At 42.8% G+C, this 72,089-nt stretch overlaps 2 protein-coding genes across 4 annotated transcripts in view; one reads left to right on the top strand and one right to left on the bottom strand.

Annotated features, from left to right (window-relative positions):
* The window catches only part of LOC147439247 (uncharacterized), a 3,073-nt gene extending 1,754 nt beyond the window's left edge, over positions 1-1,319 (top strand). Inside the window, exon 2 of the mRNA XM_086485117.1 lies at positions 1-1,319. This exon is cut by the window's left edge and continues 713 nt beyond it. Within this exon, the coding sequence (XP_086341243.1) occupies positions 1-1,063 (1,063 nt within the window). The 3' untranslated portion in view covers positions 1,064-1,319.
* A 24,570-nt stretch (positions 1,320-25,889) lies between these two features.
* Positions 25,890-59,258, bottom strand: LOC147439246 (uncharacterized). Of its 3 annotated transcripts, none has more exons than XM_086485114.1 (11): positions 58,853-59,258; positions 34,896-34,996; positions 34,642-34,783; positions 34,332-34,562; positions 33,980-34,244; positions 33,081-33,904; positions 32,862-32,964; positions 27,178-27,239; positions 26,981-27,087; positions 26,793-26,880; positions 25,890-26,706 (listed from the first exon to the last, which is right to left on the bottom strand). In XM_086485114.1, exons 1-11 carry the CDS (start codon positions 58,985-58,987, stop codon positions 26,296-26,298), a joined length of 2,469 nt encoding a protein of 822 aa, XP_086341240.1. In that variant the 5' UTR covers positions 58,988-59,258; the 3' UTR covers positions 25,890-26,295. The 3 variants fall into 3 exon arrangements, with proteins under 3 accessions (XP_086341240.1, XP_086341241.1, XP_086341242.1); XM_086485115.1 differs by having other exon boundaries at positions 27,178-27,236; positions 58,853-59,257; XM_086485116.1 differs by having other exon boundaries at positions 34,896-35,037; positions 58,853-58,991.
* Between the last annotated feature and the right edge of the window lie 12,831 nt (positions 59,259-72,089).

Raw genomic sequence — 72,089 nt, 5'->3', positions numbered from 1 at the left:
GGAGGCCGGCCTCTATGCAGAATCCGTGCGCCATTTCTCGAAAATTATCGACGGTCGCAAAGGATCCCCTCGTCGCTTCATTGCTGATTGCTACCTTCATCGTGCAATTGCTTATCAAGCTACTGGAAGAGTAGTGGATGCCATAGCTGATTGCAACAAAACATTATCTCTTAACCCAAATTGCTCTAAGGCGCTTAGTGTGCGCGCATCCCTGTATGAGATGGTGAAATGTTACTCTGAGTGCTTGCTTGACTTGCAACAGCTCAAAATGATGTATGAGGCGGCTCTCCGCTATCAGATGCTTCCGGAGCCTCGAGCATGGACAATTCGGCGGCAGCAGCTTGCATCAGATGTCGATTTAGCAGGCAGATTAGACTATATCAACAATAAGATCACAGCAGCCAGGCAAAGGTTGAGTGGATCTTGCTCTCTAGATGCACATACCATCCTTGACATGCCCAAGAGTTGCACCATGGATGATGTGAAGAGGGCATATACGGTCTTGTCTCTTAAACACAGGCCGGACATGGCGACCAACTTCATTGGTAAATGTGAGCTGGTGGATGATGAGAGGGACATGGAGACTGTCAGAGAGGAGGTGCGGGCATCCGCCCATCGGCTCTCACAGCTTATATACAAGGCATATACAAAGGTGTTGTCATGTATATCTGAGGAGAAAGAAATAGGGATGCAAGGCATAGAGGCGCAAAACAAATCGATGGAAAGGCGAGATGAAACTCCATTGATAGAGATAGATGATGAGCGTCCAAAGGAGGAGTTTTTGACAGAAATACATGAAATTAGGCATGATGAGAAGACGGATTTGTATCATCCTGTAAATTGCATTCTATATGATGAGGGTAGGGGATCAGCTGAGGATGAGACAGATGCTTGTGACTTTTGCCAGCCTTTTGGTGGGCTCACAACCGCAGCTCTTGCCAATGCGCTATCCCAAGCTCTGCTCCATGATGCGCCCACTGCCGCAACACCCGCTACGGCTGTGGCGGCTACCTGGACGCCAGATTGGAGCCTTGCCCTCTCCCAACCTCTCCAAGTCACCTGATTGTTTTGCCATTCTTTCTACCATTGCACTGAGAAAGCTGTGGTGCTGTGGCTTATTTACCTAGCTTAAAACTCTTATTATTAACTATATGTTTGAAGACACTCCAAACATGATCAAGCTTGATTGATCAACTATGTATACAGGAGCTCTTACTCATATTCAATCCTTACTCCTTGAAATTGGCAAAGAGATATGCCCACCCCATGTGTGTACATTACCTGTTCTATCCGCTTTAATCAAGTCTATAATTGTGTTAGCTGAATGAGTTGCTAGGTATAAGATTTATTCTCATAAATGTACATGGTGAATGTGTATGTTACTGTATGTATGTTTCAATTTGTACAGATTGTGCACTCATGTACATCATGATTCTATCGCAATATAGGCCAACTTCGACCTCTAAAAGATGTTAGTAAAGCTTGCTTCCCTTCAAATACATATGTACATAATCTGCACATGAGTACAGATTATGTACTCACTTGTGTACATCGTTCTGTCTCATAGGCCTAATTCAACCTCTAGAAGATGTTAATGAGGCTTGCTTTCTTTCAAATAAAGATGAAGAACTAGCTCAAATCCATATAGGATCAAGTTATATAGGATGTAGTGAGCATGTGGAAGCTTTGAAACTCTTTTTTTGGAGGTCTTGTTTGAGTATAGGTTGCTTGGCTTCTACCCTAGGGTGCAAAATGGACAAGCATAGCTTCTTCACTTCACAGAGTGGTATCAGACCCCATATTAGAGAGCTACAATCAGCCTCAAAATTTGCACAACTCTCCAAAAACAGAAAAAACAAAAATCAATTTTTTTATCGTTATGTCTCACATTTACTCAGATTGGAGTGAGATGGTAGTCAAAGTCAATGTTTTTGAGAGTTTTGTGGAAGAAATGTAGAACAAAATAGGAGCTTGTTGCAAGGAGAGTAGAGAGAGATATGATGCAAAGTAGATCGGTGGCAAATCAAAATTTAGATTGGCACTATAACAAAGTTGATGGCGCCATCCACCCATGCACTCTCAAGCTGGAAGGGGGGGGGGGTTTATTATATGTTAAAATTTATCACCAATAAAAGGATCCTTTTTCCATTCAATATGTAATTTTTTTTCCAAGATCATTTTGTATGTGAAAGTATGAGAAAATATAGAATAAAACAATCCATATGATTGAACCCACGTGAGAGGCATTCTTTTATTGTAGTGAATACCCCCCCCCCCCCACCCCACCCCAATGGGTAGTAGATAATTGTGTGTGTGCGCATGCGCGCCAACCCACCGTCTACGGCCCCGAGCATTGATCATCGACCACCAACCATAGTATTGATGGCATCTACATATGGCTTAGTATCATAGGGAATATTCTAAGACTATTCCTTTAAGGTTAAGCTCCGGGGCACTGCCCTCAGACCCCTGCCTTGTTTTGCTCAATTGATTAGCTCAACTTAAGCTTTTATTTTCATTACCTTTCATGGTTTGTAATTTCAAGTACAGTAGTTACAAGTTATAGTTTACAGGTGCTAGAGATTTCACTTTCACAAGGAAATCAAAGAGGAACAAATCTAGAGCTTTCACTTTCACAAGGAAATCAAAGAGGAACAAATCGCTCTTAGGAATGTTATTTTACAGACATAGATCATGTATGGATTGCTATAGGTCCTTGATGACAATTGCCTATGTATGGACTGCTATAGGTCCTTGATGACAATTGCCTATGTATGAGATATTTGGGTTGAGTTTGAGACAATCACTTTGATAGATTTGCAAATTTTCTATTTATGTATGGTAATGTGGAAAACGGTTGTGGGGAAAATGTATGGTGAAAAAATGTAGCCTTTTTTGAAGCCTTGCCTTAGGATTTTTGGTACCTTAAGCAATGAAGAGCCTTGACCAAGCAAGGAACATGGCTCGATAGGAGCATGGCTTTCATTGTAACTTTTTTGTTTTCGTAATATATGTACACACTCACTATTGTGAGTTTGGAAAAAGAGAAAAGGGATTTTTGGTACCTTGGTAAGGTGAATTAGGTACTGGAGCATGCCCCCAATTAGCCTCGACAAAGACGTCATAATCCATTTAGGGCTATGGGATGATAAATGTGTTATTATGCGGTGTAAGATAGTGTCTGGATTGCATCGCATGCAATATCTTGTCGGGCATTGCTACAATGAATTGTTGATGCCCAGTTTGAGGTAGTTATGTGTCAGTTGTTGGCAATATTTGTTTCCAGTTTGATCAAAGTGGTTTTATCAGCTTTTGGACAATGTTATTGATACATTTGGGTACTTTTGAGACTGAAATTTTATTGAAAATTTTATCAAGAAATTTAGAATTAGTAAACATGGTTGAAAGTTCATCGTGTGTTACACAAAATGTGGTGGAGAAGTTGACAACAAAAAACTGCAAAGTGTGGTCCTACATGAGGGAGACTTTATTATGGGCAAAGGATTATACGGGACCATGTTATAAGTCACAAAGTGTGTCTCAAAGTTGGAGATGAGCTAGAAAAGGATAATGTTTAAACCTACATGCATGACAATTGCAAGTGGACGGTTGTTGGCGACTCTCGAAAGAGAGGGAAGTGACTATTTTTCTTTATTGCTCATTCATTAGCACTTGTTTTTGCAAAATCCCATCATTTTGTTTTTCCTTTATTTGCTATAAAAAAAGCCTTGCTCATCGTAGTGTGTCCCCGCCACCCTCTAGTTCTCTAGGTTTCTTGGGTTGCTTTCATCGATTGCGAGCTTAACCTTGATCAAACTATCTAGCCATATATGCCAGGTTCTCTCCCATTCTGGAGCACATTTGTCGATCACCCCACATGACCCACCAATGCCCTCCATGGCCTTAGACACTGTCCTTGGACCCGACGCATCGTGAGTCCACCAACCTTGATGGCCCACTTGTGGACGATGAGCCTGAGTTTACGGAGACCAACATCACCGAGGGGGACAAAGAGGAACCCTTGGATGATGATGACGAGGACTATGACCTAATCGATGTCCTGATAGAGACAAAGCTCCCTAAGAAGATATGCAAATATTTTCAAGCAAAATTGACCACCTTAGAGAAAGTCCAAGAATGATGCTACAGAGCATCTCCACATGCCTAGATGCGTTGACAGCCGCAATAGTAGGCTCTTGAAGCATAGCCTCATTTATAGTTACGGGAGTCTAGGAGTTCATTGCGCCTACGGAGCCATCTGTAGTTAGGGGAGTCTAGGAGTTCATTGCACCTTAGGAGCCATCTGTAGAGATAGCCTCGTCTCCACTCAAGGATTTTAAATTAGCTAGCTTTGGAGGCAAGAAAAGAGAGTGGAGCAAAGATTCTGTGGATATTTTCCTTGCAAAGTGGTCGGACATTCATGTGTTGTGGAAGTAGCTGAGCCGTGTGTAGCTTGTAGAAGCTAGCTTCTTGTTGATTGGCAAGGCATACAAGTGGTGGATGAGTTTGACTACTCGTCTTGCCACTTGGGCAGAGATCAAAATGATGTTGTGCTTCGCTTGACTTTCAGGTCATGCACTTAGCTAGAGTAGATGTATACCTAGGTAGAGAGTAATTGTATAGTCTAGTTCCTAGTTTATTTCGGAGTTTGAGCATGGTGGTATGGTCATCACCCTACAGGGTGACCGTAGAGTCCCCTCTACCCCTATCATTTCTTCCATGGAGCTACATAGAGCAGTCCGCATAGGCCAGATAGTAGAGGTATTTGCTTGCTACACTCTTTTAAATTATGTTGCTGTAAATGAAAGTAATAAAAATGTTTCGTAGTTGAAACTGTAAGTAATGTTTGCATAGACAAGCACACTAAAAAAGATGGCATTGGATGAGACCCATTGTTTGAGAACCGTATTTGACATGCATGCAATTTTAAAACCAAAAAACCTAAGAAAAAACAAACCGTTAAGAAAAAGTACGTAGATTCTTTGATAAATTTATTAGAGAAGTTTCAGGAGATATTTCCTAGGGATTTACTAGATGGCTTGTCGTCATCTTGGGAAATAGATCATGGCACTGATGTTTTATCAGGTTTAAAATGTATGAGTAAACCTGCTTATAGATTAAGCCCCTATAAAGCATAGGAGGTGGAAAAATGGATACTGGAATACTTGAACAAAGGCTTTATTAGGCCTAGTTTTAGTTCGTGGGCATCACCTATTCTTCCTGTAAAGAAGAAGGATGGATCTATGCGGATAAATGTAGATTATAGGGCTCTTAATCAGATAACGTGTAAGAACAAGTATCCAATGCCACATATGGATAAGTTATTTGATCAACCTTTTGGGTTAAATTATTTATAAAAGATAGACCTGAGATTTGGTTATCATCAGGTTAGAAATAGACTAGAGGATGTTGCAAAGACAACATTTAAGACCTGTTTTGGACATTTTGAGTTCTTGCTTATGCCATTGGAGCTTACCAATGGACCAACAACATTTATGATGCTTCCGAATAGTATTTTTCATCCATACATATAGTAGTTTTTCTAGATGATATACTAGTCTATAGTAAATAAGCTATTCTCGTGGCCAACGCCAAGAAATTTTGAGGAAGTGCAGATTTTTCTTAATATATTGATAGACCAGTTGAGATTAAAAGCTAAGAGTATAAGTTGAAGGGAAGCCCAATAGAATAGGTTTGAAAATCTCAAGGTGGCTATAGTAGTTGCACGTATATTGAACATAGTGGATCCGAATGAGCCATTTGTCTTGGAGACAGATGCAAGTAATGAGGCCGTTGGAGTCGTACTTATGCAAAGGGGACATCTAATTGCATTTGAAAGTAAAAATTTAAATCGTGCCCATCGTAACTACTCAGCCTATGAGAAAAACTTACTAGCAATAGTACATGCACTTAAAATGTGGAGACACTATTTATATGGTGTCACTCTTGAGTCCGGACAAACCGTGAAAGTCTAAAATAGCTTTCAAGTCAAAATTAATTGAAGGGAAGAAACACTGAGTGAACGGAGTTCCTACATGAGTTTCACCTTCAAATAAGTTACCAAATAGGTAAATATAATGTAGTGGCGGATGCACTTAGTCACTGCATGCCGCAAATTAATGAATTAAGCTTCACACTCTTCAAGAACAAGTTCTTGGAATCATTGTGTGGCTTATGTGAGCATGATCCATCTTTAACAGAGGTTTGCCATGATGTACGCAATCGTACCATCTCACAAACGCGGCCACCTCTCATTGGCACCACATAGCCGTAGTCCAAAGAGACTGGTCGTAGGTGCGATGACAAAGAAAGCGAAAGTTAGTTTGGAGAGACTAGTCAAGACTTTCTAGTTCTAACATAGACCCTTTGATAGGTACGGGTTTGTCCTAGAGTCACTAGAGTATGAGTGAATGAGTCACTAGAGTATGAGTGAATGAGAGAAGAGGTGGGATTATCCCACATGTAAAGGTGTGAGGCTGTAGAGCTACATAAAGCTCCTTTCATGAATAAACAATCATTCCAAGTTTGCATTACATATCTCTTGTCTAGGGTGAGCTTGTGATGGGTTAGCAAACTACTCAAGATCGTGTTTATGAGCAAGTTAATCTATCTTGTAACCTAATCCGCTTGAGTAGCAATCTAGCCTACACACACTCACTTGCGTGCACAATGTTTTTCTATCACCCACCTTAGCTAGCACGATCCCATTCCCATCAAGTGGTATCAGAGCCATTGTGTGCTAGCTAGGTTTGTTGCTATGCATTTGTGTGATAGTGATTAGCATCTCCATTAGAATGATTAGTATTTCTTAATCATCGCATCCCTCACTAATTAAGTCATGATCTAACTATGTGTGGGCATGTCCTTGGCACACCCAAGAGGTCACTACCCTCCATGGCTAGGTAGGCTTGATTAGATAGAGAATTAGTATTCATTTTTGTGTTTGCATTTAGAACACATTTTGTGTCGATTTTTTGCTAATTTGCCTCTTCAATTAATTTCATCAACTTCGTCATCTCTTTGCATCACTTATATCATCTTGAAGGTCTCAACGAGAGCTTTCCATAGACTCTTCAAGCTCTCCAATATGAAGCGCGAGCCCCTCAACCCCATCACCATCTTTTTACTAAAATTAGGTGTGCGTGCTCATTTGTGTGTATATGCCCCTGCTAAACTGAGCATATAAGTTTATTTGTTGGGTAGTCTTTCAACAGATGTTGTAGGTCCACTTGGATAGCACATCCCTTGGAAGGTGTTCATTGCAAGTGAGGTGGCGAGCTCAACACTCTAATTTTAGAGTGAGCAACCTAGACGGACCTGAAATCCACGATCAATTTGGGCTAAGAATCCCCCATAGAGTCCGCAAGAAAGGGTTCACACGCACCAAGTAGGCCTATCAAAACGGTTTTTTAACCCTTTCGGCTCCGTTAGGGACAGTTCTCACGGTCAACCTCTACTACCCGCTGTCCCCACTGCCCGGCGCCTTGCCGTCGTATCCCTGCATGTTGTCTAGCTCTGTGGAGTGCTGTCCCACACCCTACCGCTCGAACCTCTTGCACTTTACCCGGCTTATAAGGGGATCCTTCTCGTGGCACCAAGGCAAACCCCCTAATAAGAGGCTCTTCCCGTGGCCACACCATCAAATTTCTTGGCATTTCAAGGGTGAATTCCCATGACAAAAATCAGTCAGGTTTACCAAAGGTGGACTTCAACACTCCACAAGCAAGGCTTGCTCCCACCAAGCTACGAGACAAATTATCTTCAAGCATTTAAAAACCAGATCCAAGGCTATTCAAAGTCAAACCTCAAGGCCTTCATTGAAGCTTTCAAAGAGCTTCACAAGGGTGCATAAAAGGCTTCAAGCATCAAGCATTCACCGAAGCTTCAAAGCAACAGGCACTACTCCTTAGAGGGGCTCCACCGCCGGTGAAGAGGAGCCTCACATAAGGAAAAATTTCTCTCTCTCTCTCTCTCTCTCTCTCTCTCTCTCTCTCTCTCTCTCTCTCTCTCTCTCTCTCTATCTATCTATCTATCTATCTATCTATCTATCTATCTATATATATATATATATATATATATATATATATATATATATATATATCACACCAAACTCCAAAATTTTGCAACCAAGCACAATACTGGCAATGAATAGTATGATATTTTCTTATGGTGATGATTTCATAATTGTGCTTGTGTAAAGAGGTAGACACTCACCTTGGAGAGTCTCCAAGCATTAAGACCCCTCTATTTCCACATTGAGTGAGAAGGGTGTAGAGAAATTTAATGGAGAAGGATTCCACACATGGCAGACAACCCTTTAGGGCTACTTGATGAAGAAGATATTATGGGGAGTAGTCCAAGCGCCACTAGATGATCAAGAGGGAGTGCATACTAGGGCATTTAGTGCACAAGCTATAGAAAAGAACAAACAAGCACTTGGGATCATTTTCACCACTCTTCACGACAACTATGTCCACTTCATTGATGAATGTATAAGTGCACATAAAGCATGGGTTGTTCTTAAATAAAACTTTGGGGCTAGAGCTAAAAGAAATAAAGTGAGCCTTAAAAGATAAATTTACAAAAACCGCTAGCCTTGTGAAAAGACTTAAAAGCATCATAACCCAGCTTATTTATATAAAGTGTGATATACCAAAAGATGACAAAGTGGCCGTACTTTTGAGTGCAGTTCCACCCGCTTATGACCACTTAGTCACCATCCTTGAAGAGAAAGAACCGGCTCCAATATTACAAGACGTCATCAATTCACTTCAAGCAGAAGAGAAGATGCAAAAGGGCTCATCAACATCATCAAGAGGAGATTTTGTCGCATCATCATCATCAAATGTAAAGAAGTGTTGTGATTGTGGGAGAATGATACATGTAAAAAAGGATTGCTACACCAACAAATCTTGCAAAAAATCTGGTAAGAAGGGGCATCCTCCTTCTCAATGCTACTCAAGTGGAGAAAGCAGTAGTGGTAGCAGCAATAATAGAAGCTGCAAAGGCAAGAAACCTGTAAGAGGATCATCTCATGTGGTGGAGGATGATGAAGAAGAAGAAGACAAAGGTGAGATACTTTGACGACATACTCTGAAAATTGCATCCTCTCTACTTCAAGGGGAGGACTTCTTTTGTCATCCTTTGTGGATATGTATTGACATCCTGTGTGGATACCATGTGTCATCCTAGGTGGATATAGAATCTTCAGTGTTTTGACCTAGTCCAAACCCCAAGGGGAGGATTGTAAGGTATGGGCTTTTTCCTAGAGTCACTAGAGTATGAGTGAATGAGAGAAGAGGTGGATTTATCCCACATGTAAAGGTGTGAAACTGTAGAGCTACATAGCTCCTTTCATTAATGAACGATCATTCCAAGTTTGCATTATATGTCTCTTGTCTATAGTGAGCTTGTGATGGGTTAGCAAAATACTCAAGATCATGTTTATGCGTCCAAGTTAATCTATCTTGGAACCTACTTTGCTTGAGTTAAAATCTAGTCTACACACACCCACTTGTGTGCACAATGCTCACCCACCTTAGCTAGCACGATCTCATTCCCATCAAGGGGCACTTAGTCTACAAGGGTAGAGTGTGCATACCAACTATTGGCAAATTTTGAGCACGCATTCTCAAATAAAATCACGATATTCCAAGAGCGATCATCCCGCGATTCAAAAGACTTATGCACTAGCTATACACTCTTATTTGCCTAGTTTATTTAAGGATGTACAAACTTATGTGTTGCAATGCAATAAGTATTAAGTCAATCAACACGAGCCTCTTAAGGTTGGGGGACTACTCCATGATTCCTCAAGGGAAGTGAGAAAGTATTTCCATGGATTTCATTAGCGGTTTACCCAAAGACTAGTTGAGGAAATGAGTGTGGGTGGTAGCGGACAACCAAAATGGAAAAGTTTATTGCCACAAAGAAAGTGATTGAAATGCCACAATTGGAAAAAAAAATTATTGAACATCTCTACAAGCTATATGGCTTGCCTGTAGATATGGTGTTAGATACAGATAAGAAGTTCAATAGTCATTTTTGGAGGAAAGTCTTCAAAAAACTAGATACTACTCTGAGCATGATTCCTACAGATCATCCGCAGTCTAATGGTCAAACCAAAACAAAATCCTAGAGGACATGTTGAGTTCTCATGTAAGTAAGAAGCAATCTAACTGGGAAGATTACTTACCCATTTTGAAATTTGCTTACAACAGCTCCAAACATTTGACAATTGGTTTTACACCAGTCATGTTAATGTATGGTTTCTAGCCGAGATCTCCTATGGTTGTGGATATAGAGAAGAAGAAGATTCCATCTATCAAGGATTTCCTTGAAGATATGAATGATATACTATAGGCAGCAAATGAAAGCATTTGTAAAGCACATCATGCTAAGATGTATGCTGATAAAGGACGAAGACAAGTAGAAAATGACTTTGTATTCCTAAAGGTTCCTTCTAAGTCAAAAACCATGAAAACGAAAAAATATGACAAACTTTCTCCTAGACAAAGTGGCCCCTTAAAGTTCTTAAAAAGATTGGAGAGGTAGCATATAAACTTGACTTATCTGAGAATTCTCAAGCTCATCTTGCCTTCCATTAGGTCAATCGCCTCCAATTGTAGAGCCATGGACAAGGTTATGGGAGAATTTGATCGACCGTAGTGCCCAGGCGACCGGACCAATGTGGATGGTACGCCACACTTCTTTATAAGGTCTGGGAATGAGGTGTAAGCCTCATTCCCCCAAGAGTAGATGGAGAGATGACGACCTTACCCTCTTAGGCAGAGTGTTCGTAGCGTCATTACCCTATTCTAACAACAACCCAAGATGTAAGGTGCCACTCAAGTAGTGAAAGATCCTCCTAACACTCTGTCAATGCTTAGACCCTAGGCTACGCATAAATGTGATGTCTTGTGAGACTACAAACTAAATATCGTGTTTTGTATTGCATATATAAATAAGGCATCCAACAAATAAAGAGTGACATCAAGAAGATCTTTAGCATCGTGAAGACTCAATTTCATATCTGTTTCCATTGGAGTAGTAATAGGTTTGCAGTCTTCAAGTCCAAACTTACATAGTAATGTTTCTATGTATATTGCTTTGACACAAAGAAATGATACACTACTTAAATTGTGTGCTCAAGTAATGATGCAATCCCTCCATCACACTGCTTAAATTGTATACCCAAGTAATGATGCAAAATCCCGAGTCTTTCATCTTGAAAGTGGCATTCAATCCAGCCTTGAATTCAGCAATGTGTGTCTCGAATGCACCAGTAATCAGCAAATCATCAATGTACAAAGCGACGATCAAAAATACATCACCCTCACATTTGACATACAAAGTGCTCTCATTTGGACTATAACAAAATAATTGTTTAACTAAATGAGTGTGAGCTTTCTCATACCAAACACGAAGAGATTGCTTCAATGCCTACAAAGCTTTCTTGTCCTTTCTTGACAAAACCGTGAGGCTACGTTACATATACTTTCTCAAATATATCACCATTCAAGAAAGCAATAACAATGTCTGATTGATGTACTTTCCATCCCAAATGAGTTGCCAATGCACATGGAAAATGAACAGTAGTTATACGACAAGTGGGAGCAAAAGTCTCTTCACAGTCAATGTCTTTCTGCTGTGATAACCTTTTGTTACAAGTCTAGCCTTGTAGCAATCAATCTCACCACCCGGCTTTCAGTTCAACTTGTAAACCCACTTTGTATTGATAGCCTTTTTTCTAAGAGGCAAATCACATAATCTTCATGTTTCATTCTTTATAAAGGCATTATATTCTGATTACATGGCAACCATCCAATTTTTTGACTTTGTGCTTCATCAAAAGAAAGAGGTTCCTCTTCACCACAAAAACTAGAAACAACCAAAGCATAACAATCTGATGCATATGATGCATGGAAAGATTCTAGGCGAGCATAACTAGACATAGCTGCATCCAATTTACTATCATGCAAAGTATGCACCAGTCATTTTGGCATACCCCTAGAACAAAGTAGGACTAACACATTCTATATAGAACAACCCAAAGAGGACAGTAAGGGACCTATTTTGCAAAAAATTGCATTGACAAAAATTTTGCACAAAAGGATGAAATTGCCTGCGCAATACTACTTGAAGTAAAAACAGAGGTCAAAATGTGTCCAAATCAAAATTTTGAGCACATCGAACTCTTTGAGCCTGCCCAAAGTAGTACTTGGCCTGCTGATGCTCATCAAAGCTCACCGCATTCGAAGAAAGTGATCAAGGGGGTGATGGCAATGCTGGCGACTATGCCCGAGAGGACACATCATGCTTCTTATACCAATTGTTGGAATTAGGGTTGTAGGGATGCACACACAACTTGGAGAAGGTGAAGAAGCTCAAGGCACACAACAGGGAGTGTATGGCTTAGTGTGCAAATATAAAGATAAGTTATCCCTAAAGTGATGGACATATATACAATGCACAGGGGGAAAAAACCTCTTAGTGAGGTAAAAAGTGTCCCGACGGTCCTAAGTGTGTTCACACAGATCACTACTAAATATATGGTTACAAAAATCATTATGACATTGTTAACCCAAAATCTTTCATTGAAATTGGACAAATTTGAAGGAACAAATTTCCATACTTGATAGATAAAATTCAAATTTCATCTTATGTGCATTAACAATAAAGTGGCAAGTAGTTCAAGGTGCTGAATTGTTCGCAAAACAAAAATAGCAACTACCGATTTGAGATGATGAGTTGAATTGGATTAAAAGGGAAGAAAAATCATTTACAACCACTATGCTTGTACCTAACAACAACTTAAACCGTATTGAACATGCGTGATTTTATAAGAACAAATGAAACGTGAATTGGGTTAAAGATGAAAATGATGATCGAGGTTCTACACTACTTTATGTTGTTGCTTATGTCAACGAATGGGATTTTTAGATTCTTTTCTATTTATGCACAATAAATTTTAAAAGGGTAGACATTGGCTCCATGATGGGCTAAGACTCCCTTCCCCCTTCACTACACTACATAATTGCACAAAAATAATTGTTTTTAAATCCAATCCTATTGTGTAATCTCAAAAGCTAAACAAGCCTTCACAGTGGATACAGCTAGCAATAGAGACCACTCTAAGGTTATATCAAAGCTAAACAAAGTTTGTATTTTTCAAAAGAGCCCAAAAATTTGTGAAAACTAAGATTAAAATTATATATAGACTAGCACCAAAAGAAGATAAGTTTTCTTCCCTTTTTTTTTTAATAATAGTAAAACTCACAATTGTGAGTGGATTATATTGAGCAACAGTGTTCTTCCGAAGTGACATTCGGTTTGTGTGCAATTTTCTTTTATTGCAATTTTCTCTGTTCCCCCTCTCCTTTGTACTTTTGAAGGTCATTTTCTTCTCATTCAACCACATTTCTCTTCTATTCGCTTTTGATATATGCATTCATATGCCATTTGAGAAAGAAATGTGGAGAACACATGACCTCACCATCCTTCATCCATCAAGTTTGTAGAAATATTAACTCTGATTGGGAGTGCCGGTGGTGGCTATGTGCCGCTATTACTATTGGCAATCGGGTTCTCTTATAGACAAGAAATAGAGTTCAAAATGGTAATGAGTCAGTTAATAGTCACAAAGGACACATTCAATACCTTTGGTTATCACAGACAAGCAAGACCGGCAAGGATGTGCTTATAAAAAAGTTAAATATGCACTATGAGCTTTGTCTACAAAAGGTATCGATAGGGTTTCATGGAAACAAGCCAAATTGTGAGTGCCATCTATGTTACCATATACACGTGGTAGTGATGTGTGTGAACACACTAGGACCGCCGGGGCATTTTTTCCCTCTTTAGGAGGTTTTTTCCCCCGTGCATTGTATATACGCCCATCACTCTAGGGCTATCAATCTTTCCATTGCACACTAAGTAACACACTCTCTATTTGTGTGCCTTGAGCTTCCTTCGTCTTCTCCAAGCTGTGTGTGTTTCTCTGCAACCCTAATTCCAACAATTGGTATCAGAGCAGGTCACGTCCTCCCAGGCTTAGTCGCCAACTGCTCCAGCACACGCCTGCTCACTTTCTCCGATTTGATTTGGGCTCATTTCGGCCTCCGTTTCCACTACAGGCAGTACTGCACAGGCTATTTCGTCATTTTGTGCAGAATTTCTGTCAGTGCCGTTTTCTTCATAACAGGTGCCTTATAGTCTTCTACGGTTTGTGCTATATAGCACAGGTTGTTCCCGCTCCATTTCTCCTATTTTCGGGCAGTTTTCACATCAGGTGCAGCATTTACCATGGCTGACAACAACAACACATATGTGTTCAAGATGTTTGTTGTTGAGGACAGGTTGGATGGGGACAACTACCCTATGTGGGCTTATATGATGCAACATGTTCTTGTGTCAAAAGGTGTCTGGAACATTGTGCAGGGCATTGATGTACGTCCTGGTTTTGAGGATGTAGGCGATGTTGAGGATGTTGCAGGTCTTGCTGCAAGGATTGAAGTTGTTAGAGTTGTTTTGCCTATGGCAGAACAAGCTCGTTGGGATGTTAAGGATGCGCAGGCTCATGCATTGATTGCGTTGTCTGTGAAGCACACCATTGTTCCTCACATCCGTTCAGCAAAATCAGCAAAACAGGCTTGGGATATTTTAGCAGGTCTTTATGCAAGCCGCAATGAGGCTAAAATTGCTTTGCTGCGTAAAGAGCTAGAGTCGAAGATTATGCATGGGGAAGATGATATGGACACTTTCCTTGCTAGTGTCAAGGATATCAATGAGCAGCTTATTTCTGCAGGTGGTCATTTCAGACAGTTCCCTTGTGCAGACTGTTCTTGATGCCTTACCAGATTCCTACCAGACTTTTGCTAGTACTTGGAGACTGATGACCCAAGGAAATCCTGAAGCTGTCAAGTTTGATGCATTATGCACATTGCTGTTGCAAGAGTCACTTTCTAGAAAAAACAGGACTAGGCAGCGTGCAGTTCAACAGGCTTTTATTCCTTCTCAAAGAAAGGGTGGTAACAGTAATGCAGCCACTTCTTATGGTTCTGCTGCGAGTGGCAAAAATTATGTTCCTAATGCTTCTGCTGGCAGTACTTCGTCTGGTAATTCTGGTGATAAGGGCAAAAAGAAGATGCGTTGCCATTATTGTAAAGTCAATGATCACTTGATCAAGTCGTGTCCTAAGTTGAAGGCCAAAGAGGCTAAGAAGAAAGAGGGTGGTTCCACTGCAAATGTTGGTTCCACTACAAATGCAGCCATTGTTGAGTCTTCTGTGAAAGGAGACTGTGTTGCTGATGTTGATGCAGAATGGGCTTTTAGCGCAAAGTGCACTTACAATCCTGTTGTCCATGATGCATGCTTGTCAATTGCTACAGATTCACATGTGTGGTATTTCGACAGTGGTTCTACAAAGCACATTACCTCACATCGTGAATTGTTTACCTCTCTCGAGTCTGTCCCTCATGGGAATTCAGTCACTTGTGCCAACAACGCCTCTTATCCAGTTAAGGGAGTTGGAAAGATTGTGCTTACTACTGCTAATGGCAGTTCTTTCACACTTGTTGATGGACTTTATGTACCTGAGATCAAGAAGAATCTATTGTCTGTATCCGCACTTGCTAGACTTGGACTTGTAGTCAAATTTGTGGATGACAGATGTACAGTTCATGATCTCAGTTTTGGTGATGAAATTGTTGCATCTGGCCTTTTGTGCCGTGGGCTATATAAGCTCACTTTGTATGACAAGTGTGGACAAAATTTTCCAAATGCTGTTGCAGATTCAAGGGCTACTTCAGATGCACAACTTTGGCATGCACGTTTTGGTCATCTAAATTTTGCCAGTTTGCTGCGTTTGCAGAAATCTGATATGGTTGCTTCTTTGCCACCTCTTGAAGCACCTGTCAAACATGTTTGTGAAGGCTGTATTTTGGGTAAGATGCAGCGTTCTAAATTTCCAAAGAATGGTTCAGTTCGGGCCACATGCAGGTTGCAGCTTGTGCATAGTGATGTTTGTGAGCCCATGCAAACTCCGTCCTTGCGAAATTACCTGTACTTCGTGACTTTCATTGATGATTACTCCAAGCATGCATGGGTATTTCCGCTTAAAGCGAAGTCCGAAGTTTTTATGTGCTTCAAACAATTTCTGGCTATGGCTGAAAATGTCTCGAAATGTACTATGGGCACCCTCCGTTCCGATCGAGGGGGGGAGTATATGTCTCATGAATTTAATGAATTTCTGGCTAGTCGTGGGATAAAACACCAATGTACAGTGCCTTATACACCTCAGCAAAATGGTGTTGCTAAGAGGAAAAACAGGTCACTGACGGAAATGGCACGATGTAGGGTCAAAAGTCAAGCTTTGCCGCATTCTTTTTGGCTTGAGGCCATCATGTGTGCCACTTATGTACTTAACAGGTGTCCTACGAAAGCTTTGCAGTCTATTACTCCATATGAAGCATGGCATGATAGAAAGCCTTCTATTGAGCACATGCGTGTTTTTGGCTGTTTGGCATATGCTTTGGTGCCACAAGTGCAGCGCAAAAAATTGGATGATAAGGCTGTCAAATGTATTTTTGTTGGTTATAGTGCTGAAAGCAAAGGTTACAGGTTGTATCATCCGCAAACAAAACGTATTCTGGTTTCTCGGGATGTAGTGTTTGTGGAAGATTCTGTTCAGCCCTTGCTGTCATATACTAGAGACAGTAATGTAAGCTCACAGGACATTTATGACACTTTGTTGCCTCTTTTCAGTGGTGGAAATACGAATGTAAGTTCCAATGAGGCAAATGTACAGCCTATGGGGGTTTCTGAAAATGTTCTAGATCAGCCTATTACTGATGTAGATGTACATGATGTACTTGATGAGGAAAGGGCTGAAAATGAGCAGGCTAGAGGTATGCCAAAATGGCTGGTGCACACTTTGCGTGACAGTAAATTGGATGCACCTTTGTCTAGTCGTACTCTTTCAGGCTCTTGCCATGCATCTTATGCATCAGATTGTTATGCTTTGGCTGTGTCTAGCTTACATGATGTTGAGGAGCCTCTGACTTTTGATGAAGCACAGAATTCAAAAAATTGGATGGCTGCCATGCAATCAGAATATGATGCACTTATAGAAAATGACACATGGACTTTATGTGATTTGCCTCTCGCAAAAAGGCCATTGGTACGAAGTGGGTTTACAAGTTGAAACGCAAGCCGGATGGTGAGATCGATCGCCATAAGGCTCAACTTGTTGCAAAGGGTTATGCACAGCAAAAAGGCATAGATTATGAAGAGACTTTTGCTCCCACTTGTCGTATGACTACTGTGCGTTTTCTATGTGCATTGGCAGCTCATTTTGGTTGGGATGTACATCAATCAGACATTGTTACTGCTTTCTTGAACGGTGACATATTTGAGGAAGTTTATGTAACGCAGCCTCGCGGTTTTGTCATAAAAGGACAAGAGGACAAAGTGTGCAAATGTAACAAGGCTTTGTATGGGTTGAAGCAATCTCCTCGTGCTTGGTATGAGAAATTTGACACTCATTTGGTCAAACAAGGCTTTCGTAACAGTCCAACAGAAAGCACATTGTATGTAAATGAGAGACATATTGCTGAATTTAAGGCTGATTTGAATGCTACTTTCAAGATGAAAGATTTGGGGCTATTGCATCATTATTTGGGCATACAGTTTAAGCAGTGTGATCGTGGTATTGCCTTGTGTCAGAAAAGTTACATAGAGACATTGCTATGTAAGTTTGGACTTGAGGATTGCAAACCTATTGCCACTCCTATGGAAACAGGTTTGAAGTTGAGTCTACATGATGCTGGTGATCCTGCTGATGTCACTCTTTACCAAACTGCTGTTGGCTGCCTCATTTATATATGCAACACGAGGCCAGATATTCAGTTTGCAGTCTCACATGTCAGCAGATTTATGCATAGCCCAGGGTCTAAGAATTGGCAGGCTGTCAAGAGGATTTTCCGCTACCTTAGTGGCACTTTACATCTTGGCTTGTTTTATCCCAAGGGGGGATCATTGCCGCCAGACTTACATGCTTTTTCGGACTCAGATTGGGCTGGTTGTTTTGACACGCGAGTGTCCACATCAGGTTTTTGTTTCATGCTTGGAAGTTGATGTATATCATGGTTGAGCAAGAAGCAACCTGCTGTGGCCACTTCGAGTTGTGAGGCTGAGTACAGGGCAGTCTTCACAGCTACGGTTGAGTGTGTATGGATCAGACGCCTTATGGCTGATTTGGGTGTTGGACAGGACACTGCCAACACTATGTACACTGACAGTCAGAGCGCATTGGCAGTTGTGAGGAACCCAGTTTTTCATGCTCGCACAAAGCACATTGAGGTGCATTACCACTATGTCAGGGAGAGGCTCTCAGCAGGAGAGATCAGCTTGGCTTATGTGCCAACACAAGACAACCTTGCAGATCTTTTCACAAAGGCATTGTCTCGTGAGAAGCTTGAAGCTTTCCGCAAAGCTTTCGGCTTACTCCCCTTTGTGGACTGATCCTGTCCTCAGGGCATGGCACTTCCCTTTACTCATGTTCCAGCTCTCGTTCACCGCATCACTCCAGGGGGGATTTGTTACCATATACACGTGGTAGTGATGTGTGTGAACACAATAGGACCGTCGGGGCATTTTTTCCCTCTTTAGGAGGTTTTTTCCCCGTGCATTGTATATACGCCCATCACTCTAGGGCTATCAATCTTTCCATTGCACACTAAGTAACACACTCTCTATTTGTGTGCCTTGAGCTTCCTTCGTCTTCTCCAAGCTGTGTGTGTTTCTCTGCAACCCTAATTCCAACAATCTACACATGATAGATATATTTTTGGCATTCCTTTCATTGGCTAGTGATAGTCTCTTATGTATGGAGATATAATCTTTTGACAAATGAAGATTGACACTCAATGAAATGCATTAAGGGGAATTGTGATGCTTTGTATGCCTCGGTTGTTGAGATACTCTAGGACTGGTGCTATGGTAGTGATGTTTATGAACACACATAGGACAGCTGGTTTTTTTTTTTTTTTTTGGGAGGGGGGGGGGGGGCACTTTTTTTGTGTAGTGTGTTTGAAATAGAACAATCGCTCTAGACCAAAGAGTGTTGTGCGTTTCGGCGAAAGGGCAATCACTTTTGTGACTTTTACCCTTCCGCCTACAGCGCTGTGTGCACGATTGGCTACGTGTCTCACCCATTCAGAGGTATCCAGCGAATTGAACCCAACACCTTTGTGTGGGGCACTTTTTTTACTCATTAGGAGGGATTTTTTTCCCAAGCTTGTATATATGCCCATCATTTTAAGACAATGAGTAGTTAATTGCCATTGGTAAGGTTTTTTAAAAATATTACTCTTGTGTGGGTAGTTTTTTATTCTTTTTTAGACTCTTATCAAAATTTTACCACCACCTTTAAAAAAGAATAAACCTGATGATGTAAATGTTGATGGTCTTGTAATATGACCCGTCTCTTCATGAATCGTGTTTTATAGAATATATGGATCATGTAATATGACCTGCATGTTCATGATTCATGTATTACAGAATGGATCATGTGTGGTACTTCAACAGTGGAGCGACTAAGCACATTATGTTTCCTTGTGATTTGTTTACTTCTCTTGAGACTATTTCACTATCACATGTGCCAAAATGATGCCTCTTATCAGATTACGGGACTTTGAAAGATTGTGCTTATGACTGCAGTTGGTAGCTCTTTCACAGTTTTGGTATGTACCTAAGATCAAGAAGAGCCTTTTGCCTATTTATGCACTTGTAAAACTTAGTGTTGTAGACAAGTTTGTGGATGACTAATGAATTGAGCATGACCTCGGTCTTGGTGATAATATTATGACTACCGGCAATTTGTTTCATGGGTTATATAAGCTCAATGCGTACGATAAATGTGTGGAAGATTCAACATGTATAGTTTCTAATTTGATACCCATGTCAAATTAAGCTCCAATTTGTATTTATAAAAACAAGAGCACAAAACAATTGCAACATATGTTTAAGCACAAGCAATCAACATGGGACAAGTGTAATTCTCCATTGCAATGGCAAAGCTTAAATATGCTCTATAGTTGTTCCGCTATCTTAAAGACATGCTTGTTTGGAATCGAAATTGAAATTCTTTCAGAAGAAGTGTTTTTTAATACTATAAGTCATTTTTGAATTCACTTCATGAAGCTTCTAGCTAGTGAACAGTGCCAAGAACCTTTGGCTCAACCTAGAATAACTAGGAACCTCTTACTTGACCTAGAATAATTTATATGCCTTTTCATCATGATATTTACCTTCTTTGATAGCAAAATATGATTTATTTTTTGAATAGAAGTTAAACTATTGATTGTTCTGTATGTTAATCGTACGATACTAATTTAGAGTTATGGTCTTGCGTCCATCATACTAAAAGCAGATTCTATCTCCAACATCAAACATAGAAAATCTAAAACAAAGGAAATCGGCATTGGTTACGACAATCACAATTCAAACTCATTATCCCACCAATACACCATCTTTCTCATTGCCATCTATTCGCCAAGTAAAACAAGGTGAGGAGGCATAAAGACTTGTTAAGTGAAAGGGGAAATAATATTTATGGAGAATAAGTTTAAATGAGTGTCTACAATCACGTGACTATTTTTTTGTGTTTTAATATAAAATTATATTATCCATTATACATACATAATCACAAACGGTTTATATATCAGGAAAGGCCCCAATCAAATAATAAGGTGAAAAGTGCACATTGCACATTATCATTTGAAAACAAAATAAAATGAAATATACATTTTATTATTGATTATACATACACATACTGGGTTCAAAGAGCCGGCGATAGAATCCTTGCACTGTTTGTTCCGCCTCTCCCTTCATTTACAAGGAACGAAGACGGGTCTATAAAGTTTATTCTGCAATGTTTTGAAGTCCAACGAGTTGTAGTATAGTGGTAGTGCTATTGAGCGCATAGCCGTTGGATTCATTTCAATCACTCCGATCCACCTTTCATGCAGAAAAGTGGACAATAGAACTAATCTTCCAAGGGGGGGAGGGGGATTTCCTTTTTCGTCAATGGGCATTTCTATAGTGGAGGCATGCTCCTTTTTTAATGTCTTCCACCAGCTCTCATGAACATGGCAATAATCACAAATGGTTTATATATTAGAAAATGATCTTTGCTTAAATAATAAGGTGAAAGGTACACATTGCACATTATCATTTGAAAATAAAATAAAATGAACGAATTAAAATAAAAAGACACATTAAAAAACTAAAACAATTGGATATTTTAATATTACGTTGGTAATGGGACGCTTATATATCCTGGTACTCTTTTATATCTTATTAAGTAACCATTTTCCTTGTATTTTTTAATGTTATATATCCACAAAGTTGGCCTATGAGTTGAAAACAACTTAGCATTTTTTTTGGCTATTAGTTCACCTTTAATCTTATTCTTGCAAAGTATTTCTCAACCTAATTGTGTGAAAAATGTGTACTCTTTCATCCTTTTTTCAAAGAATTGCACTTACAACACATGAAAATTCATCTTTGTGAGACCTATAGTGCTAGAAAATATAATTAGTAGCCCTCAACATGTTTTCATGGTTCTACTAGCAAAATCAAATGGTTATTCTGAATGTCATGTCCCAAATACAAGAAAATCTTGATTTTTTACCCAAGTTTTATATTTTTTTTTGTGACTAATAAACTCCAAAGACAATTTGATTCTGCACATGTGTTTCATAATATGAAAATTTTCTTCCTTGAGTTTTGGGCACCTGATACCCTATACAGCAAAGTATACAAGCATGGTTAAGTTTTTTTATTCAACAAGAATTAGAGCCATTCTACATTTAACAACTTAAATCTTCATAGTATTACTAATTTCAGCCACCAACTATGCAAACATTGTAGCTTATCCATATCTAATCATGATCTCTAAATTTTTCTATATATTGAGCATTCTCTAGGACATCTTATCAAAGTTTATATAGCCAGCTTGTTGGTGCTACTAAGTGCATGTTTTCTTAGTTCCCCGTGAGCTTTTACATTCACAAGTAGCCATGGATCACTTCCAAAACATAAAAGAACTTTCACCATTAACAATTTTGTGCATAATACAAAAGTACTAAAAAAGCAAACATGGAAAAAGTAGGCTCAACGTTTTGATCTTTTCAATCCCTTAATGAAAAAAACACGACTTTTTTAACCTTTCTTTGTCCCAAAAAAAAATTAGTGAGGCTAAAAGAACGACGTGATATGATCACTAATTCATTGAAGTTTATGAAAAAAATTACGATATGGTTTTAAAAAATCCCCAGCCTTCTTAGTATGCAATTGATTGTATAAAATTACTATGTTGAGTGAAATGTTATGGTACATGAACTTTGGAGGCTTACCATGATCAAAAAGTGAGGAATTTTCAAATTTGCTTATTTTTTCCATAGGTAGTGGTATCTTAACTTCAAGAACAAGAAAAGATTTTTCAAACAAAATGGATCTTGTATGAGCTTGGAGGCTTCTTTCAAAGCCCTGAAAGGAAACTTTTATGTCTTGTTACGTTACCAACCTAGTGTTAATGCCTTCATTAAAAAAAGGCAAATTTAATAAGCATGGATAATAATAAAATAATATCATAATTTAATTGAGTCAATCTTCATAAAGTCCTTAAATGAAAGGAATTTTTACAAATCAAAATATTTAAAAAAAATTGAACCAATACTTCACATCATGGATTGAACTCTTATGAATACTTTTTAATCCTTTATTCTCTGAAGCCTTTTTCAACGTGCCAAAAACAGAAAAGCAACTTTGAGAAATAGCATTTGAAAGGACATGGTTTCTTTCACTTCAAGACTTTACATGTTCTTTTGAAGAACAAGTCAAACAATTAGAGTCGAATGACCTTCACCCATATGGATACTAAGGCCTTTACCAGGCCAAAAAGGGTCAAATGAGCCAGGTTTATCTAGTCTCCATAAGAGCTAAATTGCCAAAGAGAGCCAACTAGTCTCAATACTTGTGATAACATAGCCAACTCTAAACAACTTGTCTTGCTTGGTGAGCCTCTGTCGTACATAATCTGATAGATTCTGGAGCGCTACTCGTTACTTGGTTAGTTGGTTGTGATTGTTGTCCCAGCTGGGTTTTATTGTGGTGACACGAGAAAATGAGTAGATCCAATTGATAGGCACTAATAATAGCTCAGCTTGAAACTTGATGAGCATTGAGAAGAAGTAAGTTGTGTCCCATAGTGCTCCATATACGACAAAGGGCTACTAAAGAGGATAATTGAATAGAGCAAAAAGGTTACTACATAATCTACTTTGGTAGTTGTTTGTAGATTGCACCATTAAACCTACTAATATCGATCATTTAGTCTCTAAACCGTGGCCATCTTTGAGATGCCCATCTTATTTTCAATCAAGCAAAATCAATTTTTCTTTATTTCAATATAGAGGTTGAATTGCCAAACTGTGAGAAAAGAAATGCATGTCTATTTGATATATAAATACGATGATTGAAATTGAACATGCACTAGTGAGGAAAACATATAGCTAAACTACTTTGACAAACTCAAAATAAAAAATACAGAAAGCATAAAACAAACTAGCAACACTGAACTACACTACCGACCTGATAATCGTGTACGAATGTCATCCAATTATGCAAGTTGGAGGACAAAGTTTGAATCAAGCTACAAAAAAAAAATGTGAATAGTTAAACATATCATCTTGCAATGTAACATCACAGACTGAAACTGCAATGTATATAGTGCATGTCATGAACAGGTGCTATACAAAAGTATAGTAAAGAGCTGAACTGTGGTCTTTCCAAAAATTATAAGAAATAGAAGTCGTGCCCTGTCTCGTAGCATTTATCTGTTGCGCCAAGCAAACACATAGTCATGGGGTGTTGGATATAGATAACAAAACTTGTAGTGTTGTCGAGTTAGAGTGACGCTTGTGCAATTGAAACGTCCAATGTTGTGAATATATGTCCTCCCTGTCAGACACAAAAAAAAAACATATTTTTCATCGAAATTGAGCATGCACTAATGATGAAAACATATGGCAAAACTAGTTTGACAAACTCAACAATACAAAAAGTACAAACTGACTATAAAAATTGAACTACAATACCGACCTATAATCATCTACAAATGTCATCCAATTGTGCAAGCTAGAGGAGAATGTTTGAGTCAAGCTACCAAAAAGCAATGTGAATAGTTAAACATATCGTCTTGCAATCAAACATTACAAACTAAAACTACAAAGTATACAGTGCAAGTCATGTAGAGGTGCCATACAAAAGTATGGTGGAGAGTTGGCATTGTGGTCTCTCCAAAAATCTTAAGAAACGAAAACCGTACCTTGCCCCATAGCGTTTGTGTTATGCCAAGAAAATGCAGTCATGGGTGCTCGATACAGATAACAAACCTTGTAGTGTTGTCGAGATGGAGTCGCGACTGTGCAATTGAAACGCCTAGTGTTATGAATATATGTCCGAACTACAACCAACAAAAGGTATTAATGGAAAAGAACATGTAATGCTAGCGACAGTGCACTTTAATTACGTCAAAGAGGGGATGTCGTTTGTTGATCCATGGATCTACCTCTATCCGTGTGGCGTTTGGTAGTTAACTCGCCGTTTGGTATTGCACTGCGCTAAAAGGTGCAAAATTAATTATAGTAGTAGTTTTTGAGATTCTAAAAAATGATTTGATTTAACAAGTAGATGTTGAGGTTCCATCTCTCTAAGCAGACATCCATGCTTAGGCACCTCTGTGTGTACCCTAGTATCCCTCATAGCCATAATATCCTCCTTCAATCTCCCCTTGCACATAGGTGTCATCAACCTTCTCTCTTTGTCAAAAATGATATGAACAAAAAACTCATTTTTCCATATCCCGGGAGAGAGAGGGGGAGAGAGAGAGAGATCTGTTGTACGGTACTTGTTGATTGAGAAGTCGAAGCCGAGGTGCAACATGGTGCAAAATGGTGCTTTTTCAAAGCGTTGAATGCTTTTTCACAACATTGGATGCTCTTTTCATAGTGCTTGTTGTCGCCTTAGTGGAAGCCGAGGTGCACCAAAGCACACAACGAGGATCTAAGCTCACCAAGCAATAAAACAAAAAAAGCATCCAATGCTGTGAAACTAGATCGTCTAATTTCAATGAAAAGAAATGGCCTGGATTGTGCCAAGCGGCCTCGTGATACAATGCAAGTCGGTGCTTTGTACATAATTCTTCTCCTTAAATAAGATCGGGAGGAAGGAGGCACATACGTAACAATAGGTACAGATGTAATAGCCAAGAACAGGTCGTGCAAGCAAAATGAGTTCTTCGATTTTTTTACGTTTACATGGTATCACGATTACTGGGTATCTATCCAAGGCACTTGGATACATAACCAATTGTAGCACTAGTCTTCAAGTTAAAACTCACACATCCAAGTGAAACCATCACTTGCGCCCCCAACAGTTCAAGGAAAATCATTTTTCTAACTATCCATAGTTCCTTCCTATGGTAGTTCAAAAAGTAAACTTAAGAATAAGCTTTCTTTTTATATTTCTAGATTATTCTTACATTTTAGGCATGGATATAATATTTTCCCTTGCTCTCCAACATAATTGAATTCTTATGCAGCACAAATGTAGGTGGGGAGAACAGATGAAAAATAAGCATACCTTCTGCGTGCAAAAGCAAAGAGAATTGCCTTGGTTTTTCTCAAGATTTAGCATTAAAGAACGAACAATGATTTGAAGGTATCCACTTACAACCACTATTGCCTTGTCTCCAAAGCTTAAAAAACCAACCAAACACCTGACGCCCCCTGACATGCCAAAAAGCATTCACTACACAGCATTCATTACACACCAAGTCATTTTCATTGATTCACAACATTGAGCCAACCATTTGTACATGAAAAAGAGAAAATTAAACATCAAAAATAAAAAATCGTTCAAACTTCCGATACATCATTGGGAGAGACAAGACTCTCCACGTCAAAGACTAGCAAAAAGAGCTAAAATAGATACATCTATCAGGGCATCGAAATGGGGGAATGAATACCTACGCGCACCTCTAGATCATCAGAGCAATAGAGCTTGGACGCCTTCTGAAACCCCAATTTCTAAAAGAGCAACCATTGATTAATTACAAAGAACTCGTTTGAACAATGCACAAGCTCACCACCCTCATATATTGAAGGGAAACTCTTTCCTCTGCATTCCGGCCATCAACTCTAGCCCTTGGTTCGACTCCATACTTATAAGCTAACCCTGCTCTATCTGTACGTCACCTGTCCCTTTCTCACCACCCACATCCATTTTCACCTCTTCCTTCTCACCCTGCTGCGGAGTAGGCTCTTCTCCAGATTTGGGGGGCTGTGGCCCAGAGCTCCTCACATAGGAATGGGAGCGGACTGGACGAACTGGCACATTAAAGCCAGGCCTTGGACCGCCAGTCGTACTTGCAGGCCCGTCGCGTTTCCACTGTAAACTTGGAAAATTCCCATAAGGTCTTGGCATAGCTGGTGGAAATCTGCGCGGCACAAGATACGGAGGAGCCCTTAGAATTCCTGGAGGAAGCCGTAGTGCTATAGGAATGGGGCGTCGTATGAGGGCAGGATGAATTAGAGGATTCATCTCCTGGATAGCTTGAATTGCTGCATCTTTGCGGACCACCTACAAAATGTGATACCCAATGAGCCCGAGTGCAGAAGTTAGACCTTGGTGTTCACACTAGCATAAAGTGCTACTTAATCACGAACCTTGAGTGCTCTCGAATAGAAAGACGAGTCATTCAAAGCCAGAGCACGATCAGTTGCGTCTTTTGTTTTGAATTCTATGTAAGCAGACCTGTGCTCAAAGGATACAACGAGTCAAAAACTGTGCGTTGTCTTTTTTTTCAAAAAAAAAAAAGCAAAATAAAAATCGCTTCAGAGCTGTGTCATTGTACCCTTTCGGTTGCCCTGTTGCTCCATCTGTTAGCATCACGATCCTTCCAATTTCTCCACAGGAAGCAAAATGAGCCATGACAGACTCCTTAGGAGCAGCAAAATGTATCTGTGCAAAAGAAAAATGTTGGTGTTTTTCTTCAACGAGATTATGCATCAACCAAACATCAAATTGTTTACAAGCTGAGATAACACTCACATTTGTGACAAAAACTGTTCTGGACTCTGCATCGTCAAGCTTTCTGGTTTGTTTAACACCTACTTCACAAAAATTAACCATGTCAATAAACATTGAAAACACAAGCAAACTGTTAAAGCACAGTCCTTAATTAATCCTCTTTCTCACAGTTGGATCAGACGAGCATAATGTCATCCAACCATATCGAAGTGATAAAGAGGTATAGCATGTAAATCTTGGTCGTAACGATGGGACTAAGCATTCTTTTTCTGCAAAACAGATTTTTTTCTCCTTAACAATTCCTTGAGGGAGGGGGGGCGGGGGGGCGGGGGGGATGATGTGGATTATAGCTTCAATGTCTCAATGCATGAATATTTCTATGCTATCTACAGAACTAGGGTCATGGTGATGAGGAAACAGTGTTCATGTTCAAAAATAAGAGAGAGCAGTTTCCAAGCCTCGGAAATTGCCACATTGCTGTTGGCATATCATTGACTAAGGTGATGCAAGTGTCGTCTCAGATTTAAAATAAGGCACACTATATGGGGAGAGAGAGAGAGAGAGAGAGAGAGAGAGAGAGAGAGAGAGAGAGAGAGAGAGAGATGTTATATTAACGTCTTCGAAAGGCCAAAATGACCTATGAGACCAAAAAGTTACAATTGGTGAATTTGATACCATGTTTGAGTACGGAAATTACAAAGAACTAACACTAAAACACTAAGGAAATGAATCGGGGAGAGGGGAAGGAGTCGGTGGGTTCAAATGAAATCTCTCATCGGTCGCTGTCGAACCTCATCAACCTCCTCCATGGTCAGTACTCTGGTTGGGCGTCTTGCATGTCAAGCTAGAGTGATCTGTATCTTCTGCTGCAGCCTTCGTCGATGGTGGGAGACCCCCTGTGGTCGCGGGCGTCTGGATCTGCCTAGCTCAACGGCTCGGTCAAGCAACATACCTCTAGTCTGGGTGGGCTCTGAGATCTGCGGTGATGACTGCTCCTCTGGCTCTCCCCTGGCTGGTGTAAAGAAATCTGTGATTCGTCTCTGAAACTCTCTCCCCCCTGATGTCCTCAGCAAGCTCTCCCTAAGTCTGCGCAGCTCTGGCAAGAACAATCCAGGACATCTCTGATCCTCGTATCTCATGACTCTAGAAAATGGTCCGAAACCTTCTCTGAACAGGCAGTGGAAGCGGCCACGTATCTCATAGTACGCCGGGTAATGATATGTGTAGTGCAGCTCGGTCTCTGGCTTTAAGTTACATAGGTGACATATCCTGGCCCCTGCTGGTACCCCGCGAAATCGGTCAGTCTCGATCTAGAGCTGATGTGAGGATGTGCGTATCTGCCCAATAGCGCATCGTATCCCATGAGAAAGAAATGAAATGAAATGAAATGATATATTAACGTCTTCAAAAGGCCAAAATGACCTATGAGACCATCAGATACAAAGTGGTGAATCTAATACAATGTCTGAAGTTCAAGTACAAAAAGTACTGAAAGTAAAAAAGAAAACTGAAAATGAAGTGTGAAATGTGAAATCTGAAAATGTAGAATAGGCCCTCGATGACAATCTGGGTGTCGTGCTAGAATGCCTCTGATCCTCTGCTGGAGTCTCCGTCGATGTAGTGTGCTCCTGTGTCTCGGTTGTGGTCGTCTCGATCTCCCGAGCTCAGTCGCCCTGTCAATGAGGGTGCCTCTCGTATGAATGCGGGTACAACCCTGTGCTGGTGGTTGGTCTCTTGGCTCCCTCGATCCAAAGAAGTATGTGATCTGTCTCTGCGACTGTCGTACTCCATGTCTCCTCAACAGACTATCTCTATGTCGGTGTAGCTCAAGTAGATATAGGCCAAGGCATCTCTGATCCTGATACCTCATGACTCTATCTAGGGGTCCAAAACCCTCCCTGAATAAGCAATGGAAACGCCCTCGTATCTCATAATACACAGTGCAGTGGCATATGTAGTGTAGCTCTGTCTTTGGCTCTCTACCGCATAGTTGACATATCCTAGACTCCGCCGGTATCCCTCTGAATCTATCCGTCTCAGTCTCCAGCCGGTGTGAGGATGTGCGAATCTGACCAATAGCACATCGCAGACCATGAGACAAATGAGTGTCCATGTAGCTTGGACGAGTCACAAACCCATCTCCCGAAAGTTGGAGAAGGTGCTCTTTGTAGAAAGCCATCTTGGTGCCCAACTCTTGCATCGGCTCTACCCATGTCCTTCTGGTGTCCAACTGTATAAGATCCTGCCGAATGAGTCTAGTGATCTCCATCCGTGTGACTGGTAGGGAGGGTGCATCCAGGGAATACTAAAAGGGAGGCAATCTATCCATGCTGAGACCATGCCTCTGAAACCATGAGGTCATCTGCGCATACCAACATGATGCATCTCCCTGCATCGCTAACTATCTAGAGGACTCAAGAGCCAATCTACTATATCTGCCTCTATGTGTATCCAGTAGACTGTGCATAAAAGACACTGATCTAGTAAGAGCCTCAATCTCTATAGGAGGGGCGGCTACCTCCGCTCGAATAATCGCATGTGGTACAGAGGCCTTGGCTCTAATCATCCGGGATATCATAAATACCAAGGGTCTCTCCATGTTCCTCCAACTGTCATGATTCACAGATGGTCCCCACACTTGGACCCCATAAAGCATAGCTGAAGCAACCAAAGTATCAAAGAGCCATAACTTTGTTCGTGGTTCTTGAAATTGAACCTGCGAATCCTCTCTAGCCCTCCCAATGCCGCATAGGCTCTGGACAGTCTAGTCTCTGCTGCTCTCCTCACAGTAAACCTCGGTCCCGTGAATACCACCCCAGATATGTATATTCATCTGTGTACTCCACAGTGTCTTGACCATATACGAATGCAGGTGCCGATCTCTTGACCCACTGTGGTGTGGTGTTAAACACCATAACCTTGGTTTTACCAAGGTTCACAGACAGTCCACTATCCTCTGCAAAGTTGTGCAATGCATCCAAATGTCTCTGCATGCCATCTGGCGACTCTGATATCAACACAATATCATCAGCATATAATAATAAAGGGATCCATGTCCCTGCTAGCTGAGCGCCTCAGTCACCCTCTCTGTCAATGTAGTCAGAGACCTCATCTACATACATACCAAAAAGTGTAGGGGACAAAGGACACCCCTGTTTCACTCCAATAGTGGAGTGAACAATGTCAAAAATCCCCTCAGGAGTGCGTACCTGGCCAGTCACTGAGCCGTATAAAGCCATGATCCCCCATATGATCTTTGTGGGTACTCCCAACTTCAGTAGCCTGTGCATCAATCTGGCCCTCAGCACTGTGTCAAATGCTTTGCGGAAGTCCACAAAGCAGTAATACATCCATCTCCCATGAGCCCGACCCTCCTCAATAATGGCTTTGAGTGTAAGAATATGGTCCAAAGTGGAGAAACCCCTCCTGAATCCAGCCTGTCCTGCTGCTCGTATGCCCTCATTTTCTGCCCATTTACTCAATTGCTGTTCAAGAATGGATGCATACAACCGTGCCAATGTGTGCCCTATCATAATAGTACGGTAGTTCCTTGGCACTGTGGGGTCCCCTGCCTTGAAGAGAGGTACAATAGTAGATAATCTCCAGGACTCGGGTAGTCCCTCACACATGACACGGTTAAACAACCGTGCAAGAACCTCTGTCAGTAAATCTCTAGCATGTATCAAGTGCTCTGCCACCAAACCATCATGATCATATGCTCTCCTAGTCCTAGTCCTGACAATGGCATTTTTCACCAGGATAATCTCCAGGACTCAGGTAGTCCCTCACATGACACGGTTAAACAACCGTGCAAGAACCTCTGACAGTAAATCTCTAGCATGTATCAAGTGCTCTGCCACCAAACCATCATGATCATATGCTCTCCTAGTCCTCGTCCTGACAATGGCGTTTTTCTCAGTGGTAAAGAAGGTACTAGTGGCTGGACATGGCTCTAGAGGGTCTGGTAATGGTGGTTGCCCGGATATTGTATATAATGATGTTGCATACTGACCCCAAGTCTCGGGAGAGGTAATCACTGGAGGAGGTGAGTGCTCACGGAAGAGATGCCAGGCCTCACCTGAATCTCGACTCAAAAAGAGCTGATACAAATCACGTTCCATCTGGGCTAAAAAGGCCTGCTTCTTCCGTCGCACTAAACGCCGAAGAGCAATCTGAGACTAGAGAGAGAGAGAGAGAGAGAGAGAGAGAGAGAGAGAGAGAGAGAGAGAGAGAGAATTAACGCCCCTAAAAGGGCTATGTGGCCTATGAGACCAAAATAGTACATACAATGGGATGTTACTTCCGTCATAGAGGAGTGAAGAAATAATGCTATGCATTTTTTGTAGTACATTATCTGCCAATATATAGGCAATATCACCTCTCTCTCAATGGGGTCTTTCCATCATGTATCCTGGGGGGTGACTCGAATACCTTGGCGGTCAAAAAACTTGCCTAGGATGAGGGTGTCTAGGTCTCTGCTTGGCTGAGCACCACTAATCTATTCACCATGACATCTGTAGAAAATGACTTCACTGATGTGTCCTGCAAGTGTCAACCGTCCTCATACTCGGGCAGTGATGATGAGGAAGCCAATTGTTACACGGGCGTGGCTGATGAGGTCTCATGCCCAGCAGAATGTCTTTGCAGCCCTTCTCAAGTTCCACGAGGACTTAGCCACATGAAACAATGATCAGGCATGGAGGAAAAGAAGAAGGGGGGAAACAATGAGGTGGAAAAGATATATGATTAGTCACATGATTAGAGGTTATTACCTAAAGCGAAAGTGATGCTTTGATAATCACTAACCATATCCAAAGAGATTCATGGTCATTGCAATGCTGGGAAGATGATCCTTAATGTAGATAAAGCATATGCCACTATCAATATGGTGACCTAGTGCAACATTCATCGATACCAGCATAGCGGTAAGCAAAAGGAATGTAATCACATAAGATAATAGTCACCAATAACATCCCACAAAGAAAAGGTTCCCTCGGCAAAACCTGAAACACCTTTGGTCCTCGAACTGCATAACTGTCATAGTGGCACAAAAGCCTCACGACACAAGCAGTGGTCTCCCTCAAATATCATAGGACACTTGACATCTAGTGCTCCTCCATGTTTGGATCTTGCTCACAAAGCTGCCTCTATCTGGCTGTCTCTTTCCACTAGTGTGTGCATGATTCATGTGATTGTTAAGCATCCATATGAATGACGAATCCACAAGCAGAGGCTGAAGAAAGTGACTCCTGTAGTGTGCCATCCTCCTGCCATGGTCTGAAGCCCTGTTTTCTGTGCATGTGCATGTACGTGTGCATGCGTACTTGCGGGTGTCATCCCAAAATCCAAAAAATATATACAAGAGATACCAAGAATATTCCTTGGTTCTCAATCTCTCAGACGTCCGAACATGCACACCCCTGTGGCAATCGGCATATTTTGTATATTTATCTTGGGGACTGTACCCTCAAGAAGTTCATTTCGATTAAAGGCTTTTTTCTTGTTTAGTTATTAAGAAAAAAGGAGGCGACAGACATTACTATGATTATCATGTGGCGTTTCTACCCAATTTCCATTTCACACATTAGACATTTCCATTGCCTCGGTATTAACTATGACTAGGGGAAATGAAGGGAATACAGGTAATTTCAATTATCAGCAGGTAATGAAACAAGCTCTTCTTGGCATTAGAGCAAGCAACTTACCAGTGGGTAGAGCAGATGATATGGGTTTTGGAACTTTTGCTGTTTCCGTTGGTTTGGCAGGCAGAGTACTTGTCTCTTGTTGCAATTCTCGTGCAGGTTGCACCTGTGCCATTGAAGGAATGTGCTAATTTTTAAGATAACAAAGAACAACGCATATTGATATTGGTTTTCCCAATTAACTAATGATCAATGAGCAAAATCTATGATTGACTTCCTTACCATAACGTCTGCTCCATCTTCTTGAAGTTCATTACCATTTGGGGTACTAGCAGGATAAACTTTATCTGCCTGTTCCTGTGACTGGTTTTGGGCAGGCAAAGCAGCAGGTTGCTCACTACCTCCAGTGTTGTCATAAGTGCCAGGCTTCCACGTATTGACATTTACAGAGATATTAACAATTTTCTGAGAGGAGTTAGCCAACCCTGAAGCAGGACTGGACCCTTTTTGCTTGTGTGGTTCCTTCTTAGCCCCTTCCATGTTCCGGGCCAGTCGGTACTCTACAGTTACAGACTCCTCTCTACTTTGTCTTCGCCTATCTCTTGCCCTGATATCTTCAACATCTTCCACCTCATCTTCACTCAGGCCTTCATCGTTCCTTTCTTTCCTGTGATACTTGTCACCCTGAACAGCATAGACATTCCTGCTGCTCGCCGTCTGCCCTGTGTACTTATCAAAACCTGAATCTGAGGCTGCAGCATCATCTTCCAGTGAGCCTTCACTAAGCATCTCATCATGATCTAGTCTAGGTCTCTTGCGGCTCTGCTCATCATCGTAATGACTCACATATCTATCTTCTACTGCTTCTTCGCTATCGTCGCCATATCTTTCATATTCTTCATCCTTGCTATCTCCAGAATCAGCAGATTTCTTGCCCAACCGGTCCCAAATATTGCCAGAATGTCTCCCCCTCACTTTGGTCACATCCTCAGCTGCTGCAGCCGCTGCTTTCATAGCCATCATAATTGCTGGCACGGCCTGCTGACTTTGTCTTGCAGCTTTAGGTCGGCGAGCAGGCTGTTGCACGCTAGCAACCTCAGATTTCTCTGTGAATCACAAACGGGTTAGTTGCAGCAAGTAACAAAGAACTTCACGGTTCACCGTTCTTTAAAGCATCTCACCAAAATCAGCTGATACAACTGACTGCAAGCGTTTCAAAGTTGATTCCGACCATTTTGAATGACTAGATGTGGGGGCTGTTGAAGCTCGCAGAGAAGCAGTCGTTTTCCAAACTGAAGTTGCTGCCTCTCGAACTGAACGCTTTGGATGCCCTGTTGCTGGTGCCACTGCCTCTCGAACTGAACGCTTTGGATGCCCTGTTGCTGGTGCCACTGCCTCTCGCACAGCTGACTGCAACAACCGCATTGAAGCACTCACCCGTGGAGCCTGTCAACAGAATATAAAGCTAATAAGCACAATTGCAAGACCATAACCAGGCAATTTGGTGAAGACAAAACGAAAACAACTTAAAACCTTTTGCTTCTCAGAAGCAACTCTTTCTGATTGAAGGGAAGAATCTGGTGAACGCTGGCGTTTTGCAGGCCGTATGGACCCACTTAGACTTCGAGTCACGCCACTCTGGCTAACTCTTGAAGAATTTAACTTTAACTCCCTCCTCAAATGACTTTCAGAGGGCTTACTCCTCAGCGAAATGATTCGTCCACCCTTGCTGTCTGGCAACGACTGAAGGACTTTCTCTTTTGTCTGCACCTTGCAAACCACAAAGTCAAAACCAACTGCGAATAGAAAACAGACCCTACGACGAAAGTCAACATTTTATCACCTGCTCTGAGACATCTAAGCCTTCCACAGTGACCTCATTTTCACCTTCTGCTTCATTCTCACCCTGATTCTGATTTGGGGATGAATCATCTGGCGGAGATGCTGTATACAAGTGCATGTTAGAGCCCAGGTGCTCCCAAAGCCTGCAGAGTGATCCCAGGAAACGTTAAGTTCCAACATGACAAGAGCTAGTAATCAGGAGGTATGAATAAATTTATGTATAATATGTAAAAGTTGAGTAGAAATGTGACAGACCAGGTAACAAAGAATTCACTTCGATCACCAAGGAACGCCTCTAAATCCTTGATAGCTTGTACTCGCTGTTTACCATGGCTTACAAGAACTACCACATATTCCTGTAGCAGAAGAGATTTTGCACATTACTGGACAGTCGGTGCTGACAAAAAAGGGAAAAAAAAAACCCTCATTGTGTTGACCAAAAAAAAACAAACCAACGAAACATTGACTCGTACCATTTTGAAGGACAGCATCAGTTCAACATTTTTATCATCTCCTTATAATCATCTGTACATCTCGATTGCATTTTACCCATAGCTAATCACCCTTGTAACATGCATTTACCACACTTATACCCATGCTGGAAATCTAGATTCTACAAGATATGTACAGTGATTTGAAATATACAGTAATATCTGCGGCTGCCATCTTTAAAGATTGCCTAGATTTAATAAAACAAGTCAGTCAAATGGCCCATCTACTAATTAAACTGAGGGGTATTGACCAGTTTGCTTGATAATGGAATTCTAGTTGCAAACTGCATGAGTTTTAAGAGACCTTCTGAACTATATGTCCCTATGCACTTGCTTAGAGCTCACAAAAATATGGGCCAAGCACACTTGCTATAGGCTATGCACACCAAGTTTTTAAATGCTGATGCACGCTGGCTCATTGACCTATCTTGCAGACAAGCTAGTGTCCACCTCAACAAGGCAAGAGTCTTCCAAAGGGTACAGAATCAGAAGAAGAAATCCATAGGGCCCAAATTGGCAGAAGAGCAGCGTGCTAAGTATTTTAAAGCCATCACAAATTTCTGGTCATACCTTTTGGGTTAACCACTGCCCCATCCAGTTTTATGACCTTAACGATGAGAAATTTCCTTACTTGGACAAATTTTTGATAGTATACTTGGATGACATTCTCGTCTTCAGCAAAATTTTGCCAGATCACAAACAACATTTGCAGAAGTTCTGCATACAAACGTGTTGTACATCAATAAAAAGAAAATCCTGTTTTTCAAGGACCATATGGAGTACCTTGGTCATATCATCTCTGGGAATGGCATTGTTGTGGATCCCAAGAAGATTCACGTCATTGTGGAGTGGCCTTCACCTCTTACCTTTTCGGATGTAAATTCTTTCTGTTAGAGTTCAGGCATCTCTCTGGATTGTCCAGTCCGTCGCAATTTCTCCCAGGGATAGGTGTTAGGGAGTGAGAGCTGTTTTGTGGCTGTGCCCAGCCAGTGTGAGGTAGGTTCCTCATGTCGGGTTGTGTTTAGCCATGTTTAGCCTTGGGTTTTGGCTTGGTTCCATGGCCATTAGGCTCTTGTAGGCTGGGGTATTTTTCAGTGTAACAGGGAACGGGGGGAACACAGCCCAAACGTTCCAAAACGGCGTTCCGGGCGAGTCCCGTTCCCGAAACAAAGTCGAGAACGGAACGCCGTCCCGGAACAGGTTTAAGTGGAACGGTGTTCCAGAATGGGGGGAACGAGGCGGAACATGAGGCGGAACGGTGAAACGCGGGTCGGAACGGGCAAAAGTAGACATTTAGGGGCAGATTTGGGGGCAGTTTTGGGGTTGTTTAGGAGTTTATTTGGGACTAAGCTGAATGGAGGTAATTCAAGCCTTACTTTAGTCAACCGTTCTGGCCCCGTTCCCGTTCTAGCCCCCCCTCCTCCTTCCCGTTCCCGTCCTGTTTGGGACCCTCCTGTTCCCGTTCCCCGTTCCCGTTCCGGGTAAATATGGTATTTTTCCCAGCCTTGCCGATATTTTTCCCATGGCCCTTGTGGGCATCCGATGCCTATTTCTGCTATTTCACCCATTTAGAGGTCGTGGGGGCTGGTAGACAGCTGGGTGTATATAGGTCTCCATATCCACCTTGTTTCTGGGAGGAGATGCAGTTTGGTATTGCCCATGTGGAGACCGCACAGTCACGAGCAATTGGCAGTGTCAGCAACAGTTGCAATTGTGTGTATCTCGGGTCTATCCAGTTGGCATGCCAGTTATGTGGCGCACCACCCTTGGTCACTTGTATGAGCAGCTTGTTATCTGCATGGAGAGCCTTTCCCAGATCTCTCTCTCTCTCTCTCTCTCTCTCTCTCTCTCTCAAGAGTCATGGGATACGAAGACCAGAGATGTCTAGGTTTGTTCTTGCTCGAGCTGCGCAGACACAGAGATAGCCTGATGAATGGCGAGGCTAACCAATCTCAAAGACGGATCACAGACTTCTTCAGAGCAGACACGGGACAGCCGCAAGAGCCACTCCCACAGCAGAGCTCCCCCTCGTCTCACACCAGAGGCACACTGATTGACCGAGCGATTGAACTAGGGAAATCCAGGCGCCCGCGACTGCGAAGAACTACACAGCATCGACGGAGGCTACGACAGAAAATTCGGAGCACGCTGGCCAGGCATGCACGACGCCCAGTCAGACTACTAACCATGGAGGAAGTTGATGAGATTCGCCAACGACCAATGCTAGATCTCTTGTGATTCAGCTATCCCAACAAGCCGCCCATTTTTTGCTTAGTCTTTTGCTTGGTTCACATCGATCAACTTAGGACCCCATAGTATATATCTATGTTTTGTATTGTTGTTAGGTTATTTTGTTACTCTGACTTTGTATCAGATCCACCACTTTGTAACTTTCGAGTCTCATAGGTCATTATGGCCTTTTGAAGACGTTAATATAACATTTCATTTCATTTCTCTCTCTCTCTCTCTCTTATTATCAAATGTCCTTTCTCTTTCTACCTTAGTGATCTCTCCTCTCTACAGGTGCCTTGTTATGTATGTGGCATTTTAAGTGTTCTAGATCGGAGTCGAGGTGTCCACCAGATCATGAGCCAGTTCTCATCTTCATTGCATCTTCCGCTGCCACCTTTGACATGGTATCAGAGCCCTAGGTGTCACGACCACCTTGAATACTCGGATTTGGCTGATCCGGTGCCATTTTGGACTTGATTGAGAGAGAAGAAGCTTGGCTGTTTTTTCCTGGTTTTCTCCAAGTTTGGGGCAGATTTGGGTATGTGGAGGCTATGGACCCTCGTCTAGAACTTCCCCGTCTTTACCCTTGTTTACCCTGACCTCTCTTTACCGAGGGGAACCCGATGGAGGTTTCAGGATGTGTAGCAGTGCTGGATTGCTTTGGTCTTCCCAGATGGAGTTTCCCGCAAGGGGAGCAAGCATGCGGTTGTTGGATCCAAAGGGGGAGCTATTCATTTCCAGCTGCTTCTTTAGAGAGAAGTGCTTGGACAGCAGTAGGATCTTCTTCATCACTTCTAGCACTAATTCATGGTCCGAGAGTTCTCCCTACAGAGGGGGATATGGAGCCAGCTTGGGAGTCAGTTTGCGCAGACTACTTCCTTACGGTTTTAGTGGTTCCATGAGCACCGGATAGGATTGACAGTCTATTTGGTGGCTTTCTATAGCACCTTGTTCTCCTCTTGCAAAGCTTGGGTGCACGGTCTTCTTGATCTTGCGGTATTGCATGCAGTCTTAGTAATGATGTTCCTTTCTGTTGGATGTTTGTTCCCAATTCGCTTGAGAGTAGGGTGATATCCACTCGGGATATGTTCCAGACAGATGAAGATCAGTAGCAGTTTTCACTCTCACTTCCGATGAAGTTCCTTCAGATACAGTTTGCAGTTCATCATTCTATATGGTGGTCGGTGCAGTTCTTTGGTTCTTCATCATCGAAAAGTTGATTTCTCAGCAGCTTTGGTTGTCTCATTCTTTGGACTTCCCGTAGCAGCTTGGAGATTCTGGAATGTGGTATATGACCGGAGGTGCAGGTTTCCGACTCCTTCCTCAAGGGTGGGGCACTATAGCGCTGGGAAATGATCTAGATACCAGTACTTTATGCCTTTACCCTCAATTTTGCTCCATTCTCTAAAAAGCGGTCAGCAGCGGTAGTTTCTGCAGATGCTGGTTGTGCGACTTGTGAGTCGGTTGAGTTGAGGAGATTCTTGATAGAATTAACTACACACAGCATGTAACAAACTTGGACACCCCAAGTCTAGATTCCACCGCGACACAACAGAGGTTCACTTTAAAACAGTTCACAAAAGACGACACGGCCTGGCGTAGTTCCGTGCCAAGAGGTATTGGCCCCAAAGACGGGCGCCCCTTTCGGTATTTCTTTTTTATATTAATCTGTGTGCAAAGTACAAGAGAGTCCGTGGGTACTCACTCTCAGACTTTGCGTCCACATGCTTTGAGTAGCGAGTCCCTAAAGACTTATTTATTCTTACTAGGGATGCCCAAAAGCAGAGCCCCAAAATCTTTTAAACTCAAAAGCTAACTTCTCCAAAAGCTTCTCAAACTCAAAAGCTTTAATCTCCAAAAGCTGCCAAAATTCAGCCAGCGTAATTTCCAGAAATCCGTACATACTACCACGTCAGCAAGTCAGTGCGTTTTGCAAAAATCTGCCGCGTCAACAGTCAACGAAAATTGCGGAGGTCCGTACGGCACAAACTGTCGGCGCATTTTAAGGGCGCCTGCCACGTCAACAAAGGGAGGGCGGGGGGGGGGGGGGTCTGGGAGCTTGCCACGTCACCAATTTGTGACATATCCCCTCTTGAAAGAATTGTAATCGCCCTTGATTACGCCTGCAAAACAGACAAAGGCCATCAACTGTCTTAGTAGACACTGACTGTTAGTACCAACGCACTAGACACGACACATCTAGCACTTATACAAGACGACAGTCACATCACAGGACATCACATGACAAATCACAGACAAATTCATTCCAAATCTCAGACCATGACCGATCGGCAACGTATTTAGTAATCGCATCTAGATCCATTCCGGACCTCACAGATACCCGATTAACTAATCCTTTCAAATGGCATACCCGATGTGTGTGCTGAAATTTCTTGGTGGAAGCCTCGCGATGCACCTCTTCATTGGCACCTCTTCATCGGGATTTGCCTCTTGGTAGCCATCCATGCCTCTTCTTGAGTGCTCACACCTCTTGGCATATGACCTGCTGGCTGCCATGCCTCTTCGCATGTCTCTTCCCTACGCATACCCTTCAGCCAGGCGCCTCCTCACCAATCGCTGAAATCTTACGCTGGCAGCCTTTTGTTAAAAAAAAGTCTACGCAAGCCCCTTATACAGCAGCACATGACGTTTTATTAAACCAGCTAATAGGCCAGCGCAACTTATTTTATTAAACTCATTAAGGGCGCCCAACCTGGCCGGCCACTCCCATTAATTAAAAGGGCCATTTGAATGTACCTGTTCAATTAAACCAGCCAGCGATATAAAAAAAAAAGATGTCGCAAGGCTAGCGTTTGCAGAATTCTTACGCTGCCCCCCTTTTCCCATCCAACGCTGGCTCCTTGCCTCTCCTGCACGCATTCTGACCCACAACCATTGCAAACGATCACACTTAGGCGCCTATTCGTATCTCTCATACATAGATGAAGTTCCGAAGGAGAGTTTGCTAGAGAACCCCCTTCCTCGAGGTTATTATTATTCCTGACACTCCGCCAACAGACACAGAACCAGGAACAGATTCTGGAATAAATTTTCAAGCTGAAGTATATACCAATTCCAAGCCGGAATATATTGGTCACGTGTTCATAGCGAGCTCCTAGTCCCGGATTACACACTTTGTCGCCCGCTCCAGTGGAGACATCTCCCATCAACGAGGTCGAGATCTCTATGTCGACGTTCCAAAGAGAAGATGATCAGCAAGCGCACATTTTTGCCCTTCTCAAAGCCCAAATGGAAGCTATGCAACAGACTTTCTCAGCAAGTCTTGTTTCCATCAACAATTGCTTGGACTAGTTACAGATGCAAAGCTTTGAAACGACCAAATCGGAGGTTTTGCAGTCCAAATTTTCTAGCCCAAAGCATGGTTTCTCACAGACAACTAGACGCAAAGTACCTTCGTGCGAGCAGCAAAAGTCTCAACATGAATATTCTTGGAAATGTTACAGTACTAAGCAACCAACTTCTTATTCGAATCATCAGCAACAAAAGCAACAATATGAAGCTTCCAAAGGATCACCAGCGATATCAAGATGGGCTTACTTAGTGGCACAGATATCGGACCCTAGTCGAGTACTCGGTCGTGAATGCTGCGACGCTGGACAAGTTCCCCCTCGCAAGCCATGCCCTACATTTAAGTCTTTCTTGTCTGATGGTGGTAAAGTCGAAGATTAACTGATCCTTTCCTTGTGCAAGAGGATCCTTCAGAGGTCTAAGAGGCGACAACTCCCTCAACCTCCCGCTTCTCAATTGGAAGCCTTAATACCCGCTAAGAAAGCTGAAGATTCAGAAGATTCTAGTTCTTATGTGACAACCAACAAGCACATAACCCCTTCTTTGGCCGTGATCCAGGCAGGAAAATTCGGCTCGTCACCGCCCTTGCAGAATATAGTCTTTGTCTCTAAACAGATACCAGATGCTATGGTGAATGATAATTCTTCAAAGTTGAAGACTCCATTCCTTGCCTTCAACGATGCAAAGGATAAAACAGATGTAGACTCTTGCAGCACGACTTTAGTCGCTGCGACTGAATCGTTGGACACAATTTGTTCCACAGATAAACCTTTACAGATGGATATACCTTCAAAAACTACTCTGTCTCAGTCTACGACGGCCCTTCAGGAGGATCTTACTGTTCCAGACAAACCAATGAATACCTTACAGATTTCCAACCAGTGGTCATCACTCAACAGAAAACTCAAGTCAATCTACCAATAGTTTCACTTGAAGCAGATAAAGATTCAATCTTTTCTTGGACAAAGCTCAAAGTTACAAATGACTTCGACAAAGGCACTTATCAAGTTGCAGATATAATCATTTTACAGTTTGGAAAAATAGTCATTGTCACCAGCGTGTGACTACTATCTATCCTTTTTGTTGATTTCTTTCTTATTATCTATTTACTTTCACTTTTTGGAAACACCCCTCGGGAAATCTAACTGCCCTGCATTGCATAGCTAGTGTGGAACTGTCCAGAGGGAGTCCAAGCCTGAGGGCAAGAGAGCACTAAGGTTGGACAAAGACTATGGTTAGCCAAAGTGGGGTCATTGACTAGCCAAAGTGGAATCCTTTGCTATAGAGGCTACATTTCAGTTTTGGGTGTGGCTGCAGTGTACAAAGGGGGTCAGATGACCTAGACAGATACAATGGCAACATCTCCTAAAATTTAGGGAACTGCTATTTTGGGACCTGAAAATGTGTTTGCGTCATTACCTCCGGAATGACAAGGAGAACATTTTCTTACTTTGCCGTGAAGTCAACTGGGCAACCGGTTGGGAGATTTTTAGGCGGCAACCCCGAAACGGGAAAATGCTTGTAAATGTGCCAAGTGGCACCTTATGGTGCACTTTCCTCATGCAACAAGAAGTGGCGCTGAATTTAAGCTGGGAGAGGCTCATTTTCAGATTTTGTCACAAGTTAAGAGCTATGGAGTGCTTCCTTTCCCTCTTATGTACAGTGCAGTGCCAGGAGTGATGCCCTGCACGCTACGCACTGCCCTCTCTCTCCCCTATGGCAGTATGTTATGCCCCTCTAGTGGGCTTTTCATTTGACCAATGTACAGTTGTGTGGGTTCATGCGCGATTGCCGAGGCAAGAGCCTCTTGCACAGGTACTGGATTAGCTAGCGGCTGATCCCCCGCAGGTACAAGTGAATTCGGAGAGGTTTCACGCCAGAAATCTCGTCCGATTCAAAGGGCAAGTAGCCCTACATGTGCGGGAGCTCGAGGACTTGCTACGGATGCGACCGGCACGCGAAACGGAGCCCGAAACAGTAAATTACAGCCTGCTGTGTATTTTTGCAGGTTTAGGGTTTTGGCCCTAAACGGTCCCTAATACCTCCAGGAGGTTCGGGGACGCGAAGGGACCGCTGTACAGGTGGTCTGGCGCATTTTCGGGGCTGAAAACAGAGAATTCAGCGTGCTGCAGATTCTCGCCAGGTTTTGCAAAGTGCCCGTATGCGTCGGGAAGGTCATTCAATGCGTGGGAATACTGACTGTGAGGGGTCCTAGTACAGTTATGCTGCCGAAATCGGGACAGTTGAAATTCAGCCAAGCTTGTGCGGGGCAGCTTGTAGGGAACCACAGCGTTTATTCCCTCTTTTAAACAAATAAAGAAATACCGAAAGGGGCGCCTAAGTTAGGGGCCAATCTGGTGTCGGTCTTCTCATACAGGTGCAATCTAGCAGCCTGTATCCCTCTCCCCTTTGTTGTGTCTTGAAAGTACAAGTAAAGTGGGCGACAAATTAAATGGGTGAAAGCTAAATCAAGGTTTGAAGTAAAGTCTACCGCCCTTTTTGAAGTTAACAGGCCGGTTTCATGGTTCCATCGACGGGATTAAATCACTTTTTCCCATAGAAGTGAGCCTTGGTCAGGTTGGGTTTGAAGACACAGGGGATCATAGACCAGACACAGGGAATTGCAATTATGGCTGACACACCATATGATGTGACTAAAGAGGTTTCTTCTTCACAGGGTCAACAGACACATGAAGTGGGTGAGTCTTCAAGACCACCACAGACGGATGATGATATATTCAGGACCCAGTTGGCTACTGCTGTGGCTATGTTCACACAAGTAATGCAGAACTCGAGGTTTTTAGCCTTTCTGCAACCTCCTATTCCGTCTCAGCAAGTTGGGTCACTGGATCATATTCAAAAGCCTGTTAAGGCTCGAGCACAGGTGATTCATACTGCAAAGTCAATGGAAACACCTGTACACTTGACGGAGAACATGCAGTCTCCACAACCTGTGCCTAAGGTGCAAGAACAGGTGGCTGAGATGCCAGTCTTTCAAGCTGTACCAGTTCAGCCCGCCACCTTTCAGCAGCCTATAGCTGGTTCTAATGGGCAAGGAAGCAACCTACAGGCTATGCAACAGGTCTTCCCACCACCTTTAGTACACCCTGGCTATTTTGGAGGTGGATCGGTATTCCAGAGCATGGCTGGTCATGCACCTGGAAATCAGTTTTACACAACAGGAACAGTGTTCGGGGGTGCTCAAACGATGATGCCTAACCCCATGTATAGTGTTACGGGCATGCTACCAGGGTTTCAAAGCACTCAAGGCCAATTTGGGATGCCACATTTTGGTATGGTTGGAATTACAAATCAGCAGCCAAATATGGCATTTCCAGGTCAACTTAATTGCGGTCAGGGAACACAAATGAACCCTAACAGTGTTCCCATGTTTCAGTCACTTCCCTATGACAATTTAACGCCGCTGGAGAGGCCAACTCCGTACAAAGAAGGTGGCAAAGGTGTGACTTTCACGACCTTTACAAGGTTTGATGACAGGAAGAAGGCTCTCTCATAAGGCCTATGCAGGGGGAAACTTTACAGAGGCTTCAAAGGTCCGCAAGGCAGCCACTTTCTTGACAGAGAATGCAGGACAATGGTGGACAACTTTATTGCTTCAAGGGCAAGCTCCGTCCACATGGATTTACTTCAAGCAGATTTTTGCAGCAGCATGGTTATCTGATGACTTTGAAGCAGATGTCATGACAGAATGGCACCAGCTTAATGCTGCTACTTGCAAGAATCTGGATGACTACAATCGGAAGTTTTGGAAAGCTCTACTTCTAGTAACTTCCTATAGGTTTGTGCCATTGACAGAACAGATTGAAAAATATTGTTGTGGCCTACCCAAAGGATTGAGAAAATACTGCACGAAGACCAAAGTCACTACTTTGACGCAGTTCATCGAAGTAGCAAACACAAGCAATGGTTTGCTCAAGGGAGAAGATTGTGAATTCAATACTGGCGTCAAGGAAGGATCAGCCAAGAAAAATTCAGCGAAGAAGTATGTTCCCAAGGAGGCTCCGAAAGTGACTCAGGAGCCAGCCAACGCAGGGAAAGACAAAGCTATGGTTGAATCAGAAAAGGGACCAGCAAAGAAATGGAAAAGACATTTTCCTCACAAGTCGGAAGAGCAAAAGAAGGTCCTGAGGTCAGAGAACAAATGCTTCATCTGTGAGCAACCTAGCCACATTGCTTACAATTGTCCTACAAAGAAAAGGCCAGCTGATTCTGAAGACAAGGAGGACAGGAAAGGAAAGAAGCCCATGGCTGGTCTAGTGTCAGATATGGTGGGCGATAAGCCAAATTCAGATGCAAGTGAGCTTTGCAAAGCATGGGGAAAGGTCAGGGATCAAACAGTGTTTATCTTCTTTGATCCAAGTGCCAAAGCCAACTTCATTTCTCCAGAATTGGCTTCAAAGTTGCAAATCAGACCTGAAGAGATGGGATATACAGCAGAGGCAAGTTTGGCATGTTCTGGCCATACAGACGCTGTGACACCCATCATTGGAAAGTTGCGCCTACATATCCAGTCCTATGTAGATGCTGAAGAATTTTACATCATGCCACTGGACAGATGTGATGTGTTGTTAGGTATTCCTTGGTTATTTCATGTACAAGGAATCATGGATGCCTACAACAAAAAGATCACTGTACAGAGCAGGGGAAAGACTCACATTCTGGATGTAAAGCTTAAAGGGGAGTCTATTCCCACTGTATCAGCTTCTGCTATTACTTCTGTAATGAAAAAGCATCTTTCTGCGTACTTGGTTTTTGCACGTGAAGTGTCAGATTGTGATGAATCAAATTTATCTGTGCTAGATAAAGAAAGGTCAATGTTTTTACAACCGTATAGTGACTGTTTTTCCGATTCATTACCGTCTCAATTACCGCCAGAGAGACCCGAGGACCATGCGATAGATTTGGTGCCAGGCAGTAGCCCACCAAATAAGCCTCCGTACAGGGTTAGTGCGTCTCAGCAGAAAGAGATAATGGGCCAAGTACAAGAGCTGTTAGAAAAGGGGCTGATTCAGCCCAGTTCATCCCCATTCTGTTCTCCAGTGTTGTTGGTGCAGAAAAAGGATGGCTCATGGCGTATGTGCATCGACTACCGTGCACTGAACAAGAATACCATCAAGAATAGGTTCCCTATACCTAGAATTGATGATATTCTGGACAAATTAGAAGGAGAAGCTATGTTTAGCAGGATAGATCTAAAGAGTGGGTACCATCAGATCCGCATTAGATCAAAGCATGTGCACAAGACTGCTTTTAGAACAACGTTTGGCCTTTACGAATTTTTATTGATGCCCTTTGGTCTCACAAATGCTCCTACTACGTTCAATAGGATAATGGACAGAATTTTCCGTCCACACCAGCAGTTTGTTGGTACATTCTTTGATGACATGATAGTAGTCTACTCAAAGAATGAAGAGGAGCATAGGCATCACTTGGCCATTGTGTTCAAAGAGCTACGTAGTCATAGGTTGCTCATCAATGCAAAGAAAAGTGAATTTTTTCTGGAAGAGATTCACTTTCTGGGACAAATTGTCTCAAAGGATGGTGTCAGAATGGATCCTGCAAAAGTTGAAGCGATCAAGTCATGGCCAGATTTGAAGACGGTGCACGATGTCCGAAGTTTCTTGGGACTATGCTCCTATTACAGACGGTTTATCCAAAATTTCGTTGAGATTGCTTCACCTTTACATGCTCTTCAAAAGAAGGCAGTCACCTTTAGATGGACACAGAAAGAGATTTCAGCTTTTAATCTCTTAAAGGAAAAGATGACTTCAGATCCAGTCATTGTGTTGCCAGATCTTAGGAAGTCATTTGTGGTCCAGTGTGACGCCTGTGGTAGTAGCATTGGTGCAGTGCTAATGCAAGATGGCAGGGTAGTAGCCTATGAGAGCAGAATTTTGCAAGGGCCAGAGATGACCATGCAGGTCTATGAGAAAGAGTTACTGGCTGTGATTCATGCGCTCTTAAGTTGGAAACCCTACCTGCTAGGTGCAGATTTCGTTGTCCAAACGGACCATCAGACCTTGCGATACTTCTTGACACAGGCAAAGTTATCTGAGAAGCATATGCGATGGGCAAATATCTTGTCCATGTTCCACTTTCAGATTGTGCATGTGGAAGGTAAGAAGAACGTTGTGGCTGATGCCTTGTCAAGGAAGCCACAAATTTCAGCTGTGTCAATTCCTTATCATCATGAACTTGATGATATGAGGGAACAGTATGCAAATGATGAAGATTTTGCAAGGGTCTTCGAGCAGTTAATGGATGGACAACGTCATGAACACTATCTTCTTAAAGACGGGTTCATGATGATGCATGGCAGATTGTGTGTCACAAAGCCATTGCGACGCAAAGTTATGGAAGAAAGTCATGTCCCACCGTATGCAGAGCATCGTGCTATAGATGCTACAGTTAAAGCGGTTGAGACATTCTTCTATTGGCCTACATTGAGAAGGGATGTGGATGCCTTGGTGCGAGAATGCCTAATTTGCTAGAAGGTCAAGTTTGATAGGCAAAAGGCACCAGAGTTATTGCAACCACTACCTATTCCAGATAAACCATGGGAAAGTATTGCTATGGATTTTATCTTTGATCTTCCGAGAACGCAGACAGGAAACGATGGTATTTGGACCATCATTTGCAGATTCAGCAAACAGGCTCATTTTATTCCTGTCAGGAAGAAGATAAAGCCAGATCATATGGCACGTTTGTTTATGAGCAATATTTTCAAGTATCATGGCATGCCACAGTCGATTGTTAGAGACCGTGATCCATGCATGACAAGTTTGTTCTCGAGAGGCTTGTTTGAGAATATGGGCACAACGCTCAAATTCTCTTCGTCATTTCATCCTCAAACAGATGGGCAGTCAGAAGAGGCAAATTCTACTGTCCTAGATCTGATGAAGTGTTATGTGTCAGAGCATAAAGGAAAGTGGGAGCAGTATTTGCCATTGGTGGAGTATGCATACAATAATACAGTGCATTCATCAACTGGCAAGGCACCTTTTGAGATAGTTGAAGGTGGCAAGAAAGTTCCTCCCATACTGCATACAAAGGACAAGCTATTTGAAGCAGATAAGTATGTTCAGGACATGGATGAAATGTACAAGAAGGTCAAAGTGGCCTTAGAAAAGACTCAGGCAAAGCAAAAGAAAGCAGCTGATCGTCACCGTCGTGAAGTGGTATATTCACTTGGTGATTGGGTGCTTTTACGCTTTGAAAAGGCAAGGTTAAAGAAGATGAAGAGCAAGGAAAGACTGTTTCCAAAGCTCAGCATGCGTTACTATGGGCCTTTTCAAGTATGCGACATACTCAGTGATGTTGCATATAGGCTGAAATTGCCTGACAGTTGGAAGATTCACAATGCGTTTCATGTGAGTCTTCTCAGACCCTATGTGGGTGATGTGCCAGAGGATATGCCAGCTGAAGATCAGCCGGAAGTCGAGGAACTTGACGAGATCTTGGTCCCGGAACAGATTTTGGAACATAAGGAAAGAAAAGTGAAAGGCAAGGTTGCTAGGCGTTACTTGGTAAGGTTCAGAAACTATCCACCAATGGATGCTAAGTGGATGGAAGAAGGTGAACTTGCAGAGTCACCAACTGTGTTATCACTTTACCTTGAAGCCTTCGATTTGCAACCTACCTTGACCCCTTGAGTTTCAAAGCTACATGGATTGTCAGTGTGACAATGGCTTCTGAAACAAATGATGTACATGGTATTTAAAGTGAGCTCAAATGAAATACCTGTTACATGAATGTTAGAGGTGTGCAGATTGTCAGTTTGGCAATTGCTCTTATGGAATGTCCAAAAGTATGGTTAGTGCTATAGAAGTGAGTATTTCTTGTCAGTTTGTCAAGGATACAGTAATTGCTTCTATTAAAGGGTACATGTGTAACTGCATTCTTAAACTGTCGGTTTGGGTATGCTCGAAAGTGTTACGGGATCCAACGTGTACTATAAGACAGTGGCAAAATGTGTAGCTATCATTTTGTCATTGGAAAGTCAGTGACTCAAAGGAATGGCAGAGTGCGAAGCTACCACTATGTCATTGGGACAGGGTTCACACGCAGGTAATACATGTGTCGACAAGGTGTTAAATACACGAGGGTTGACAATGAGCATGTACGTGTCGTACATGTGTCGACAGGTGTTGAATACATCAGTGTTGACTGTGAGCATGTACGACATAGATGCAAACGAGGACGTTTGAGATTTCAAGAGGGGGGTATGTCACCAGCATGTGACTACTGTCTATCCTTTTTGTTGATTTCTTTCTTATTATCTATTTACTTTCACTTTTTGGAAACACCCCTCGAGAAATCTAACTGCCCTGCATTGCATAGCTAGTGTGGAACTGTCCAGAGGGAGTCCAGGCCTGAGGGCAAGAGAGCACTAAGGTTGGACAAAGACTATGGTTAGCCAAAGTGGGGTCATTGACTAGCCAAAGTGGAATCCTTTGCTACAGAGGCTACATTTCAGTTTTGGGTGTGGCTGCAGTGTACAAAGGGGGTCAGATGACCTAGAAAGATACAATGGCAACATCTCCTAAAATTTAGGAAACTACTATTTTGGGACCTGGAAATGTGTTTGCGTCATTACCTCTGGAATGACAAGGAGAACATTTTCTTACTCTGCCGTGAGGTCAACTGGGCAACCGGTTGGGAGATTTTTAGGCGGCAACCCCGAAACGGGAAAATGCTTGTAAATGTGCCAAGTGGCACCTTCTGGTGCACTTTCCTCATGCAACAAGAAGTGGCGCTGAATTTTAAGCTGGGAGAGGCTCATTTTCAGATTTTGTCACTGGTTTAAGAGCTATGGAGTGCTTCCTTTCCCTCTTATGTACAGTGCGGTGCCAGGAGTGATGCCCTGCACGCTACGCACTGCCCTCTCTCTCCCCTATGGCAGTATGTTATGCCCCTCTAGTGGGCTTTTCATTTGACCAATGTACAGTTGTGTGGGTTCATGCGCGATTGCCGAGGCAAGAGCCTCTTGCACAGGTACTGGATTAGCTAGCGGCTAATCCCCCACAAGTACAGGTGAATTCGGAGAGGTTTCACGCCAGAAATCTCATCCGATTCAAAGGGCAAGTAGCCCTATAGGTGCGGGAGCTCGAGGACTTGCTACGGATGCGACCGGCACGCGAAATGGAGCCCGAAACAGTAAATTACAGCCTGCTGTGTATTTTTGCAGGTTTAGGGTTTTGGCCCTAAACGGTCCCTAATACCCCCAGGAGGTTCGGGGACACGAAGGGACTGTCGTACAGGTGATCTCGCGCATTTTCGGGGCTGAAAACAGAGAATTCAGCGTGCTCCAGATTCTCGCCAGGTTTTGCAAAGTACCCGTATGCGTCAGGAAGGTCATTCAATGCGTGGGAATACTGACTATGAGGGGTCCTAGTACAGTTATGCTGCCGAAATCGGGCCGGAACATTTGAAATTCAGCCAAGCTTGGGCGGGGCAGCTTGTAGGGAACCACAGCGTTTATTCCCTCTTTTAAACAATAAAGAAATACCGAAAGGGGCGCCTAAGTTAGGGGCCAATCTGGTGTCGGTCTTCTCATACAGGTACAATCTAGCAGCCTGTATCCCTCTCCCCTTTGTTGTGTCTTGAAAGTACAGGTAAAGTGGGCGACAAATTAAATGGGTGAAAGCTAAATCAAGGTTTGAAGTAAAGTCTACCGCCCTTTTTGAAGTCAACAGTCCGGTTTTAGTCATGGTCAATAATAGTGCCATGACATGGGAATTAACAGAAAGAGCTTTGGATGCAGAAGCACTGCAAAAATACGTTTTCCTTCTCCCGGAGTTTCTTCTACTACCCTGGGTTTTATTTAAAGAGGGAGGGAATGTCACGATTGTGACTATGTTAACAGCATTACATCTACTCCTAATTGCAAATACGCGAAGTGCCATGCCAAGGAGGACCCTTGCGCTTGGATGGTCACAACCCTTCGCCCAAGAGACGTGCCTCTTCGTCAAAAGCCACACTCCTTCGACGACTGGTCACACCCCTTCGCTCTACGGGTGCGATTCTTCACCCAATGGTTGCAGATCTTCGCCGAATGGATGTGTCTTTACGTATAAAGTCATGTCACTTCACCAGGAGACATGTCTTTTCATTTGTGTCTCTTCGTCTCGTATACAAGGAGCCTATTGTATTCAGTTTCAAGCAGTCATTCAATCAATCAAACACAGAGTCTTCTAAGTTTTGTTTCTGAGTTCAGTTTAAGTTTCTTAAGTCTTAAACATGAGTTTAAGTACTTAATAAAGGATTAGTACCTAGAATCCTCACACTTGCAAAAACTGATCTTCTCCTCTGAGTGAGGACATGTGATGCTTTTATAGCTCCTGGCCACGGCACAAGTAGCTGAGTGCAGGCTGCTCACGTAGAGATCACGGCCGGGGGGTTTTTTTTTTTGCCCCGCTGTTCTGCCAGAAAGAGAGAGAGAAATCGCTAGCTGGTTTTTGCTTCTTTATTCTCCAAGTGGCTGCCCACTTATTAAGTGGGCGGCCGTCGTATTTTAAAATAATTCTGAATCTGCCCAAAAAACTCAATAAAACCTTATAAGTTAAAAAACAATGCGTTCACAGCACTTCCCAAGCGTCCCTGGATGCAATCACATGCACAGTTGCGATGCAGACATAGACTTCGTCGCGGAAAAGCATTTGCTTTCCCGAAAAGCAATCACGCTTTCTCAAAAAGCATATGTTTTTCCTCAAAGTTTCCTCTGAATCCATCTTCATTCAAGTGCTTGCTTTTCCTTGTGCACAATTCTAACACAGTTCGGAATTTCCTCTTGACTATGGATATTCCCTTTTCGATGCACCTATCACCCACCTTGTGACGCATCACGAATACCCATCACCTAATCTTTTCCTACCGATCTTATGATACAATCTCCTTCGCGATGCTCTATGTCACCCATCCTATGACGCATCAGAGATATTTGTTCCCGGATGGTCGGATACTTCTTCCCGATGCTCCCTGTCACCCATCCGATGTGACGCATCAGAAGTACCCGTTCCTGGTGGCCTTACAGATATTCCTTTTCACAATGCTCTTTCATTACTCTGAATGACCCACTTGAAATATCTATACTCGGATGTCTCGAGTGAGAAAAACCCTCTCACTTAGCATCCCAATAATTCATTTACAATTTATTTTCCTTGGTGTTCCAAGCGAGAAAACCCTCACTTATAAATCCACTAATTCATTTAGAATTCTTTTTCTATCAAATAAAGTCAATTTAGCAACAACAACTGTGTCCATGTGTGGAGAAAGAGGCATCGACGTTGCTCCGCTTCCCTAGAGGAGCGTGCTGAAGAATCCCACTGATTGCGAAGAGTATGCCGCAGCTCTATCTAGATGGATGTCAAAATGATGGACGTAGGTGTTAGGTGCAACGGAATGAATGTTTGCGCTTTGCTCAGGATGAGTGCTCCAAACTGTGCTCAAGGTTCCTTTTGTTCTTATGAAAGGTAGAGCCTTCCATTCTTAATGAGAGAATGCTATAATCACAAACAAAGTGAATGGACACTGTGCGTGCAAGTGTATGAGACTGAGAGATAGAGAGAGAAGAGAGATATGACACCAGAGACGTTGTAAAACCCTCCTCCGAAAGCCCCACTCTCGTCGGCGAGAGTGGTCTACTTATGATTGCACAATCTGGTACAAATGGAATGCATGAGACTGATGCAAGCCTAGGCTATGTCGACGATGATGACGAAGTCGACCTAAGGGCCTAAATCTGCAATCTTTCTACTGTTGTCCAAAAACGCCAATGGAGTTGATGACCAAAAACGCTAGCAATGGTTGATCCTTGCAAAAACGCTAGGTCCTGTCTTGCAAAAACGCTAGGTGCTGGGTACTGTTGGCGATGCAAATCTGATGCAAAAACACTAGTGACTAGGTACTGCAGGCGATAGTGCTAGATGAAGAAAACGCTAGGTATGCTGCTTGGAGAAACGCCAAGGCTTGGGATCTTGCTTGGAGGGAATCCACCATGGTTCTTATGAGAAGTTGCCTACTGAGCTTTGCTCCCGTTGCCTCTTCTGCCATTTAGTGCTAACTTTCGTTTGCTTATATATTTTCTAAGCAACATTGCCCTACCTACTTTTGTTGGAAAGTCACTTAAATTAATAAGTGAAAAATACCAAAAATAGGTTAAATGCACTGAAAATTTTCCCTGAAGGATTCTGATGGGAATACTAATGATCATGCTGTGTGCAACCAGAGGATATGCATCTACACTAAGTGACTGGGCATGCACGGTCTACGAATAGACTCACAAAAGTGCCAGATCACTTCTAATCTAGACTGATTGGACTGATTGAACCCTGATCATGCTGTAGCTTGTCCACGGACACATAGGGTTGGATGTGTCACGTGACATCCCCTCCTTTTCAAAGTGAGGTACTGGTACCGAACTGTATGGCGTCGAGGGAGATCACCAATAGCATCCAGAATCCTAGAAGGAAGTCTTCGCCAGCCCACTCTGATGTGTGGGTCGTGCGGTACTTGAACTTCATAAAGGTCTCCAACGCTTGCTTCTTTGGGCCGCGCCGAAAGCGACACAAAGTCTTGTGTGGCTCCTTCCATGCTTCAACGTCGTCTAGAGTCATGCTTCTTTCTTCTTCAAGAATCTCCATGGCTGAAAATTCCTGAAACCACTTCCAACACAAAAACATGAACATACCTATTCCATGTAAAGTGAGTGGAAAAAATCTTGTCTTCCTCAAAGACTGTGCATGCAATGTAGATGAACAAAGAGACGGAGTGCCAAACAGTTCACCACACACACGCAAACAATGAGATCGAATCTTTCTCTTATGATCTAAAGCAATCAATTGTGGCAATTCACAACGGAAATGCCCATGCTTGGTGCTCATACTTTCATGTGCTCTTTCTACAACTGTGTCGTGCCAAGGAAGAGACCTGGAATGTGACTTCCTTACATACATACTTTTTAGCTTTTCATGAACAATCCGCATACATTCGTGCTCATTCATGACTAAAACGTGCTCAACGTACAATATGTCATGCCTAGGAAAAGGGATCACATAAAGATGCTGACTAAGATACAGGAAACGATCACGAATGAAACACTCGTACAATGCGTGCATATGAATCATGCGAACACATAATACTTCCTATAAGGGTTCTTTGGCCCTAAGCTCGAGAGCCAAGATCAATCCTTCGTGATTGATCGAATCTGCAACGAGTTTAGCTTCGCTAGAAAAAGCATCAACTAACTCATCATCCTTGTGAACAATCACGTCTTCTTCATGCAACTCATCATGCTTGTGAGAAATCACATCTTGATCATGCAAATCATCATGCTCATCATTATCATCCAAATCATCATGCTTATCATTGTCAATCAAATCATCATCATGCTTCTCATAATCATGCAAATCCTGTGTGTCATGCTTTGGAGAAGAAGAGACTGAGAGAGTCTCCTTCTCCTGAATCTCTTGCATCTGTGTCTGCACTTGAGAAAAGAGTCGCAAGAACTCTTTCATGTGTTGGTCGCTCTTTTCTTTGATGGCTTTGTTCTCGCGATCAAATTCTGCTTGACTTTCTTTGATCTCGTGATCCAATTTGGCTTGTCTTTCTTTGTCTTCCAAGTCGTACTTACGCTCTATGGCTGCAATGCTTTCTTCATATTCACGATCTATGGCAGCCATTTCTTCTTCATAGGCCTTTCTTTCTGCTTCTCTTTCTTCGCGTTCTAACTTTCTTTCCAGAAACAACTGCTTCAAAGCCTCCATAAGAGTTAGTGCAATCCTTGACGTAAATGGGAAAGGGGGAGGGTTGGAAAAACCTACTGGTGGGGAAAATTATTCTTCGCCTCTCTCATGCTCATCACCTCCAAGTGAAGTATCCATTCCACTTCGAGTGATGACCATCTGAAGTCGTGGGTTCTTGTGGGTTCTTGTGGTCTTGGGTTCTTAAGTTCACGAGGAACTTGGGTTCTTGGGGGTCTTGGGTTCTTGAGGTTCTTGAGGTTTTCTTTCGCTTGCAAACCGTGTTTGAGAAGGATCTTCTCTTCACCCAAGTTCTACTCCTTTCTGTGGGCGCACCCCTTGGCAGCCTTGCGCTCACACCAAGGTTTCTGTTTCTCACCTCACGTCGATTGGTCGGCCGCTAAGTGCACGGTCCGCTCTCAATGAGTGAAAAGAGACACAAGGGGAGGCTGGACAAGCCCTTCTTTCTTGGGATTCCTGTCACTCTTCAAAAACACGATTAGGAATCGACACGCCTAAGCGAACTTGGGTTCGTGCGACCGCAACAAGCAAAAAAAGTTCTTGTGATTCTTGTGGTTCTTTCCTCGAGTGATACAAAACACTGCCAAAGCTCTGATACCAATGTTAGGTGCAGCGGAATGAATGTTTGCGCTTTGCTCAAGATGAGTGCTCCGAACGGTGCTCAAGGTTCCTTTTGTTCTTATGGAAGGTAGAGCCTTCCGTTCTTAATGAGAGAATGCTGTGATCACAAACAAAGTGAATGGACACTGTGCGTGCAAGTGTATGAGACTGAGAGATAGAGAGAGAAGAGAGATACGACACCAGAGACGTCGTAAAACCCTCCTCTGAAGGCCCCACTCTCGTCAGCGAGATTGGTCTACTTATGATTGCACAATCTGGTACAAATGGAATGCATGAGACTGATGCAAGTCTAGGATATGTCGACGATGACGACAATGATGACGAAGTCGACCTAAGGGCTGAAATCTGCAATCTTTCTATTGTTGTCCAAAAACGCCAATGGAGCTGATGACCAAATACGCTAGCAGTGGTTGATCCTTGCAAAAACGCTAGGTCCTCTCTTGCAAAAACGCTAGGTGCTGGGTATTGTTGGCGAAGCAAATCTTATGCAAAAACGCTAGTGATTGGATACTGTTGGCGATAGTGCTAGATGAAGAAAACACTAGGTATGCTGCTAGGAGAAACGCCAAGGCTTGGGATCTTGCTTGGAGAGAATCCACCAAGGTTCTTGTGAGAAGTTGCCTCCTAAGCTTGGCTCTTGTTGCCTCTTCTTCCATTTAGTGCTAACTTTGGTTTGCTTATATATTTTCTTAGCAAAATTACCCTAACTACTTTTGTTGGAAAGTCACTTAAATTAATAAGTGAAAAATACCAAAAATAGGTAAAATAGGTTAAATGCACTGAAAAATTCCCCTGAAGGATTCTAATGGGAATATTGATGATCATGCTATGTGCAACCAGAGGATATGCATCTACACTAAGTGACTGGGCATGCACGGTCTACGAATAGACTCACAAAAGTGCCAGATCACTTCTAATCGAGACTGACTGGATTGACTGAACCCTGATCATGCTGTAGCTTGTCCACGAACACATAGGGTTGGATGTGTCACGTGACAATAGGGGAGGATTGTGAGCCCAGAATGTGGACGATCGAGCCTTCCACATGGTCCAAAGTGTGATGTTGCATATCGTGGTGAATACTATGTATCATTGGCATAAATCTAGCTGGTGGCCTGCATCTGGGATCATCTGTAGAGTGCTCGGTCAATAACCCAAGGGAGTAAGCAGGAAGACTGGATTGTAAAACAAGCCCTGGAAAAAGGTTTGTGACCCCAAAAATTGCAAAAGCCATGCAATTGTCCCCCACGTCATAAGCCCATCGTGGATACCAACGCGAATCAACAAACAACAAACTGCCATCCACACTAGTTGCGCAAAAGGACAAACCTGGAGACAGTGCCTCAAAGACTCAGGGAGCCTGAAGAACATCTCTGACAAGTCGGGTCATGCCCAATGACTGTCAACCAAGTACCAACAGGCAATCCTGCATGTGCTATCATCCACATGAAAAAACATATCCTACAGCTGATCCGACGAGTCCAAATGAATGACCACAACTGTCTCTAGAAGGCGGGGGGGATAAGCTAACCTTGCCAAACCTCTGACTGGCGACAATGAAGAGGGCATCGAGTTTGCAAAAGAAGTCTCCTCCTAAGGGAAACATAGTACTCAATAAAGGATAAAGAGGCCCTATCATGGCTCAACGAAGGCCACTGCCACTCGGGTCATGCCCAGTGACTGTCAACCAAGTACCAACAATCCTGCATGTGCTATCATCCACATGAAAAAATATATCATGCGGCTGATCCGATGAGTCCAAATGAATGACCACAACTGTCTCTGGAAGGCGGGGGGATGAGCTGATCTTGCCAAACCTCTGACTAGCGACAGTGAAGAGGGCATCGAGTCTGCAAAAGAAGTCTCCACCCAAGGGAAACAGAGTACTCAAAAAAGGATAGAGAGGCTCCATCATGGCTCAACGAAGGCCACTGCCACTCACCCGGATCCCGCTCCAACTGAACAAGTGGCTTTCCTTGCCAAATCCATAGTCTCCAGAGTGGTGGTTCCTCAATAGTGAAAACAAGGTCAACACAAGACCTCTAGAAAGAGCCTAATAGGCTGGCAATCAACTCCTGATCAGGCGAAACCTCACCCTGAAACTCCTATCTAATGTGACATCCATGATGGCCAATCTCCGCAATGCTGAAAACGAGATTCTCCTATTGAGCAACAATCGGATCTCTGGAGTTAGGATCATCGTACACCCACCATCTATGATGAGAAGATAAAAGTGTCCCCCAATGAGGGCGTGCCAGTCAAAGGGAATAGCCTCATCAAGCTCTCTCATACGGGCAACAACCCCTTTGCGGAACTCGTAGGTAGCTCCAATCACCTATGTTCCAACCAAGGAAGCTTCTCCCTCTCTCTCTCTCTCTCTCTCTCTCTCTCTCTCTCTCTCTCTCTCTCTCTCTCTCTCTCTCTCTCTCTCTCTCTCTCTCTCTCTCTCTCTCTCGTCCTGTCACTTTCTACCTCAATAATTTCTCTTCTCAACAGGTGTCTTGTTCATGTATCTGGCATTGCAAGTGTTCTAGATCCGAGTCGAGGTGTCCACTGGATCACGAGCCAGTACTTGTCTTCATTGCATCTGCTGCCACCTTTGACATATGCTATGGTGGTCAGCTACAAACTTATGAGAAGCACAAATGATCAAGCAGCAAACACTCAAAATCCTCGACAACAACGCAGGATTCTCGCGACAATCCGACTCAGCCTGCACAACCTTATTTCACAACTCGCCAATGAGAAACTCTGCAGCAAAAAGGTTGCCCTTCGGACAGTGCACCACATAACCCCACCCTACTGTGAGCCATATGGTATGGGCACCCGCACATGATCATACACAAGGTCTCATGCTTCATGTATGGCCACACATGAGAGCACACATACAAACCACCTTGGCAGTTGATAAATTCTTACAAGTTGCACAGCTCTTTTAACTCTACATAAGCATTTACCCTAACTTTAACCTTTACTAAGGTTTTTGGCCAAGTATAAAAGTGAACATGATGCTTACATAGCAATAAGAAGTTGGAGCTGGTTTACCACGAAGGGATACTACAATTCAGTGTAATTTTTTTTATCTTATAAAATCTCCTAATAGAGTAAGCAAAAATACATTCTCAAATCTTTACTTATCTAATGGGAGGTATCTTATAGTTTTGTGGACTCCTTGAGCAAATTTATAGCCAGTGAATGAAACTTAAGAAGGAGAGCTATCTTATGCAAATGATATAGGTAACCTCGAGGCAAACAAGGTTTTACACCTCAACTTGAAATCACAAACAATTTCTATCGGTGACCAGCTTTTGAGAGGTGACCAATCTTACAGATGAGAAACTTCACAACAAAGCGCTTCACATTGTCAATAATCAGAACTTAAGGACAGTTTCAAGAGCTTGAGGAGTGAAACAGCAGCAACAAAATAAAAACATCTTACACAAATACGTCCAACTGCTCCTATCACCCTCATAAGGGATATCATAAAGTTCTTTCTAGGGATTACCTACAAAGAGTGATTTATGCACCATATTTTTCACACCATCTAAGGTACAAAAAATCTCATCTGCAAAACCTTTTACCCCTTCCCAATTATTTTGCTTTTTCATCTGCCATGTGCTGAATCCCACAGTATGTTTATTTCATATACAGTCCCCCCACTCTGCTAAATAATGTGTGTGTTCCATATCTACAAATATACCTCTGACTCAAGGATACAAAATACATCACAAAGATGCAACGCATTGAATTTGTGACCTGATAGAAATATAACACTCACAGCAAGAACATCATCGGTGTAGCTTCCCATGAACTCTGAAAGCTTGTTCAGGATATTGTTTCGAAGGACCGTGGCCCCATGGCTGCCCACATCTAAGGAGAAGGTGAGACCTCCCCCTTCTTCTTCTGATGCCATAGCCAAGCCAATAGTCAACACTGTGGAAATTGGATTTGGGCTACCCAAAATGTATCTGATTGGGGCTCTTCCCCTGTGTGTCGATGGATGGGAATTCTCTCTCTCGCTCGCGCTAGCGATCAGACATGAACTTCCCGGCGTGTAAAATCGGACGCAGAACAAAGTAGAGCGCGAAGGCAGGCTAGGAAAGCCTGCAGCAGATCGAGAGACGATGCCATAAGTGTGGGAAAAGCAGAAGGGCTTCACTGTTTTTTTCCTTCTTTACACACAGGCTTTCATAATTATTACTAATTAGCAATTTTGATGTTTTGGCGATAATTTGTGAGGAAAGCAACAGAAGTGCCAAATAAAATTGGCTCCTACTTCTTGCTCTCTCCTAAGTCGCACTCCTTGCCATCGCGAGGATTGTAGTGCAACCCCTTAAACGGCTCCAATGCTATCGCGAGCACCCCCCTACCTCCTCCTCTTGCTGTCTGCACCCTCCTACCGTGCTCCTCCTACCTCCACCTCTCCTCGCCGTTTCCTCCATCCTCACCCTAAGCGTAGATTCTTGTTGCATTTTGATATGTAGCTTTTCTCTTGTGTTGCAGCCACATACACACACACACAGAATTATCATCCACAGAGGTCATATATAACCCATGGGACCAAAAACGAAAACATTACAACAGTTTCATCTAGACAAAAGATGACGTTACATTACATACCAGTTAAGGATTGAGGGTCCATCAGGAGGGTAAAAACAAAAGGGGAAAACCGAATCTAGGGGGGGTCAGTTGTGGGGAGAGGCAATTTGGGATTTAGAAACTCCTGGATGATGGCTTTACCACCTCGGTAGACTGCCCATTTACCTTGTTTGTGGGCTTCATGTACCTTCTTCAGCTCGCTTGCTTTAACTTTGAGTTGATTTGTCGTCAATTCTTCAGCGATCCAAAAAGTTGTTCCCTTGAGGAGGCGGGATTGGCATAGTAGCTTTATTCGTTCTTCTTTGTCCTTGAAGGTGAGAATACAATGCTTGGGCGGCACATGTTTATGTGTGTCGTTGACCCAAGAAAAGGTTTCACGCTTGATGTTGAGAGGTTGAAGAATGTCTAAGCTTGTCGATTGCTTCTTCAAGAGTATCCTTGCTGGTGCACCAGTTGATTGAAGTCCGCCAACCCTGACCTTAAGACTAAGGGATTCTTGTAGTCAGCATTCTTGTAAGAATGCCTGTATCTTGGTGTCAATCTTCTTGTGTGTCTCTTCATGGCTTCTTTCACTGCCTTGACGGCCTCGGTAAGGGAGTCTTCAACACCTTTGGCTTTTGCGAGTAGAGCTTGGCTCTCTACTTCTAGCTTAAGTAAGCGTTGCTTGAGTTTCTTATTCTCTCCAATGAGTTCTTGGACCTGGGCCTCGAGGGCGGTAATCCTTGCTTCTTGGCGCCCGCCGACCGGATCCTTTCTTGGTGCGGCAGCCACCATGACAAAGCTCTTGCGTGAGATCGGGGTGCCAAAGGAAGACATTGGGGCTTCCTTCACTTTGCCACAATGAATGGTCTAAATGGGCTACTTGAACTCAAACCTTCAAGTTGGGAGGATTGTGTGACCCTTGGGTTACACTTGGTCTCGGTTAGAAAAACTTGAATTCAAATCTCCAAGGAGAGACTCTGTGAGCACGTGGTTTGATGAGGGTAGGGTTGAAAGTAGCGACACTGGGGACGTAGGCAGCGGCATTGGGAACGCGTGCATTTGGCCGTCAGCACTGCGACTAGCAGGGGATGAAGCTTTAATAGAAGTTTTGCATTAGGACGTAGGGCAGCAGGACTTTTATGGGGACTGGATCTATATGCCAGCAAGCGTGCAAGGGCAGAAGGTAGAGCTAAAGGATTTCTTGGCTAGAGCGCAAGGCGGAGTAGTGTTGAAGGCTGTCTTGGCTTGGTCGCAGGGCTTGGCTGTTAGCTAACCCCCCCTCCCCCCCACAGGGCCGCCCTCGCCCAGGGGGAGGCAAGGAGGGAGGAAACCCTAGAGCTGCAATGCAAGGAAAAAGGCCGTTAACACACACACACACACACACACACACACACACACACACACACACACACACACACACACACACACACACACAGGGCTTGCACGGCCCTGCCCCTTCCTTGTTGTTCATATATGCCACGTGAAGAGAGAGAGGGAGCGAGATATATGGCATGGCAGCCGCTTCATAAGCTTCCACACTTAGTCTTCCTCCATGTGTGTTGGTAGAAAGAGATCCACTATTATGGAATTGATATTTTAATATTTATTGCAGCTAACAGGGGGAAAAGACTGGACCGAGCTAGGCCTGTGTGAATGGAAATATATATATTGTACATTTTATTATTCAAGTGCTCCTTTATGAACTTTGGCCATTTATGACCGGCCGGCCAGTTTGTGCTCACTTTAACCATTCAAGAAATATATAAAGTAAATACGTGCAAGAGGGAAATGGTCACTCTTGCACGGGGGAAGATTGCACCCAGTGTCTGTGTTATTCTCCTCTCCTCTCTTCTCTCTCTCGTTGTGCCGGCGTAGCACTCCGCTCTAGGAGGTGCGTCTGCACGTGCGCTATTGCGCTGTCTCTCGTCGTGCCGACGTAGCACTCCGCTCTAGGAGGTGCGTCTACACATGCGCTATTGCGTTGTCTCGCACTTGTGCTCTCTCTGTTCGCTTACGGCTTCGATTATGTGCTACGAGATCTACCAGGTATGTCAATTATTCTGTTTTATGGTTTGCAGTGTGCTATTTCAGGTATTATGCAGGGCATCATTCCTCTTTCCATATTTCATTTCTCTCCATTGTGTTCTAAGATGAATATTGTACACTGCTCAGGTCATGGCTTCTCATTGTATTGGAAATAATTCTTAATTTGTCAATAAGCTATGTAGCTACTCATGTGAGCTAAGATGCTCTGGGATAGTAAACAACAGTTTGTAAATATCCTCTTACTCAAAAATGCTCCACATTGGTCTTACACGTGTGATACATGTTATATTTTTATGCCTCGCCTAGTCCATCGGTCACAGACACACAGATTTGCCGATTTAGGCATTGTGTAGATAGTCATCTTGGTGCAGATCCGCCAATTTAGGTAGCACATTGATAAATTGCAGATTCATGATTTTTAAACAATATCAAATGCAGATTCATTGATTTAGGCAGCACGTCTTATTGGTGTAGATTCATCGATTTAGGCAACACCGCTCACAAAATCATGCTGCAATGGCTGGCCACCACTGTAACTGGTATGATTTTGTACCTGGGTATACTAAATAAAGGATATTTGGATTTTGGATTTGAAATGGGTATATGTTGGCAGATATTTGGATTTGGATTTGGAATTGGTATATGATGCTTTTCTGTCGCGACAATATCTATGGAATTGGATTTGAGATTGATGAGAATTGCTTATGATGATGATGAGTGTGACCAATGATATCCTGATTCATCAGGGTATGACATATACTGCTTATTCTAGTGGTATGGGACACTAGAATAGGTAGTATGTGGATGACGACAGGCATAAGCAATGTTGTTTGGTTTCATTATTTTTACTATATGTTTTTTTTTTACACAGACTTCTAATCACTGTTTTTGACAAGTATCGTTTGCAGATTTCTTATCTTTGCAACCGAGGACAGTTGCTTTTCAACGGAGAGGTATGTTATGGAATTGATATTTTAATATTTATTGCAGCTAACAGGTGGAAAAGACTGGACCGATCTAGGACTATGCGAATGGAAATATATATATTGTACATTTTATTATTCAAGTGCTCTTTTATGAGCTTTGGCCATTTATGACCGGCCGGCCAGTTTGTACTCACTTTGACCATTCAAGAAATCTTTTAAGTAAATACATGCAAGAGGGAAATGGTCACTCTTGGACGGGGGGAGATTGCACCTAGTGTCTGTGTTAGTCTCCACTCCTCTCTTCTCTCTCTCTCTCTCTCTCTCTCTCTCTCTCTCTCTCTCTCTCTCTCTCTCTCTCTCTCTCTCTCTCGCTCTCTCGCCGTGCCGGCGTAGCACTCCGCTCTAGGAGGTGTGCCTACACGTGTGCTGTTGCACTGTCTCGCTCTTGCTCTCTCTCTATTTGCTTACGGCTTCGATTCTGTGGTACGAGATCTTCCAGGTATGTCGATTATTCTGTTTTATGGTTTGCAATGTGCTATTTCAGGTATTATGCAGGGTAGCCAGGCTTCCGACTGTAGCAACCACTTTCCAAATTCACACCCTCATAATTTCCCTTCCCTTTTCCCTTGGCTATTAATGATGTATTTTTTGAATTTCTTCTGACTGGTACCCCCTACTTGGTTGGCCTAAATCATTTTTTTGTAAAATGAGGCTACATCATGCTCCACATTGCATAAATAGCTGCCATTGTTTAATCAGTAACATCGCACACTACTCCAAGCTCCCAAGTCCTTGTATTGCACAGAACGCCATGCTTTTTACAAGATTGCAAGAGCATTGGATGATTGAAATTCACTATGCTTTAGAATTAGCTAGCATTGATGAAGTTGACACTACATCACAACATGGTTTATTGATTTATAGAGCAAAATTTGCAAAAGAGATGATGATGATGGAGATGGGGTAGACATATCAGCATGAGAGAAGCTATGAGAGACAAAGAGACCATGAAAGAAAGGATGAATATACAAAGGGATCATAGCCACATGGATGCGGTGTTTGAAGGGCTTATAGAAACATTGATGATTGGAGGGCTAGATACAACGGATATATTGATAGTGACAAGGATGATGGGCGCAAAGACTAGAGCAGGAGCGATCAAGATGTTGGAGTTCTAGGTAGAGATAAATGGCACGAGAGAATATATGAAAGACACAAAGACCATGATAGAAACGATGAATATACAAGGAACAATAGCCACATGCATGCGGTGGTCAAAGAACTCATAGAGATCATGATAAATGCGGGATAGATACGATGGATATGCTGGTAATGACAATGATGACGAACACAAAGAACGAAGTAGGAGGGATCGAGATGATAAAAATCATGTGACATGGATCATAACTGCTTTGTGCAACTTGCATGATTTTGTGATTGAAAGGAAGGGTATGTGCATATTGCTGGAATTAGGGTTTGCAGGAAAACACACATAACTTGGAGAAGACGAAGGAAGCTCAAGGCACACAATAGAGAGTGTATTACTTAGTGTGAAATGGAAAGATTGGTAGCCCTAGAATGATGGGTGTATATACAATGCACGGAGGAAAAAACCTCCTAGAGAGGGAAAAAATGCCTTGGCGGTCCTAAGTGTGTTCACACACATCACTACCACATGTATAAGGTGACAATCCCCCCCTGGAGTGATGCAGTGAACGAGAGTTGGTACATGAGTGAAGGAAATCGGCATGCCCTGAGGACATGATCAGTCCATAAAGGGGAGTAAGCCCAAAGCTTTGCAAAAAGCTTTGAACTTCTCATGAGACAATGCCTTTGTGAAAAGATCTGCAAGGTTGTCATGTGTTGGCACATAAGCCAAGTTGATCTCTCCTGCAGAGAGTCTCTCTCTGCCATAGTGGTAATGCACCTCAATGTGCTTTGTGCGAGCATGAAAAATTGGGTTCCTCGCAACTGCTAATGCGCTCTGACTGTCAGTGTAGATAGTGTTGGCAGTGTCCTATCCAACATCCAAATCAGCCATAAGGCATATGAGCCATACATACTCAACTGTAGATGTGGACTGCCCCGTACTCAGCCTCACAACTAGAAGTGGCCACAGTAGGTTGCTACTTGCTCAACCATGATATACATGACCTGCCAAGCATGAAACAAAAACCACTTGTGGGCACTCGCATGTCAAAACAACCAGCCCAATCTGAGTCTGAAAAAGCATGTGAGTATGGCGGTGTGCGCATCTGTCACACGTGTCAATGCAAGAAACTTACAGATACACTGTGTGCGAGCCACAAATGGCTCCAAGCACGCAACTAGCCTAACTAGTAAGCTCAAAGAAGACGATGGTGTGTCACTCACCGCTCTACGCTTGCTGTCGTGGAGGATTCTTCGCTGCGAAGAAGAGGGAGACGCCGCTACGCCGCACTCAACCGCCTCGCCTCCGTCGTGCCGCCGCAATGCTCGATCGCACTCTCTCTCTCTCTCTCTCTCTCTCTCTCACACACACACACACACACACACACACACACACACACACACACACACACACACACACACACACGCATATACACACACACAAGGAGATGAACAAGAAGAAGATGGAGATGGAGCAAGAGCACTCTTCAATTGCACAAATGAGAGAATGAGTGAATTTTAGGTTTAGTTGACTTTTATATGAGCTTGCCCCATTCACACTTGGACGCCCATGCTTAGCCAACTAATCCCTTGAATGTTCCTGTTAGAGTGCGCCTCTCATCGGCGATCACTCTTACCCTTTTCCTATTGGACCGAAGCCTGGTACCTGACTCTACCAAATAAATAATACAGCGTCCGTCGTAGATGATAGAAATGTGTGTGAGGGTTAACATGCCCCCCTTCTTGATGTAGATTCCGTCCTCGGAAGCTATTGAGTTGAAGCTCGTTCGTTGAGGTGGAAGAGCATTTGAGATGAATGTCCTTAGCCTTCTTCAGACACTGTAAAATCAAACAACATTGGCGCAGTAATTGCATTCTCATATACAATCAAAAAACATATACAATTTTAGGCAGACAAATTGATTGGTAGCATAATTTTAAACCATTTGTCAGCAATAAACATTAAATTGCAATATAATCAAACTCATAAACAGTTGGGAAGGTAAAAAACTAAACAAGTTCGGGGTCGCTAATTTAACAATCCAAAGGCACTAAAGATCGACTATTAATACCATGGGCAAGCTTCTCAATTTTCTTTGGTCAATTAAGTTGTTTAATCGCGAGAGCCAAGTATTTCATGTCCGAGGGCTGACTAGAGGCTATACCTAGAAGACCTTGTAGTTAAGCTACGATAAAAGGAATTTCTCATGAAATCATCGCCTGACTTATTTCCTTTTCTTTGACCCCCCAAAGTCTTTTCACAGTGATTCAATTTTGATGTGTGTGCTTATTTTGTATGCCTTTGGTTTTTTGCTTTTCAAGGAAAAGCGCCCACACTGGGAACCTCTAGGGCTCTGGTACCATAGGCGATTTATGTGAGTGGAGTACCAAATCAAGCTGAGGTTTCTCTTCTAGCTTAAGATTTTACATTGTGGCACTTTAATTTTTTGTTTGTTCGTTTTCAACATTTTAATTTTGTAACTTTGGGGGGTCATATAGCACTGTTATCCTCCCCAGGCTCATCACACTAGTAAACTCCCTCTATAATACTTAAGCTAAAGGTCAATAGGGACTAAGCCCACTAGAAAGCCCTAGTACATTTCACACAATGCTGCCTAAATCGGATTAAGAACCTAAGTAACCATTGATTATTAGGAAGGAATTCCCCATGGTATTAAGAGAAGATCTCTAACACCTAACTTGGTCAAACTAGCTTAGTCAGACTGCTTGATTTTTAAACCTAGACAAGTGATTATGACAAAAAATTACATTGAATTTAATGTTTGATACTAAGCAAATGTGTTTAATATTATGCTACCAATCACAATTAAAGCAGGCAAACATGGATGCAAAAAGACAAGGGGTAATGCTAATGGACAAGAAACACCTGTTTGTGTAGGTCGTGCTTGATTTGAAGTGTGAACGAGAGAAAGATTCCATGAAGGTCCAAATCCTAACCACAGCAACACGTTCCTGTGCACACTATGAAACACAAAGAATACCTCTAGGAGGCACATCAATGGGAAAAAAGAACTTTGCTAATCACTAAACTCTAAAATAGAAACACTCCTATTGTACTAATCCTACCTACCCTCCATCACTCAAGTGATGAGGATCAAAGGTGTTTGATGACATAGGTTTCTGTTTCAGTGTACCGAATGTGAATATGTAGGTCGGGGTCAATGTTTTGACTTTTATTGTGCATACTCGTTTGCTAATTGCTCTTGCTCTTTATTATTATTATTTTTTGTGAGTATAAGGCTTTATATATACATTCCCTAAGATTGGGAGATTGAAAGGTCAGGGAGGAAGGTTGAGAGGGGAGTGAGTGAATGATGATTGTCAGCAAACACTTCCCCCTTCCTTGGGTAGATCATACCGTTTGAAATGTGCTAGTCACCCTTTGAAACCAATTGTTCCAGTTGGTAATAGGTAAGGATTTTTTCCATTAGTTTTCTATTACCTTAGGTGCCTCATCGAGTTGCAAGGGTGGTAAGGTACTCTCCCAGGATCGAACTTGAAGTGGTTCATCAGGTGATTCTTGAACACTGGGAGGTGTGGATTCTTTTGTAGCTTCATGGAGGTTCACTAATGTAGGTGGAGGCTGTGGAGAAGCTTTTACCTCTATGGATGCATTACATGAGGAGCTAGAAGCTTCATGGGACTCCCCCCTTCCTGAGCTAGGTGGAACAAATTGTTCTTTCTTCGGTAGCCAAACTAGCTCTGGAGCGGGTGTGTAGCATTTTGTGATTTTTTTCTTTCCACGATCATCAATTCGTTTTGGAGCTACAGGATTAGGCTTACATGGGTCAGGTGACAGGTAAGAACACAATCTAAATTTTGGCACCCAGATTTGATCATTTCCTTGGTAGTAGCCTTGGGCTTCGAATAGTCATTTAGGAATCCACTACCACATTTCCTTGCTTTTCTTGGAGCGAGTGGGACGTTTCTTACAAGGCTTTTGTTTTTTAGCACTAGCTATGGTTGCTAAAGAATCTTTAGGGACCCACTTGTATGTTTTCTTTGTTTTATTAGGATGAGTCTTGTCAGAAGCTATATGCATTGCTTGTAGCATATTTAAGGGTACAAGTGGTGGCATTTCATCCCCCTCAGGTGTTACCCAGGTCGTCCCCCTGTTTCCCCAAGTGTCTATGGTTGTTGCTAGGTGGACCCAATCCGCATTGTCCGACTCAATCATCCCAGGTAGTACATCCATATAAGGAGAATCTTCCCCAACATCAGTGTCCGATTTACGCGTGTAACAATACTGCAATGGGGCCGAGTGAACTGTGGTGTCAAATCTATGATCAATTATAAATCTGTTTCCTAGAGGATGTGCTCGACCAGTCACAAGATCCACTCGAATGACAGAATCTTGGAACTGCAAGTAGACATGGTTTTTAGACCAATCATGCACCATTTTTGCTTCCCTCATGAAAGGACGTCCTACGATCATCTCCGATGCCATAGTGTGTTTTGAGAAATCCATAACAATGAAGGTAATCCTTATTTTATGTCCAAAGACCTTGATCTTGAGATCTTCTAGCATCCCAATAGGTTTAACAATAGACCCATTGACCATCTTCACTACTATGGTTGTGGTTGCAAGGTGAGGTCTTCCCATAGTTTCACAACAATTTTTAGTCACAATGCTAACCCTAGTGCCACCATCAAGGATTCCCTTCACATTTAATCCCTTGGTAGTGATTGGTATGGTTGCATTGGAGTCATCACCCTCAAAGTATTGTCCCAACTTGTTAACATGTATTTCTATAACAAGGTTCTCATCTAGGTTGGGTTGTGGATCTAAGTGTTCCTCCTCTATTAGCATCTCCCCAGCTCCATCCATCTGTGCAAATTGTGGTAGCTCAAACTTTAGTTTTCCATTGAGGAAGGCTCGAAGAGCTGAGACTAGCTTAGGGTCTTTGACAATGTTTAACGGCACCTTTTGTACTTCAGTCCCTTGACGTGGGGAAGATGGGATCTCCATTTCTTCGATAGGATCAGGTAGTCCCTCTGTAAACATCCTTTCCATCAAGAAGTGAGTACGCCCACTTTCCCATGACTTTAAGTCACTTTCTTCTTGGATGACACTAGGTATGGCTAAGGGTCTATGGACTTGGTGAGGTTGTTGTTGCGTAGGGAAACGGTGTCTGTATCTAGATCTACCTAGGTGCTGGTTCTAGATCCCTTTGGGTATCTTCGACCAAACTCCTTAATTGCTTGACTCGCTCGATCTCCTCTGTAGGGTTTGGATAAGTTCCTATCTTCTTCTTGGATACTGGCCATTGTGGCTTATGAAGATCTTCCTTGTTGGTTTCTATCTTAGTGGTCGTTTTGGTCTCCATGGTTTCACGTGAATCAGAATCCTCTTCAATGTCGTTCATATATACGGGGTCGTCACCAGTCCCTATGTTGGTCTTTGAACTGGGGTCTGACTTCGCTGCTTTTTGCGATCTCTTCCTTCATGTTTTCTTCTTTTTTTTGAGATTGGTCAATTGATGCCGTGTCTCTTTCCTCAAGAATATAATTTTGTTTTTGGAGCATCGATCGTGTGAGTACGTTTATTGGTACCATAAGTGTACTTTGTGATGGCTCCTCGGTAACCTCAATCAAGTTTAATGGCGTGATCTTCGGTGCATTTGGATTATTTGGACATTGGGCAATCAGATGATCTATGCCACGTCGATTACACATGAGTATCGTCATTATAGACATGCTCGCTTGATTGGTTTGCATTAGTGTGGCGTTCTTTTGTAGCCTAATAGGACACTCGGCTACACGATGTGGACCTCCACACTCATAGCATTGAAGAGGTGGTCTCTTAGCAATGAAATTGATATTTTGGCCTCTTTCCACAAGAGCAGCTACTTGATAGACAGGTTTGACTTGTCCCCAATAGTCCTCCATGTAGTATTGTGGACTTTCTTCAAGCACATCCATCCCATAGGCAATATTAGGATCTATATCTTCCTCACAGCCTTCCAAACAAGCAATAGATGACTCACAACCCACTTGATTCATAGAAGTGATTCTCGGATGTGGTGGTTGCGGTCCTAGCACTGGAGGCGGTAAGGGTGTTGTTTGAACAACATTTTGGGCCCTAGGGACCATGTGTTGTGATGTTTGTTCAAGAGGTGGGGCCGGCATCAATGCAGGCACTCAAGGTGTGTTTGTCCATGCTAAGGTTGGTCTATTGGCCATCGCGCGCTTAAATACTATGCAATCCTTAGCTTGATGACCATACCTCCCAGAGGCATTGCAGTTCCCACTGAATTTTACTCTAAACGTAGGGCATTCACTGGTACTATGCGGTCCACAGCATACTGAGCACCATTGCTGATCCCTTCTCGGATACATATGATTGTTTTGCGAAGCACGATTGTCTCTAAGACTCTCTTGAATGGCCTTTGTGAGATCTGTCAAAGTCATCTCAGATATCTTTGGCTCCTTAGCAATAGGCTTTAGGGTCATTGGCTGATGCCCTGATGCTTGCGAGCTAATAGATTTAGGCTCAACAGACACTCTTTCTCCTTGAATCATTAAATTATCCTCCAATTGGATCGCATTGGTGGTGACTGCTTCCCAAGTGGTGATACCTCTAATGACTAGGCCATTGTAGATATCCTCATGTCGTAATCCCCTAATGAATCTATCAAGCAATTGATTAGTAAGGCTTTGAGTTTGACCCTAAGCGGACAGGCTAGAGATTGGTATAGAACCTTAAGAGTAGAAGAGAAAACGATCTACTCTACTCTTAGGAGACTGTTCTTAAAAGAATACATACGAGAGGGAGTACTTTGGGGTGTAGCCTCTCAGTTCCAGAAAGCCCAACGAGAAGAAGGTGAATCCGTGAGAGACTTCATTAGTCGCCTAAAGAATTTGAATTCTCGATGCAATCCAAATGAGCGATTCAACAACAACCAATTGCTCGATAGATTCATTAGGGGACTACGACATGAAAGTATTTATAATGGCCTAGTCATTAGAGGTATCACTACTTGGGAAGCAGTCACCATGAATGCAATCCAATTGGAGGATAATTTAATGATTGCAGGAGAAAGAGTGTCTGTCAAGCCGAAGTCTAGTAGCTCGCAAGCATCAGGGCATGAGCCAATGAAGATAAAGCCAATCGTGAAAGAGCAAACGATATCTGAGATGACTTTGGCAGATCTCACCAAGGCCATCCAAGAAAGCCTTAGGGGTAATCGTGCTCCACAAAACACTCATATGTATCCAAGAAGGGAGCAGCAATGGTGCTCAATCTGCTTGGGCCCACATACTACGAGTGAATGCCCTACTTTCAGAGTAAAGTTTAACGGGACTTGTAACGCGTGTGGTAGGTATGGCCATCAAGCGAAGGATTGCCTAATGCTTAAACGCATCATGGAAAATAGACCGCCTATAGCTTGGGCAGACTCACCTCGAGTTCCTGCATTGATGCCTACCCCACCCATGGAGCAACAGTTGGCATTACAGCACATGGTCCTTAGAACCCAAAATGTGGTCCAAACCACACCGTTGCCACCTCCACTGCTAGGACCGCAACCCCCTCATCCAAGAGTTACACCTATGAACCAAATAGGTTGCGAGTCATCTAGTACTTATGTAGATTGCGAAGAGGACATAGACTCTAGTATCACCTATGGAGTCGACATGCTTGAGGAGTGTCCCATGTACTATATGGAAGACCATTGGGGACAAATCAAACCGGTATATCAAGCTACTGTGCTAGCAGCGAGAGGCCAAAACATTAATAGTTTTGCCAGGAGACCACCTCTTCAGTGCTACGAATGTGGTGGACCACATCAAGTAGCTGAGTGCCCCATTAGAATGCAAAAGAATGCTGCACTAATGCAAACAAGTCAAGGGAGTGCATTGACAATGCCAATACTCACTTGTAATCGTTGTGGCATAGATCATTTGATCGCACAGTGTCCTAACAATCCAAACGCACCGAAAATCACACCATTGAACATAATAGAGATTGTTGATGGGACACCACCAACTATAAACATAGCACCAGTGAATGCACTCACACGGTCGATGCTCCAAAAGCAAAATTACATCCTCGAAGAGAGAGATGCTGCATCCATTGGCCGAGCGAGAAAGAAGAAAACACGAAGAAAGAAATCCCTTAATGCTTCTAGCTCAAAACCTGGTTCAAAGACTAACATAGGGACAAGAGAGGATCCCGTGTATATGAATGACCATGAGGATGACTCAGATTCGATAGAGACCACGGAGACTAAAACTATTACTACAAAGGAAAAAGCCAGTGAGGAGGATCACGAGAGGGAATTACGATGAACA

This window comes from Adiantum capillus-veneris, chromosome 16 (assembly GCF_014529385.1).
Source record: "Adiantum capillus-veneris isolate H3 chromosome 16, ASM1452938v2, whole genome shotgun sequence".
NCBI classification, from domain to species: domain Eukaryota; kingdom Viridiplantae; phylum Streptophyta; class Polypodiopsida; order Polypodiales; family Pteridaceae; genus Adiantum; species Adiantum capillus-veneris.
The sequence above is the reverse complement of the archived record's forward strand: the minus strand, read 5'-3'. Positions and strand labels throughout refer to the sequence as shown.

What these genes read in the sequence shown, in the direction of transcription:
- LOC147439246 (XM_086485114.1), bottom strand. Translation starts at nt 58,987, where the DNA reads ATGGCATCAGAAGAAGAAGGGGGAGGTCTCACCTTCTCCTTAGATGTG. An exon ending in ATCATCTGCTCTACCCACTG is followed by an intron (nt 27,240 to 32,861) that starts GTAAGTTGCTTG and finishes ATTTTTGTGAAG; the next exon opens with TAGGTGTTAAACAAACCAGA. An exon ending in GCAACAGGGCAACCGAAAGG is followed by an intron (nt 26,881 to 26,980) that starts GTACAATGACAC and finishes CTTTGAGCACAG; the next exon opens with GTCTGCTTACATAGAATTCA.